Source organism: Coregonus lavaretus, assembly GCF_964263955.1.
Source record: "Coregonus lavaretus genome assembly, chromosome: 9".
Taxonomy (NCBI): domain Eukaryota; kingdom Metazoa; phylum Chordata; class Actinopteri; order Salmoniformes; family Salmonidae; genus Coregonus; species Coregonus lavaretus.
In genome coordinates this window covers 23,065,861-23,126,808 of record NC_139996.1, presented here as the reverse complement: position 1 = coordinate 23,126,808, position 60,948 = coordinate 23,065,861, and the positions used below count along the sequence as shown (strand labels likewise).

Sequence of the window (60,948 nt, the reverse complement as noted above, 5' to 3'; positions counted from 1 at the left end):
ATCTAAGCGGGCATCAGAGGTGAGTCATCTGTCCATCTGTCCATCACCCCAAGGTGTCAGCAGAACGGCCATGACACGCACCGGAGAACAATTAACGAGAGAGAGAGAGAGAGAGAGAGAGAGAGAGAGAGAGAGAGAGAGAGAGAGAGAGAGAGAGAGAGAGAGAGAGAGAGAGAGAGAGAGAGAGAGAGAGAGAGAGAGAGAGAGAGAGAGAGAGAGAGAATAGTAAAACTGAACTCGAGTTCATGTACATTTGCATGATCACAGTCAATAATGTAAGTTGTAAGTCTCTTAACTGATTTGTGTGTGACAATCATCCCACTGGGCACAGACGTCAATTCACAGTAAAACATTTGTACATTTGGTTGAGTTGTCAACTAATGTAAATCCAATGTGAAATCAACAACAAAAAATCACCATGCCATTGGATTTAGGTTACAAGTGGGTGAAAAAAATACAAAACTCTGTCATCACATTATTTTTAAAAATTATGACGTGGAAACAACGTTGATTCAACCAGTTTTTGCCCAGTGTGATGTTCATCTAGCTCACACAAATAATGACACACAGGCAGGCTTTTGTCTCTTGTTTCAAAAACACACATCCTTTATTATTTAAAATACATATATGATATTTACACATTTCATTTTAAAGCATAGTGTAGTAAATGGGTGAAGACGAGTTGACATGGCAAAACGAGAAGACATTGCTCAGCATCAGATCTTGAAGCACACACACAGAACATAATCTAATTTCAACATGTCACATTGTTGCATCTGAATGAGCTCTATCATAATAGCTTGAGCTGCCATTGTGTTCTGTTTATCCTGCACATGAATAGGGAACTTGCGGTTCTATTGTTAGATCTGTTACCTAATCAAAACTAAATCAAATTTGATGAGGATAAATGCAAAGAAGACAAGAGTTTCATATTTACTAAAGGAGATGTCTTGCATAACATCAATCAAACATACTTCGTTATAGAACATTACACAGTTTAAATGTGTACAACAAGCTGGAAGTATTTAAAATAATGCATCTACAGTATGTCAATGCTTTTTGCAGTTCAATCAAAAATGGCTTTCAGTGCAAATAGTCATCACTCTTTGAACAGGAAAATGTAAGCAGTCAAATGTAAAATATGGTCTTTCTTAACCATATATTCCCAAAAACATATATAGTAAAACATCACAGTGACATATTAAAATCCAAAAAAATAACATAAATAGACATCTTCACATGGTGGTTAAAAAAAGGCACAAAATGGTGGAGAGGTGTCCTCTTTCACTTCTCTGACTCCCTCCATCCTCGTGCATTCCTTCCAAACTTGTAGACCAGCCTTCGTCCATCTACACGTTCCAGGATTTCCCGTTTGTAGTAATATCTGGAATGGTACGAACAGGGACCTTAACGGAACAGCCAAAATGACTTCCTTCTTAACATGTGAACCAGGAAATAAACATGAAACTCCCCCTAATCCTTTCAGTCTCTACCTCATAGCTCGGCTGAGCTTCTCGTAGGTCATGCTGCTATTGTTCTTCTTCTTGCCCCACAGCTGAGCCACAGCCTCTGACTTGAGGAAGCGGAACACGCCATCTGTCCGATCCTCCCACTTGATCAGGCCTGGGTTCCGCTCCGGGTTCAGCAGAATGTCCCTAATGAACTCCCACAGGTGTGTCCCCCGGGGGTCTGGGGAAAAATACACAGGTGGTGGACATTGGAACCATCTACTGCACATCAGTTATAGCATGGGAAAAATGTTCAGCATGTAGCCATCACCCCATTGAGTATTTACATTAAAATATATGATACGATAGTATTGAAAATGTTCATGTAAATACTACTCACTGTGTTTTTTGACCTGATGAGGGCGACTGTGAGATCTCTTTGTGTCTGAAAGTAAATTAATAAACAGATATGGTCATTTAGCAGATGCTTAAAACAATTTAAAATAAAGATATTTAATACATTTGGTATATGTGGCAATCGAACCCACAAGTGGGTCTAGCATCATAGTAGTCCAACCAACTAACCTACAGCAGCAGGTAGCCTAGTGGTTAGAGCATTGGGCCAGTACCCAAAAGGTTGCTAGTTTGAATCCCCAAGGTGAAATAATCTGTTGATGTGCCCATGAGCAAGGCACTTAACCCTAAATGCTCCAGAGTAGCAGTTGACAATGGCAGATCCTGGCTGTGATTCCCCTCTCAGGGGGAGTTGGGATGTGCAAAAAACACACTTCCAATTCACACTTGAAATAGGACAAATATAAGCACCCACCAACTGAATTAAACATAGCTGTGAAGTATAATGCATTTTATATCCACACTAGGGCTGGGAATTGCCAGGGACCTCATGATGGGTTATTATCACAATACTTAGGTTCTGATTCAATGCATGCGATTTGATGTTCGAAACGTATTGCTCGCTATATGTCTGCTGTAGAGAGAGCATGAAAAAACGAGTTTTGATCAGTCTGGGAAATAAAAGCGCTGAAAACATGTTGGATACTATTTAAAAAGAAGATCAAGAACAAGCTATAGGATGAAAAATATTGTAGTTTCGATGGAGGTACAGCCCGCTAGCTATCGCTACCTACAGTAGATATATATATATTTTTTACGAATCCATACTACGAGTCAAATATCGATATAATATCGTCCCAAAATAATATTCCTTTATGTAATTGTATAGATTTTTTCCCCAATCACTAATCCACACGTGTTAGCCTAACCTTTGTACCTCTGTCTTACACATTTCAGATTAATTCTATGGAGCAATTCATATGGGAACATAAACAGGATGAGTTTGTTCAGAGACGTTGTGGTGATGTTGTTAGTGATAAGGAGTAGACTCAGCCGCCTCATTCCCAAAATGATCACTCACTGAACGTTCATGGACTTTACTCAATAGCCTTGTATTGCCACTCTGTTTGCTTAGTAATATAATAATATATGCCATTTAGCAGACGCTTTTATCCAAAGCGACTTACAGTCATGCGTGCATACATTTTAAGTATGGGTGGTCCCAGGAATCAAACCCACTACCCTGGCATTACAAGCACCATGCTCTAACAATTGAGCTACAAAGGACCACGATGAAGTAATATTTTCTTTGGAGGCTACTGTAAGTTGATGTCTTCCCTGGGATCGGGGCTCATTCCAATTAGTGTGTTTACATAATGTTTTATAGGTTTTCATCTTTGGTCTTGTTTCTTACCTGGACTGGAGGGAGTGGGCGAGGTCACAGGTGCGAGGGATTGAAACGAGGGATCGTAAATATCTAAAAAGTAAAGAAATGTCAACATGTAAAAAATATGTCAACATGTAATTAAAATGTTGAATTTTCTCCAAAATCATATCCATTCCAATGTGGTACCTACCTGCAGGATAGATGCTAGGTTCTGTGAATGGGCAAGGGAAATCTACTAGAACAGGAGAGCACATTAAGCTTGTATGTAAGCTTAAGAGGTATTACATACATTTAACATTTTAGTCATTTAACAGACACTCTTATCCAGAGCAACTAGGGTTAAGTGCCTTGCTCAAGGGCACATCGGCAGATGTTTCACCCAGTCGGCTTGGAGATTCGAACCAGCAACCTTTCGGTTACTGGCCCAACGCTCTTAACTGCTAGACTACCTGCCGCCCAGCTGAAGCGTTTTGTCAAATAACAGACTCGTTTCAACTTACATCATTTATTAATTAACTAGCGTCAAACAAGTTGAGACATGCATAGATATGTAATAACTGGATGAGCTTGTTAGGGATGACTTGAAGTACATGACGTTGCGTTCATGCCAGTGTTTGTCTATGGTGCTTTTGAGGGCTCTTACCATCTGGCTCTGATTTGATAACGTCCAGTGGTGAAAACTCCACACCAGGATACTGACCTGTGTAGGGATGACATGGAGAATCAAGGGGTCATTTAAGGGTAATGCCATTACACTTACAGTAACAACATGGGCTTTCTTTATTTTGTGTTAATCAAACTTGATACTGAATTCCTAAATCCTTGATCCTCCTACGCTGGTTCAATTTGCTGTTCCTATTTTTTTGTGGTATTCTAACCGCCTCAAGTGTTGTTGAAATGAAATACTACTATTCAACATTTGATGACCTAATCTATCACAATATGTTTCAACAATGCATGGCCTGACCTGGCCTCCATTCTGATAAACATAAGACACTAACAATAACAGAGGACGTTACAGCTCAGTGTGTGAACCCACCGCTCCATTTGAGCTCGGTGAGGCTGTGGTAGAGGATAGGCCCCACGGTGCCCGCAGCACGGGTGAAGTCCTGATAGGTCATGCTGCACAGCTGACGTCCGTCCACGTCAAAGTTCTGGAAGGGGATGCTGGCAGCGTCGATCTGGTGCATATCCAGCATCTGCTGCAGCCACTCCCACACCTGATACTTCGACCAATACTGAGGCTGGGAGTCCTGGGACCACAGGCGACTGGTGTAACCAGGCATCACTGTGGAAACTGGGGTCAGGGGTAAAGGTAGAGATTAAGTGTGTTTTTTTCACACTTTGAGTGTGCTGGGGGTGTAGTGAAAAAATATTAACTCCGGCTAGCCCAGGTATTTGTAAATAATTAAACCAGCAGAGCAATTCACTGAAAAAGACATTGAGCAACTAAACTAGTCCTCACTGTCTGAGCAGGGGTAGGAGCTCCATGTTGTGGGCAGCTGGCTCTCAATGCTGGCAGTGGAAGGGATGCTCATGATACAGGTGGTATGACGGACCATGGTCCAGAGCTTGGGGAGAAAGACACATACATTCAGTATGGAGTAAAACCGTAAACAAGGTGATTGGTAGGCTACAGTGTAATCACACACGGTGCACACAATGATGTGTTAATACCGGAGAACTCGACAGTTTAGTGCAGAAACGCCTGCAGGACATGTATGATTGACAACCCAGATACATAAAACAAGCTCTTCCTTTAAATTACATGTCTGTGTTTTAAATAGATTAGGTTACTGTGCAGTTCCTTATTTTCAGAACTACATCCCCTTAGGATATCAACACATATTAACAGTGCTGATACTCAGGTAATTATAGTTGCTAATGCCAATGAAATAATAGTATACATATGAAGGGATGCTTCATCCAGTGTGCAATATGCTTATGCAATAGGGTAGACAATAGCCATTATAGTTCTGTATACTGGAAAAATAAATGAAGAAATAAAACACTTCCCAATGCCATGGTCAGATCAACTTTGACTTTAATGACACGATTAAAGTTTAAAAACAAGTTCAAATAAAGTTCTAAAGAATTGGAAATGAAGTGTCATTGTAAAAGTAAATATAACATAAATAGCATCAATGAATAGTTGTTTTAATATCTATGGGAAGACGTCAGTAGTGCTACAGCAGGTGGACACTGTATCTTCTCCGTAGCCCTACCATAAAGGACTGCCCGTGAAATGTCATTAGTGTGCCAACAACATGGCTACGTTCATTTAACTGTTGTTGAGAAAACAATTCACCACAACTATATTTGCATGTAATATGTAAATATACATTAGAATTGCAGGTCGGCACTGAGGCCTATGACAAGAATATTGAAGGTTGCAGCACTGTACTTGTAATGGCCTTGTCACATTTTTTACTGTTTGTCTAGACTGTAGTCCATTTATCTGGAATTTGTGGAGGAGAATGCCTATCTGTAGTTTAACCTTTTGGAGCATCTACAGTAAATGTACAATTTAAGATCAAATATACAGTGAGGGAAAAAAGTATTTGATCCCCTGCTGATTTTGTACGTTTGCCCACTGACAAAGAAATGATCAGTCTATAATTTTAATGGTAGGTTTATTTGAACAGTGAGAGACAGAATAACAACAACAAAATCCAGAAAAACGCATGTTAAAAATGTTATAAATTGATTTGCATTTTAATGAGGGAAATAAGTATTTTACCCCCACTCAATCAGAAAGATTTCTGGCTCCCAGGTGTCTTTTATACAGGTAACGAGCTGAGATTAGGAGAATACTCTTAAAGGGAGTGCTCCTAATCTTAGCTTGTTACCTGTATAAAAGACACCTGTCCACAGAAGCAATCAATCAATCAGATTCCAAACTCTCCACCATGGCCAAGACCAAAGAGTTCTCCAAGGATGTCAGGGACAAGATTGTAGACCTACACAAGGCTGGAATGGGCTACAAGACCATCGCCAAGCAGCTTGGTGAGAAGGTGACAACAGTTGGTGCGATTATTCGCAAATGGAAGAAACACAAAATAACTGTCAATCTCCCTCGGCCTGGGGCTCCATGCAAGATCTCACCTCGTGGTGTTACAATGATCATGAGAACGGTGAGGAATCAGCCCAGAACTACATGGGAGGATCTTGTCAATGATCTCAAGGCAGCTGGGACCATAGTCACCAAGAAAACAATTGGTAACACACTACGCCGTGAAGAACTGAAATCCTGCAGCACCCGCAAGGTCCCCCTGCTCAAGAAAGAAAGAACATATACATGCCCGTCTGAAGTTTGCCAATGAACATCTGAATGATTCAGAGGAGAACTGGGTGAAAGTGTTGTGGTCAGATGAGACCAAAATGGAGCTCTTTGGCATCAACTCAACTCGCCGTGTTTGGAGGAGGAGGAATGCTGCCTATGACCCCAAGAACACCGTCAAACAAGAGGTGGAAACATTATGGAGGTGGAAACATTATGCTAAGGGGGTGTTTTTCTGCTAAGGGGACAGGACATCTTCACTGCATCAAAGGGACGATGGACGGGGCCATGTACCGTCAAATCTTGGGTGAGAACCTCCTTCCCTCAGCCAGGGCATTGAAAATGGGTCGTGGATGGGTATTCCAGCATGACAATGACCCAAAACACACGGCCAAGGCATAATCCCATAGATAATCTGTGGAGGGAGCTGAAGGTTCGAGTTCCCAAACGTCAGCCTCGAAACCTTAATGACTTGGAGAAGATCTGCAAAGAGGAGTGGGACAAAATCCCTCCTGAGATGTGTGCAAACCTGGTGGCCAACTACAAGAAACGTCTGACCTCTGTGATTGCCAACAAGGGTTTTGCCACCAAGTACTTAGTCATGTTTTGCAGTGGGGTCAAATTCTTATTTCCATCATTAAAATACAAATCAATTGAAATTATAGACTGATCATTTCTTTGTCAGTGGGCAAACGTTCAAAATCAGCAGGGGATCAAATACGTTTTTCCCTCACTGTAGTTCAGTGATGGGTAATTCCAGGGACAGCTCATCTGAAATCAGCCCACTTTTGAAATCTGAAAACATCTTGATTTTGGAGTGAATATTTAATGTGACAATGTAATCTGCTTTATCATATTGTAAGAGCGTATTATATACTAATATGGTCTGTCTGTGAAAGGTTGTCATAGTGCTCACCTGCAGTTTCAGTTGGACAAATAATAGACTCAGCTCTTTATACTGTGACCTATATTCACCCTCTCTTTATTGACCACTACCTGGAAAAGGCTGGATTATGATGGCTAATAAAACAATGACACCAAATTACTGTACAACACCATGTTTTACAGTACATTACCTATATGGGCACAGTGACAGGCTGAATGAGAAACATAAATTATACCAAGCCTTCCTCAATGCTAAACAAAAGCAGTTTCCCAAGAACAAGATCCCTGAGTGAGATTTCACTGAAGGTATGTGGCACTTGGCAGTTTAGGCCATGGCTTTGGTTCAGCTCAGGATGCCAAGTCTCACAACCTGCGTGCTTTGTGTTAACCCTCAGTGCTGTCTACTGTTTGTCTGCCTACCATCTGGTCTGTGCAGTCTGAAGACTGTCTGTCTTCATGGAAGTAGACTGCAGGTATTGTATGTCCTGACCGTTTAGTTTGGCTTGTCCCTATCATCAGGTAGCAGTTTCTATTTACTATCATCTCCTGGTCTGTTCAAGGTTAATTTATTCATGATACAAGGTGTGAACTATTCAGGAGTGAGTAATAAAGTTACATGTTAGCTAGACAAAGCTTTTGGGAAACTTGCCCCTGATCAATATTCACTACCTCGGCATCTTATCACCCAAAAATATGATGATGATGATAGGCTTACAGATTAAGGAAGTAAACGGACAAACAAATTATCACTGATCGATGTAACTTTTGGTAAGCAGTAAACGAGTGCAGACAGGTCACACTTTCCTGGTACTGAAGCTCTGGAGAATCCCTCTGTGGAGTTTTATCTAAACTGATTTAAGTTACAACCCATGTGAGGTGATTATGGTACACTAGTGTGTAGATATACTGTACCTTGTCGCATATTAATGTGATATAAAAGGAGCTTACCAACATTTTGTTTTACTTCTCTTTCAAAAGCGCAGTTTGTATCTCAGAACAAAACAGAGCCCATGAGGAGTACATTTGTCCATGATCACATTTATCTTGTAAACCAAAGCATATGCCATTTATTTTAGGACTTCAAATGCAAGACACACAATTATTTAAAGCCTAATGTATATTCAGTCATCTTCTTTAACACTGTATGAATGGCACTGTAACAGCTTTTTCTAATGCTCGAAGAGCATTACAGGCAATCAAAGCTTGACACACAGTTAGAAAAGTTTACCAAACCATCACATTCTAGTCTGAAAGACACCTAAAGAAGTGCCTACATTGCTTTGTTACAGTACGAATACCCAGTGTCTGCACAGCCAAAACACCAATTCACTCCTAAGCCCAGCCATTTCAGCCATTGGTTTGATTGCACTATTCAGTCAGTATAACAGCGACTAACAACATAGAAGCAAAGCTGGTTGCCTAGCAATGCTCAGCATGGTTTCCTACCAGAGCTATGGACTGGGTTCCAACCAGGATGGGAGGTGTTGTCTCTCTCTCTCTCTCTCTCTCTCTCTCTCTCTCTCTCTCTCTCCTCTCAGATGACTTCAGGTGGGTGAGGTAGCTTGCTGTGCTTCTCTACACAGATGAGTGGAGTGTTGTTTTCAGTGCTGGAAGCTGTGCTCTTTTGCCTCCCAAAACTCGAATAAAGTTCCTGCCCACACACACACCAAGGTGCTGCCCCAGCGTGGGTATTTTATGCTGTCAGCTTCCTTGTCCTATCCTTATCCCTCCCCAATTGGCTACCAGGACAGGTAGGAATTTACATACGAATGACTGAGTGAATTACCTTAACACATCTGACATGGCTGTTACTTTCACTCTCTGGGCTCTCTCTCTGGTCTCTGGTGTGGTCTCTGGTAACTCTCTCTCTCTCTCTCTCTCTCTCTCTCTCTCTCTCTCTCTCTCTCTCTCTCTCTCTCTCTCTCTCTCTCTCTCATCTCTCTCTCTCTCTCTCTCTCTCTCTCTCTCTCTCTCTCTCTCTCTCTCTCTCTCTCTCTCTCTCTCTCTCTCTCTCTCTCTCTCTCTCTCTCTCTCTCTCCTCTCTCTCTCTCTCTCTCTCTCTCTCTCTCTCTCTCTCTCTCTCTCTCTCTCTCTCTCTCTCTCTCTCTCTCTCACTCTCTCTCTCTCTCTCTCTCTCTCTCTCTCTCTCTCTCTCTCTCTCTCTCTCTCTCTCTCTCTCTCTCTCTCTCGTGTTTCTCACATGCACGGCCACACACACACACAAACACAGAATGTCGCAAGGTGGCATGAAGTTCACATTGACTCAAACCTGATGATGTTCTGTTCTCAGAACATTTGGCTAAAGATAGACTCTGAAATATATCTTACTAACCTTTAGAAGCTAACAACAAGAACAATGGCCAACATGTTCCTTTTGTATTACTAATACACTTATGTTTTTTTATCGTCCTTACCCATAATTAGATTTCCTTCGACTAATTGTCCGTTAGAGAACCCTGTTTTCATATGAATACTTCAACATGATGACATTGAATCAGTGTAACCACCTTTGCTACAGTAACATAATTCCCATTGTCTGATGTTTCTTCTGATGAAGAAAGAAAAAAGGGAACATTGATCTGTGTGTCTAGGACACTAACAATGTATCATCTCAACGGGAGACCACTGTGGATGGAGAGTGGAAGATGCTTTGACCAGTCCAGGTGTGTGGCGTTCTGTGTTGTGCATACTCTGTTCTCCTACCAGCACCAGACGTTTGAAGGTGACACACCATGCTGTGCTCAGAGCCTCTACTATTTGTTTACACTTCAACCTAGTTGTTTTTTTGTCTGACACAGACACCAGAATGACACATGAGCATAGTGAGATGAGTGTTCAATATGATCTGATTGCTACTGGTGCCTTTGTTAGAGCTGATGTGTGGCATGCTTAGAGCTTATCCTGCTGCTCTTATCATGTGATTCTCTTTGTCTGTTCCATGGAAACAGCATTAGCTGATGGATAGAGATTGTCATATTACTGTGTTATTCAGAGATACTATCATGCCTCCATTCAAATCCACCAAACCCTGTTGCTGGGCAACCTAATCATCTAACAGAACATTAATTACTGGCTAATTAGACAGTTCAGTGTTTGAGTGACTTTATTCCTTTGACATTAATATTTGATGTATCTTACTTTGATCTCTACAAACATAATATGAATAACACAACAGTAAATACAATCAGAATACTGTGGATAGAGAATTCGATTTATGACATGCAGCTCTTTAATGAACCATGTCACCCTTTTTACTTGCAGTAGTTGTCTTACGAAAATGATCAGAAGAAGTACAAATAGTCTATTTCTGCTTGTCGCCAATTAGGGTTTTGACAAATGTAACGTTGCCACACTCATCTAGGTTCTTAAAGCACACAGATAACTCTCTCTGGAGTTCAGCAGAGCTTAGATTGGAGCTACCAGCTTCATGTCGTTGATTGAACATTTAGAAACATTGAAACTATCTAATGGGCTGAAGCAAGGAGAAGTCAGAGAGGGAAGTATACGTCAAGTTTCTTCCAACAAAGGCTATCCATGTCATGCATGATTCATATGTTTACCTAAGCATAGTTATCATTCTCCAACAAAACTCTTTCTTTCCCGAACTGTATGATATTAGTGACAATAATAACAACTTGTAGGCCAACTTATTCAGTCCTATAAGAGATAAACCTCAATGTGTATGTATTCAATTTGAAGATACTGGTATTCAAATAAGCAGAGTCATTAAATGTATAAATCAGTACAACACAGGTTTACTATGTATCAAATTTGTTTTCCCCTTCTCTCTGTTGGTCTAATTAACTGTAGATGTTGTTGCCCATGTGGACATACACTACACAGCCAAAAGTATGTGGACACCCCTTCAAATTAGTGGATTTGGCTATTTCAGCCACACCTGTTGCTGTGTATAAAATCGAGCACACAGCAATTCAATCTCCATAGACAAACATTGTCAGTAGAATGGCCCATACTGAAGAGCTCAATGACTTTCAACGTGGCACCGTCATAGGATGCCACCTTTCCAACAAGTCAGTTCTTCAAATTTCTGCCCTGCTAGAGCTGCCGCGGTCAACTGTAAGGGCTGTTATTGTGAAGTGGAAACATCTAGGAGCAACAACGGCTCCGCCACGAAGTAGTAGGCCACACAAGCTCACAGAACGGGACCTCTGAGTGCTGAAGCGTGTAAAAATCGTCTGTCCACAGTTGCAACACTCACGAGTTCCAAACTGCCTCTGGAAGCAACGTCAGCACAAGAACTGTTCGTCGGGAGATTCATGAAATGGGTTTCCATGGCCGAGAAGCCGCACACAAGCCTAAGATCACCATGCGCATTGCCAAGCGTCGGCTGGAGTGGTGTAAAGATCGCCACCATTGGACTCTAGAGCAGTGGAAATGCGTTCTCTGGAGTGATGAATCACGCTTCACCATCTGGCACTCTGACGGTCGAATCTGGGTTTGGCAGATGCCAGGAGAGCGCTACCTGCCCGAATGCATAGTGCCAACTGTAAAGTTTGATAGAGAAGGAGGAATAATGGTTCAGGGCTGTTTCTAATGGTTCGGGGTAGGCCCCTTAGTTCCAGTGAAGGAAAATCTTAATGCTAAAGCATACAATTCTAGATGATTCTGTGCTTCCAACTGTGTGGCAACAGTTTGGGGAAGGCCCTTTCCTGTTTCAGAATGACAATACCCCCATGCACAAAGCGAGGTCCATACAGAAATGTTTTGTCGAGGTCGGTGTGGAAGGACTTGACTGGCCTGCACAGAGCCCTGACCTCAACCCCATCGAACACCTTTGGGATGAATTGGAATGTCGACTGCGAGCCAGGCCTAATCGCCCAACATCAGTGCCCGACCTCACTAATGCTCTTGTTTCTGAATGGAAGCAAGTCCCCGCAACAATGTTCCAACATCTAGTGGAAAGCCTTCCCAGAAGAGTGGAGGCTGTTATAGCAGCAAAGGGGGGACCAACTCCATATTAATTCCCATGATTTTGGAATGAGATGTTTGACGAGTAGGTGTCCACATACGTTTGGCCATGTAGTGTATTGTACCTGGCCTTAGTCCTGGGAGAAGCTGGGTGGATTGCTGCCCTCTGCTGGCTTAGTAACTCTCTGCAGTTCTCTACTACATGTGACTGGGACCAGTTCCCATGACACTGCTGCCTCGGAGGTAATGAATAAAGAAATCCAGCATTACCATGATGGTCTCTGAGAACCCCCCTGTCCCCCGTCCCCAGTCCCCTGTCCTCCGTCCCCGTCCCTGTCTCCCCAAGCTACTCAGCCTGCTTGGTAAAACCCACCTTTCCTGATCTCTAGCCCAAATCCCCAGCTACCCTAATACCTGCATGGCTCCTCGACTAGCCCCCAGCCTCTCCCACAGCCCCTCTGCTGCCTATTTGGAACACAGGTGCTGTTTGCCAGCTGTTTTGGAGCAGTTTTTCATCCTACTTGTAAAGGGTAAAGTCCCTCCAGGGTGTAATTTGGGGACCTAAGTCGTGCTTGGTGCCGTCCAACTATGTACGGCTGACCAGATTTGACTTCTGTAAGATTATTACGCACTTCAGCTGTGAACTGGAGTTGCAAGCTATTCATTACAGCTGATGGCTTGGCCTGCTTTTCCCCTCTCTCCCTCTCAACTTTATCCCTTCTTTCCACCGTGCTCAAGTCTTGCTTTCACAATTTTTTTTCCAAGTCGTAAGGAGAGTCGAGTATTTGGCAGCTCATTTCATGCATCTCTGTTCCGCCTTTTCAAGGTGGATGGGTGGCGGTTGATGACACAGAGGTCCATTGGGGAAAATAGGAAAAAGAAAAGAGAGACAGAGAAGGAGAGATCAAAGTCTGTTATTTGAACTCTTTGGAGGCTGTGTGAGTTGCCATACCAAAGCAGTGAAAAGTGGAGCGATATACTGTACATTCTACTTCTTTCACTTCATACTTCTACATTTGAAATAGATACACATATTCCTATATGAAAGTCTACAGTGATACAGTTCTACAGCATTTAATCATATACAGTGCATTCGGAAAGTATTCAGACCCCTTCACTTTTTCCACAGTTTGTTACGTTACATCCTTATTCTAAAATTGATTAAATAAAACGTTTTCCTCATCAATCTACACACAATACCACATAATGACAAAGGGAAAACAGGTTGCACATTAATTAAAAATAAAAAACAGAAATATCTTATTTACATAAGTATTCAGTCCCTTTGACATTCGAATTTGAGCTCAGGTGCATCCTGTTTGCATTGATCATCCTTCCAGAAGGACAACCATCTCTGCAGCACTCCACCAATCAGGCCTTTATGGTAGAGTGGCCAGACGGAAGCCACTCCTCAGTAAAAGGGGAATGTCAGCCCGCTTCGACTTTGCCAAATGACACCTAAAGGACTCTCAGACCATGATAAACAAGATTCTCTGGTCTGATGAAAGATTGAAGTCTTTGGCCTGAATGCCAAGCGCCACGTCTGGAGGAAATCAGGCTCCCCTGATCACCTGGCCATTACCATCCCTACGGTGAGTATGGTGGTGGCAGCATCATGCTGTGGGGATGTTTTTCAGCGGTAGGGACTGGGAGACTAGTCAGGTTCGGGGCAAAGATGAACGGAGCAAAGTACAGGGAGATGCTTGATGAAAACCTGCTCCAGAGCGCTCAGGACCTCAGACTGGGGCGAAGGTTCACCTTCCAACAGGACAACGACACTAAACACACAGCCAAGACAATGCAGGAGTGGCTTCAGGACAAGTCTCTGAATGTCCTTGAATGGCCCAGCCAGAGCGGACTTGAACCCGATCAAACATCTCTGGAGAGACCTGAAAATAGCTTTGCAGCGACCCACCCTATCCAACTTGACAGAGCTTGAGAGGATCTTCAGAGAAGAATGGGGCAAACTCCCCAAATACAGGTGTGCCAAGCTTATAGCGTCATACCCAAGAAGACTCGAGGCTGTTATCGCTGCCAAAGGTGCTTCAACAAAGTACTGAGTAAAGGGTCTGAATACTTATTTAAATGTGATATTTCCGTTTTTGCTTTGTCATTCTAGGGTATTTTGTGTAGACTGATGAGAAAAAAGAAAACAATTTCATCAATTTTAGAATAACGCTGTAACGTAACAAAATGTGGAAAAAGTGAAGGGGTCTGAATACTTTTCAAATGCACTGTATAACAGGCCTAAAGGACAGTAATACTTCCCTCTATAGGCCCCTCTCTGAAGCCCCTAATACCTAATTCCAGTCAGTGGTCATGGCGATCACTTTGACAGGGGACAAGATAGCTGTCAGTCAGTCCATCCAGGCGAGACAGGAGTGGAAGGGTGGGTACAGGAGCTGCAGCAATGCTCTAACGAGCACGGAACACATCCCCTGGTCCTCCTTTCCCCTCCCTCCATTAACAGCTTATCACGCCTGTTAGTGTCATCTTTAATAATTCAAATTTTGATGAGCATATGATCCACGGGGGAAAAATAAGAATAATTTTATTAGTGTCAATTACGGCTACAAATGACGATTTCTCTGCCTAAATTGTAATTTGTCGTTTTCTCCCTCCCAGAGAATGAGAGAGAACAATGGCTGTGTAATTACAGTAATGATTGAATTATTCAGAATCTTTCTCTGGTGAATATGGAGCTGGTCTCTTTGCTGAATGTTTAACAGGACGACTGGGTTAAAAAGAGAGTGAAAGAAAACTGGTAGTGTGTGTGCATGTTTGTGTGTGTTTGTGCGTGTGTGCGTGCATGCGTGCGTGTATGTTACATATGACAGGTCAGTTCACTGTATTGAGAGTACCAATGATTTCAAATGTCATGTCAGAGTGTCTTTATTAGTCTTGGTTGGAAGACTATTACCTGGACTGTGAGAGTGTGGCTCCCTCATAAACCCATAGGTGACACTGTTGTCTCAGGAACAGCAGTGGATTTCTGAAAACATGGAGGGCCCAAGGAAGAGAGACAACAGATGCATCTGAAATGACAATGAATAAGTGATGACGCCACTGCATGTGCTCCTAGTCACACACGCATTTGGAAACCATACCCTGGGATGCTCTATTCATGTGACATAATGTATAACTAATGATGATTCAGTACAGTCTAGTACTGTGCCTAACTCATGTACTTCGTGAAGGCATCTGATTCCTGTGAGTCTCCTATTTGGAGATAATTTTCCTAATGACAGAGAGAGGGAGGAAAAGGAGAGAGAGAGATAGAGATAGAGACAAAAGACAGCAGACTCCTAATTAGAGTGGACAGACTGGGGTCTTTGGTGTGTGTGAGGCTGTATCATTGTCCTACTAAAGCTCCAGCCAGCCCCCTGTGTTTAAATTAACCAAACTCAGAGACAAGCCACCACATCTATCTGCCCCGGGCCCAACAACTGCCTCTCTCTGACCCAGCTAGTAGCATACCACTAGATCAAACAGCCTATATAAGCATCTCAGAAGTAGCGTAGTAGTTATGAGAAGAACTGGACAAGAAAAGAATACCGTACTGTTGCAGTACAACATGCTAATTTCCAGACATAAATGCAAGGGAAGCAAATTAAGCCAACAGAGACTGTGTTGAGAGGTTTTCTTCAATTATACTTCCCTTTCTTGCTTTGTGTCTATTGAGAGTTTGGGGAAAACATAATTTTTGGGCAACTCAGTGAAACAGAACAGTTTAGCTCTGAAACATGTCGGCTGCAATTAAAAGTTAATGTGATGGGGTTTTGTGTCAGTCTGAAATAAGTGAGAAGTGGTAAAACAATGCTGCAGAATAGTACAATGTACAGAACAGAACAATGGGATTATAGAGGGCAAACAACAAACGCTTTGGTGGCTTTTGTTTTGTCTGTTTCCACTGCTGCTCTATGTTCATGATGGTAAATGCCTGATCAAGTACTCTATCTCATGGCAGATGTTAAAGCTCTCCCAGTGCTACCCCCCCCCCCTCCCCACTCTCTCTCTGTTCTATCTCTCTTTTTGGCTAAAAGTGGTATTGCACAGAAGGTGGTCTAGAGGGATAGAAAGGAAGAGAAGGAGAAAACTGAGATTGAAAAGGAGAGAGAGGAGGGAATGATGAGAGGAACAATTAGCATGGGTGAGTCAGGTAACTAATTATGTGTGTTGATCGTGACTGACTGACTGACTGAAGATACATCCTCTCCTCGGGTTTCTCTGTTTTACAAATCACTGTTAGATGGTTGTGGAATGACTTTTTGCTCACATAGATTACCATAACAACGATTATCTGGCAGGGAAACACTGCTTTTCCCTCAAAACCAGAACAACATCTAACAACATATTTAATTAATTTTGATTAATTGTTTATCTACGGATACAAATGAACTAGAGTTGAAACTAGCAGATTGTGCAGCTCTATAGTGAAATGTAAAACAGACTGATATATCAATATTCCCACCAATAGCTTCAGTATGGAATCTGAGTTCCAATACCAATGCCCAAATGTTGTAGCCATACCCTTTGGTGTCATTGGTGTGTACTGTATCTTTCAAGATTATTCAAGATTTGTGTGGAATCCAATCAAAGTGCAATGGATGACCAGGTTCAGGGACATTACCTAGCTATCTAACCACCTAACCATCATTCCCAAAGGAATCACTCCCCAGAGGGATCAAGACTGGATTCAGACATTAAATTACCACTATGTGGTGCAGTTCTCATGGGTACAAATGAGCACAGCAGAATCAGTATTTCACAGACCTCTTGTCTGAAAGATGGAGGGAGGAGAGAGGAGGAGGATGATAGATGGAGGGGACATGTACTTCACTCTCTCGCTCCTCTCGGTCTTCTACGTCCACCCTTTCTTTGCTAACAGCTGAAAAGACTGATATACATTATTGGAGCTAATCAGAGTAGAATAAGGAAAAGCGCTGAGGTGAGACAACAGAAATGACCTTACTTCATCCTGCCTGCTCTCTCTGCCCTCCCTCGCTCAGGCACCTTTGTATTCCTCCTGTACTCTGGATGATAGAGAAAGATTGAGGTAGAGAAGGAGGGAGGGAATGCAGTGGAGGTAGGGTAACCACAAGGCTCCATGACTGACACCGCTAAATAAGGGCATAAAAGGACATAAAAGGCCTCATGGAGGTTAGAGAGAGACATATTTTTTATTTCAAATGACATACTTTTCATCATCAACATTGACCACCATAACTTCCATGATTGATTTTGTCCCCTTTAGCAAATGAGTATCGTTGCAGTTGAGAGTTCCCATTCCATGACTTTAATGGCTGTGTGTGTGTGTGAGTGTGTGTGTGTGTGCATACTTTAGAGTGTGTGTCTGGCTGGATGTCCTTACGGATTTGAGGTATTTCATGGTGCTGAAAATGAACCAAATCGAAGGAGGGAGGGAGTGTAGGGAGCAGAGGGGAGTGGAGGGAGTGGATGGCCAGCGTACGAGGGATGACAGGTAAGGAATAATTGAGCCTGTGCAAGTGGAGCCTGGCTTTGAGCAGATCCCCCTAACTAGAGTAGCCTGATCACTAGAAATAGACTTCGATTTCGGACGTTTGAAAAGGTCCTGAGAACATCGATATATGCCTTCCTCTGCACTCACACAACATTTTTTAATGATTGCCAAGAACTGGGTGTGAACTCGTGATGCTCGGAGCCGAAGCTTACTGCTCAGACCACTGCGTCACCAAAGTTCACAATGCTCTAGCAAGCCGTGAGAATACTTGGTGATACTTTATGGTAATAGAGAGTCATTTTTTTTTTTTTTTTTTGCCATCCCCAAACCATAGCCTTATCGGAATGCCTCGAGTTGTTTCTGTTTCAACCCTGTAACCACGCGGAATTAACCCTGTAACCATGCAGAATTAATGCATCAAAAATAGACCTTCATCCATAATTCGTCGAATTTCGAAGGTAAACTATGAGATCTTGTTTAACTACAGGACCAGGGCCAGGGGGAGCCAGCCAGCCAGTCACCTTACACTCACACTCTCACAGTAAACACATTGCTATTTTCTCTTAACACCCCTCTCTCCCTCTGTTACCCCTCTGTCTTTTTCCCTCACTCTCTGCCATCAACCCTCTCTCTCCCTTTGAGAAAATATTGTGTCAGTGCTCATGGGAACAACAAAGCACACAGACCACAGCAGTAAAACTTTGGATAATGGATTACATTTTGGGGCCTGAAAGTTGGACACAGTGGGGCTGGGTTAAGGGAGGTTGGAGTTGCCTAATTTATATTAGTTATCCTGACAGGGAGTGGGTGATAAGCTGTCCTGGTCAGAGGGAAGAAGAGCTCAAAGCAGCAGCTCCATACAGTGGGGAAAAAAAGTATTTAGTCAGCCACCAATTGTGCAACTTCTAACACTTAAAAAGATGAGAGAGGCCTGTAATTTTCATCATAGGTACACGTCAACTATGACAGACAAATTGAGAAAAAAAATTCCAGAAAATCACATTGTAGGATTTTTAATGAATTTATTTGCAAATTATGGTGGAAAATAAGTATTTGGTCACCTACAAACAAGCAAGATTTCTGGCTCTCACAGACCTGTAACTTCTTCTTTCAGAGGCTCCTCTGTCCTCCACTCGTTACCTGTATTAATGGCACCTGTTTGAACTTGTTATCAGTATAAAAGACACCTGTCCACAACCTCAAACAGTCACACTCCAAACTCCACTATGGCCAAGACCAAAGAGCTGTCAAAGGACACCAGAAACAAAATTGTAGACCTGCACCAGGCTGGGAAGACTGAATCTGCAATAGGTAAGCAGCTTGGTTTGAAGAAATCAACTGTGGGAGCAATTATTAGGAAATGGAAGACATACAAGACCACTGATAATCTCCCTCGATCTGGGGCTCCACGCAAGATCTCACCCCGTGGGGTCAAAATGATCACAAGAACAGTGAGCAAAAATCCCAGAACCACACGGGGGGACCTAGTGAATGACCTGCAGAGAGCTGGGACCAAAGTAACAAAGCCTACCATCAGTAACACACTACGCCACCAGGGACTCAAATCCTGCAGTGCCAGAAGTGTCCCCCTGCATAAGCCAGTACATGTCCAGGCCCATCTGAAGTTTGCTAGAGTGCATTTGGATGATCCAGAAGAGGATTGGGAGAATGTCATATGGTCAGATGAAACCAAAATATAACTTTTTGGTGAAAACTCAACTCTTCGTGTTTGGAGGACAAAGAATGCTGAGTTGCATCCAAAGAACACTATACCTACTGTGAAGCATGGGGGTGGAAACATCATGCTTTGGGGCTGTTTTTCTGCAAAGGGACCAGGACGACTGATCCGTGTCAAGGAAAGAATGAATGGGGCCATGTATCGTGAGATTTTGAGTGAAAACCTCCTTCCATCAGCAAGGGCATTGAAGATGAAACGTGGCTGGGTCTTTCAGCATGACAATGATCCCAAACACACCGCCCGGGCAACGAAGGAGTGGCTTCGTAAGAAGCATTTCAAGGTCCTGGAGTGGCCTAGCCAGTCTCCAGATCTCAACCCCATAGAAAATCTTTGGAGGGAGTTGAAAGTCCGTGTTGCCCAGCAACAGCCCCAAAACATCACTGCTCTAGAGGAGATCTGCATGGAGGAATGGGCCAAAATACCAGCAACAGTGTGTGAAAACCTTGTGAAGACTTACAGAAAACGTTTGACCTGTGTCATTGCCAACAAAGGGTATATAACAAAGTATTGAGAAACTTTTGTTATTGACCAAATACTTATATTCCACCATAATTTGCAAATAAATTCATAAAAAATCCTACAATGTGATTTTCTGGAATTTTTTTCTCAATTTGTCTGTCATAGTTGACGTGTACCTATGATGAAAATTACAGGCCTCTCTCATCTTTTTAAGTGGGAGAACTTGCACAATTGGTGGCTGACTAAATACTTTTTTCCCCCACTGTACATGGGTAGGAAAGTGTTGTGTGCAATGCATCTATGGAATAAAAACCGTTTTTAGTTTGGGGAAGCAATACTGGTTTGTGCATGAGAAATGTAGGAATTGAATGAAAAGGAAAAATCTTGTTAAAATCAATATTGCCATGATATCGCACACACGCACGCACGCACACACACACACACACACACATACACACACACACACACACACACTCACACACACACTCAATCACAAATATCCATCCACCCCCTCCAGCCACAGTTTGCCACCTCTAAAGCATCTGTCCCCTCGGAGGTAGATCATGGTGTTTGACCAGACAGTGACAGCCCCTCTCCCCTCTCTGTTTCCCTGTTAGCAGATCTATTCTCCCCTTGTCTCCCAACATCACTGTCCCACACATGCTCCCTCTGGCCTACAGGCGGTCAAGGGGCTTTAAAAGGTTCATTAGGTTTTATTTTTGTTCATATTGCGGTCAGCCTGTGAAGTCTGATAGTCTTGTCACAGCTGGGCCTGGCCCGAGGTCCAAACATTATAATAGTCCTTAAACACAGGAAAAGCCTACAGATGACAGCCTGTCACAACCCAACCCCTAACTGTCTGTGGCTTGCTAAAACAAACTCCTTAAATAAGTGTTTGGGAGGTGCTTGTCTCTGAGGGCTGCCCTGTAGGAGGGGGTATAATAAAAGAAAGACGGTGAGAACTAAGTGTACGTGGCACAGTCTTGCCTGCGGCTTCTGTTGTAACTCTGTCTGATAGGAGTGTGTGCTCACGTGAGTGTCTGTGTACATGCATGTGTGCATGTCTGTAAGTCTCTCCTTGTTTCCATACACATCAACTCTGCTGTTACTATGGGAGGTATGACCCAGGTGGCCAGTTTGGTAGCACATTAGATCTGTGTAGAACTAGTATGTCAAGAAAGACGGCAACAGAAATGGGTGCAACACAATTCCGATCAAATGCAACATAATGGAGACACATACACTCATGCCATTTCTTCATGTGGCAACACAATGAAAGACTAATAACCCACCCAGACATGTCCTATCAATCCCACATACTGCCCAACCTGTTAAATTACAGCCACACATCTCTGGCCACCATGCTCTTTTCACTTCTCTGATCTTGGCCTTCTGGTGTCAGGCTGTGTCCCGCTGGGCTGAAAGGACAGAGCAGAGCAGCTAACAGCAGCCTTAACAGACAGGGTGATAATGGTGTTTGCTGTGTTCCTGCTGGGGAAAGAGAGCTGGTCCATCTTAAAGACTTTTAGCTTTTAAAAGGCACCCCATTCATCAGCTTACTGCTGTATGGCGGCAGAGAAGTGGGCACCCACCATCCACCTGCCACACTCACCCAAGGACAAACTACAAAACAACAGATGAAATCAAATCAAGCTTTATTTATACAGGACATTTCAGACATGGAATGCTACGTAATGTGCTTTACAGGAAAAAACTAATAAAAAACAATGAAAATCAAAGCTGAAATATTTACTACACAACAACCATAAGATAAAAAACAAAAGACTGACACAAACTGAACAAATAAAAAGCACCCTAAGGAAAAGCAAAGCTAAACATATGTGTTTTAAGATCTCTTTTAAATATGTCCACAGTTTCGGCCACCCTCAGGTTCTCTGTCAGGCTATTCCAGAGGCTGGGGGCATAATAACTAAAGGCTGCCTCTCCATGCCTCTTGGTCTTAGGCTTTGGGATAGTTAAAAGGCCAGTGCCAGAGGACCTGAGGGGCCTACTGGGTACATAACTTAAAAGCATGTCTGACATGTATTGGGGTGCACAATCGCGGATTGATTTAAAAACCAATAGAAATTAAAATTAATTATAAAACTCACAGGCACCCAGTGCAGACACTTTAAAACCTGTGTAATGTGTGCTGAATTATAAAGAAATGTTGATTGTTAAAATATAGACCAGGCATTATGTTTTCATCATCTGTTTCAGAAATAATCTCAACCTGTATTCAGCATCTACGGTATCCATCGTGTTCTTACCACTACGTCCCTGATCACAACAGGGATGGTAGGGAATGAGTGTGGAGCTGAGTACTTCTAATAACACCTCCACATGGCAACAAACACAATTATTCCTCTATCGAACTATACAATTATATTTTTTCCAGGAAACCCATGTATTTGAGCATTGATGCGCTCTAGTGGAGGAGCATTCTTACTCATGATAACATGCAGTGCGCCAGGTTTAGGGAGAAGCTGCTCCATCATCAGCCACTTTCACCAGCATCCTGTGTTCTTTCCTAGGCACTTTGACAAAGCCAGATATTATTTAGGTGATGTTTTCACCTCAGTGACTCACTTGTGTTAATTCGCATTGTCCGATCTACTGAGAGGGTCTTCGGCTGTCACCTGCCCTCCATCGAGTTTCTTCCCCCATGCTGTGGCGCTCATCAACCGGCCATCGGGATTTAGAGACTTTGCATTTCAGCCTAACACTGCACCTTGTCATCAATGACCTTTAATACTAATAACTGCACTATACTGCATTTACACTATGTACACCTCTGAACAATACTGCACTGTATATATTCACATGGCAGAATCCCCTCTGTAAATTGTATATCCTCACTGTAAATCAGCTTAAACTCCAGAGTTTTATGTTTTATGTTTACTGTATTAAAGGGATTCTTCGGGATTTTGGCAATGAGGTCCTTTAGCATGCTAGCAGATACCCATAGACTTCCAGTCATTGTGCTAATGCTAATTAGCATTGGCTCGCAAAACTACCTCTAACTTCCTTCATACTGGACACAGAGACATAAAAATGGTATCCACGAGTTTATCTGACTCTGGGGAAGTGTCCCGAAGTATCCCTTTAATATTGTATATTCTGTATGTTGACTATGTTGACTTTGTGTCTGTATTCTGTTTGTACATTGTCTATTGCTGGTAGCACCCATTCACTAAGTCAAATTCTGGTTATGTGTAAATGTACTTGGGGAATAAAGTGATTCTGATTCTGACTTGATCCCTGGGATACCATGGGAAACATAGTTGTACTGTATATCAAGCAGAAAGCAGAATGAGGTATTATTTATGGTATGGCTTGAGGGTTTGGAAATGGTATAAACCATTTTCTCTATTTCTCTCACTCCCGCTCTCTATCTCTCTCACACTCTTCATTCATCTCACTCCATTTTAACCTCTACGTCTTTATTTTCCCAGTAGAGCCAGGCAATTGCTCTGAGATCCTTTTCACATTGATCTGAGTGGTGCATGTGTGTGTTTGTGTGTGTGCGAGTGCCTAGCTCTGTGCGTGTTTGTGTGTGTGTTTGTGTGATTGCGTGTCAGTGGGCTCCAGCTGTGACATTAACTCACATTAAAGAGACCCTGAGCTCAGGCTAGTAAGCAGCCTTGCAGCCCGCTTGCCACGCCCCATGGGGAGGGGGGAAAGGTAATATTATTAGTGGACATCTGGAAACGTTAGGTCGTTAGGGAGATGGATATAAATATAATTCAGGAAAGCTCTGTTATTAGTGTAAAAGCCATCCACAAAAGGGCAATCCTGCCTGTGACGGCAGGCTCAGGGAACACTGTTTCAGAATCACCCAGTTCAGAGGACAGGAATTACGGGACATTATTTAGAGGTTGACCAGGAAGTATTGACTCACTGAGCTGGATACAATACATTCTCTGTATAGAGGACATGTGCTGAACACTGGCAGTTGCATGTCAGTTACATAACATGAATGTAATGTAACCACATGTGTCACAAGTTATATGCCTAACGGTCTTCATCAATAAATAACTACATTCATTGTTCCACTCCCTGATTTCGGTGTAAAATAACCAGCATGTTATATAACTGAAGCTAGAACAGACAGATATTGAATTTGGTCAGAGAGTCTATGCTTATCTCACTTTGTCCATTGTCTTTGCTTGTAGCCTACTGTACTGTGCAGTGAGAGTACAGTGGGGAAAAAAAAGTATTTAGTCAGCCACCAATTGTGCAAGTTCTCCCACTTAAAAAGATGAGAGAGGCCTGTAATTTTCATCATAGGTACACGTCAACTATGACAGACAAATTGAGATTTTTTTTCTCCAGAAAATCACATTCTAGGATTTGTAATGAATTTATTTGCAAATTATGGTGGAAAATAAGTATTTGGTCACCTACAAACAAGCAAGATTTCTGGCTCTCACAGACCTGTAACTTATTCTTTAAGAGGCTCCTCTGTCCTCCACTCGTTACCTGTATTAATGGCACCTGTTTGAACTTGTTATCAGTATAAAAGACACCTGTCCACAACCTCAAACAGTCACACTCCAAACTCCACTATGGCCAAGACCAAAGAGCTGTCAAAGGACACCAGAAACAAAATTTTAGACCTGCACCAGGCTGGGAAGACTGAATCTGCAATAGGTAAGCAGCTTGGTTTGAAGAAATCAACTGTGGGAGCAATTATTAGGAAATGGAAGACATACAAGACCACTGATAATCTCCCTCGATCTGGGGCTCCACGCAAGATCTCACCCCGTGGGGTCAAAATGATCACAAGAACGGTGAGCAAAAATCCCAGAACCACACGGGGGGACCTAGTGAATGACCTGCAGAGAGCTGGGACCAAAGTAACAAAGCCTACCATCAGTAACACACTACGCCGCCAGGGACTCAAATCCTGCAGTGCCAGACGTGTCCCCCTGCTTAAGCCAGTACATGTCCAGGCCCGTCTGAAGTTTGCTAGAGTGCATTTGGATGATCCAGAAGAGGATTGGGAGAATGTCATATGGTCAGATGAAACCAAAATATAACTTTTTGGTAAAAACTCAACTCGTCGTGTTTGGAGGACAAAGAATGCTGAGTTGCAGCCAAAGAACACCATACCTACTGTGAAGCATGGGGGTGGAAACATCATGCTTTGGGGCTGTTTTTCTGCAAAGGGACCAGGACGACTGATCCGTGTAAAGGAAAGAATGAATGGGGCCATGTATCGTGAGATTTTGAGTGAAAACCTCCTTCCATCAGCAAGGGCATTGAAGATGAAACATGGCTGGGTCTTTCAGCATGACAATGATCCCAAACACACCGCCCGGGCAACGAAGGACTGGTTTCGTAAGAAGCATTTCAAGGTCCTGGAGTGGCCTAGCCAGTCTCCAGATCTCAACCCCATAGAACATCTTTGGAGGGAGTTGAAAGTCTGTGTTGCCCAGCAACAGCCCCAAAACATCACTGCTCTAGAGGAGATCTGCATGGAGGAATGGGCCAAAATACCAGCAACAGTGTGTGAAAACCTTGTGAAGACTTACAGAAAACGTTTGACCTGTGTCATTGCCAACAAAGGGTATATAACATAGTATTGAGAAACTTTTGTTATTGACCAAATACTTATTTTCCACCATAATTTGCAAAGAAATTCATTAAAAATCCTACAATGTGATTTTCTGGATTTTCTTTTCCCATTTTGTCTGTCATAGTTGACGTGTACCTATGATGAAAATTACAGGCCTCTCTCATCTTTTTAATTGGGAGAACTTGCACAATTGGTGGCTGACTAAATACTTTTTTTCCCCACTGTATATACAGTAGGGGGTCATGATTGGGACTGGTAGGCTCAGATGACCTGAAGCATACTCTCATTCTATCAGATGGCCATGGAGATAGCGCTATCGCAGGTGCCAATCAGGTACCATTGCCCCACAGTAATCAAATGAAATACATTTGCTTTGTAACTCTTTTACAGATTAGGTGATAAAACCAGACATTTCGAAGGGGGGACCATCTGGGGTTGTCTCCACGAGGCTGTAGACACACACACTTGGAGAAAATAAATACTATGCTCTATGTAGTGGCTGCTTGATGTAGGAGTGGGGGTGGGGTGGAAACTGCCGTCAATACAATTATCATCTAAGCTGCAACACTGTTTATGACCTTCAGTGTGACATTGCGGCTGCATATCAGTCCATTCCCTTCACGTTAGGAGCCATACAATATTGTAAAACCTGGATCGATCAAGCCATATAGGACAGGCTTTGTTATAAACCATTCTGAGTGGTACATTTATTGGAAACATTAAACACAGCTAGAATTACTTTTTATCTATTTACCTGCACTTCTGCCTGACTCCAATTACATTAGACATACTGCTGATTCAAGCAACACACTTTATTATGCAAGTTAAAGAACTGATGGTTAGTTATGAGCGCTGGTGAATGATTTCCACTCTATACCCTACCTAATCAACTAATACAGCCCAAACCAAAATAGACTATTACTGAGAATGATGATGGATGCACAGTAAAATATTCAACTTAATATATGATTATTAAATGGAATGGGCATGGAATATGACTATCATATCAATGTATTATCATACTCTTAATATTTTAATATATCAGTGGCAATTTAAAGCATAGAATAACTAGCTTGTTGAAATAATTCTGTAATTTAATATCTGCACTTTGGATACATTTTCCCATGATTTTCAGATTAACAAACCAATTTGTAAATGAAAAAAAACACTCTGCATCCCAATTAATTGGAACATTTGACAATCATCTCTATCACCTCACAGTTGGTGTCATCCACTGCAAATATCTGTCAATTTAGACTGTCAAGAAAGTGTTACCACCTTTGCCTTTCACCAAAGCCAGCTTTAGAAAGTAACGTTTAAACCGAATGACTCCCTTCCATTCTGTAAATCAAATCAGATTTAGTTTTTCACATGCTTCATAAACAACAGGTGTAGACTAACAGTGAAATGCTTATTTACGGGTCCTTTTCCAACAATGCAGAGTTAAAGATAAAGATACAAAAGATAAAAACATTGTGATTTATGACTGTCACGAACGTCTTCCAAATGAGTAGACCAAAGCGCAGCGCGTTGAGCGAACATGACTTTATTAATTCAAAGTCTGGAACAAAACAACAAAACAAGAACGACTCGTGAAGTCCTCTGCAATACTGACAGAACATGGAACAAAAACCCACAACACCCAAAGGAAAACATACAGATAAATATGGCTCCCAATCAGAGATAACGAGCCGACAGCTGACACTCGTTACCTCCGATTGGGAGTCACATGACTACACAAGAACTAACCAAAACCACACACACCCAAATGAACACACCCTATTCCCAACCTAACCAAAAACAAACCCCAACAACACGAATACACCCTGGCTCAAATACAAGTCCCGGAGCCAGAGTGTGACAGTACCCCCCCCTAAAGGCGCGGACTGCGACCGCGCCTCAACTAGGGCTAACCAAGGGAGGGCTGGGTGGGCATACCTCTTCGGCGGTGGTTCTGGCTCTGGTCGTGGTCCCCACCCCACCATAGTAACTACCCGCTTCCGTAGCCTCCTCCAACTGACCACCCTCCAACTTAACCCCACCGGATAAAGGGGCAGCACCGGACTAAGAGGCAGCACCGGACTAAGGGGCAGCACCGGACTAAGGGGCAGCACCAGGATAAGGGGCAGCACCAGACTAAGGGGCAGCACCGGACTAAGGGGCAGCACCGGACTGAATGGCGGATCCTGGCTGGCTGGCTCTGGCGGATCCTGGCTGGCTGGCGGACCCCGGCTGGACGGCTCTGGCGGATCCTGGCTGGACGGCTCATGGCTGGCTGACGGATCTGGCTGCTCATGGCTGGCTGACGGATCTGGCTGCTCATGGCTGGCTGACGGATCTGGCTGCTCATGGCTGGCTGACGGATCTGGCTGCTCATGGCAGGCTGACGGATCTGGCTGCTCATGGCTGGCTGACGAATCTGGCTGCTCATGGCAGGCTGACGGATCTGGCTGATCCTGTCTGGCGGAAGGCTCTGGCTGATCCTGTCTGGCGGAAGGCTCTGGCTGATCCTGTCTGGCGGAAGGCTCTGGCTGATCCTGTCTGGCGGAAGGCTCTGGCTGATCCTGTCTGGCGGAAGGCTCTGGCTGATCCTGTCTGGCGGAAGGCTCTGGCTGATCCTGTCTGGCGGAAGGCTCTAGCGGCTCCTGTCTGGCGGAAGGCTTTAGCGGCTCCGGTCTGGCGGACGGCTCTGAAGGCTCATGGCAGACGGGCGGCTTTGCAGGCTCAGTACAGACGGGCAGTTCATGCAGCGCTTGGCAGACGGACAGTTCAGACGGCGTTGGGCAGACAGGCAGTTCAGGCGCCGTTGGGCAGACGGGCAGTTCAAGCGCCGTTGGGCAGACGGGCAGTTCAGGCGCCGTTGGGCAGACGGGCAGTTCAGGCGCCGTTGGGCAGACGGCAGACTCTGGCCGGCCGAGACGCACTATAGGCCTGGTGCGTGGTGCCGGAACTGGTGGTCCCGGGCTGAGGACACGCATCTCAGGGCTAGTGCGGGGAGCAGCAACAGGACGCACAGGACTCTGGGGACACACAGGAGGCTTGGTGCGTGGTGTAGGCACTGGTGGTACTGGGCTGGAGCGGGGAGGTGGCGCCGGAAATACCGGACCGTGCAGGCTTACTGGCTCCCTTGAGCACTGAGCCTGCCCAACCTTACCTGGTTGTATGCTCCCCGTCGCCCGACCAGTACGGGAAGGAGGAATAACCCGCACCGGGTTATGTAGGCGAACCGGGGACACCATGCGTAAGGCTGGTGCCATGTAAGCCGGCCCGAGGAGACGCACTGGTGGCCTGATGCGTTGGGCCGGCTTCATGACATCCGGCTCAACGCTCAATCTAGCCCGGCCGATACGTGGAGCTGGAATGTACCGAACCGGGCTATGCACGCGTACAGGAGACACCATGCGCTCTACTGCGTAACACGGTGTCTGCCCGTACTCTCGCTCTACACGGTAAGTACAGGGAGTAGGCGCAGGTCTCCTACCTGACTTCGCCACACTCCCTTTAAGGCCCCCCCCAAGAAATGTTTGGCTAGTGCTCACGGGCTTCCAGCCTTGCCTCTGTGCTGCCTCCTCATATTGCCTCCTCTCGGCTTTAGCTGCCTCCAGCTCTTCACGAGGGCGGCGATATTCTCCCGGTTGTGCCCAAGGACCCCTTCCATCCAGTATCTCCTCCCATGTCCATGAATCCTGTGTAGGTGGATCCTGTTGCCGCTTGACACGCCGCTTGGTCCTAGAATGGTGGGTTTTTCTGTCACGAACGTCTTCCAAATGAGTAGACCAAAGCGCAGCGCGTTGAGCGAACATGACTTTATTAATTCAAAGTCTGGAACAAAACAACAAAACAAGAACGACTCGTGAAGTCCTCTGCAATACTGACAGAACATGGAACAAAAACCCACAACACCCAAAGGAAAACATACAGATAAATATGGCTCCCAATCAGAGATAACGAGCCGACAGCTGACACTCGTTACCTCCGATTGGGAGTCACATGACTACACAAGAACTAACCAAAACCACACACACCCAAATGAACACACCCTATTCCCAACCTAACCAAAAACAAACCCCAACAACACGAATACACCCTGGCTCAAATACAAGTCCCGGAGCCAGAGTGTGACAATGACACACTCTCTCACACTGTAGCAGTGAGTGTTCACCACCAGTGGTGTGTATTCATGGTGCCAAGGGATGCCAGGCTTCCCCAAAAAATTGACCAATAAAAAAAATTAAAAAAATAATATATTTAGTCTCTCTGTGTTTGATAATGTTCCTTCAATTCGCAAGAGGCTGAATGTATCTCACAGGTTAAAGCATCTGAGCGAGCGAAAAAGTGCCCCTCTGTCTCTCTATGTCTAGGCCATCTATCTGATGCTGTCTGGTCCAAACGATTATGACTTTTTTGCCACCCATAGCATTGAAGGCAAGGGAAACCAGCGAGCATCTGACCTCCCTTCACAAAAAAAGTATTTAAAATGTGCCTGGTGAATGGTCCTGGCGCACCAAAGAAAAGTCTCAAGGGAAGCGAGGATTTTGCGTCACTCCTATCAAATCCCATTGAGAGCGTACGTCATTGACAGAAAAACTGGAATTGTTGCATCTCATTGTGTTGTTGTCCTCCGACCGAAAATGTTGGAAACATTAATTTGCTTGACCATGCTGTAGGTCACGTAACTGTCTGTTACTGTACATGCAATATGCTTTGTGGACTTCACTGGACAGAGGTTGCTATCCGGTTTTGTGATAAAACAAAGTTGAATTTATTCTGCCACTGTGTCTTCTTATTGTCTCGGCCTTTAGGCCTATACAGTGGGGGAAAAAAGTATTTAGTCAGCCACCAATTGTGCAAGTTCTCCCACTTAAAAAGATGAGAGAGGCCTGTAATGTTCATCATAGGTACACGTCAACTATGACAGACAAATTGAGGAAAAAAAATCCAGAAAATCACATTGTAGGATTTTTTATGAATTTATTTGCAAATTATGGTGGAAAATAAGTATTTGGTCACCTACAAACAAGCAAGATTTCTGGCTCTCACAGACCTATAACTTCTTCTTTAAGAGGCTCCTCTGTCCTCCACTCGTTACCTGTATTAATGGCACCTGTTTGAACTTGTTATCAGTATAAAAGACACCTGTCCACAACCTCAAACAGTCACACTCCAAACTCCACTATGGCCAAGACCAAAGAGCTGTCAAAGGACACCAGAAACAAAATTGTAGACCTGCACCAGGCTGGGAAGACTGAATCTGCAATAGGTAAGCAGCTTGGTTTGAAGAAATCAACTGTGGGAGCAATTATTAGGAAATGGAAGACATACAAGACCACTGATAATCTCCCTCGATCTGGGGCTCCACGCAAGATTTCACCCCGTGGGGTCAAAATGATCACAAGAACGGTGAGCAAAAATCCCAGAACCACACGGGGGGACCTAGTGAATGACCTGCAGAGAGCTGGGACCAAAGTAACAAAGCCTACCATCAGTAACACACTACGCCGCCAGGGACTCAAATCCTGCAGTGCCAGACGTGTCCCCCTGCTTAAGCCAGTACATGTCCAGGCCCGTCTGAAGTTTGCTAGAGTGCATTTGGATGATCCAGAAGAGGATTGGGAGAATGTGATATGGTCAGATGAAACCAAAATATAACTTTTTGGTAAAAACTCAACTCGTCGTGTTTGGAGGACAAAGAATGCTGAGTTGCATCCAAAGAACACCATACCTACTGTGAAGCATGGGGGTGGAAACATCATGCTTTGGGGCTGTTTTTCTGCAAAGGGACCAGGACGACTGATCTGTGTAAAGGAAAGAATGAATGGGGCCATGTATCGTGAGATTTTGAGTGAAAACCTCCTTCCATCAGCAAGGGCATTGAAGATGAAACGTGGCTGGGTCTTTCAGCATGACAATGATCCCAAACACACCGCCCGGGCAATGAAGGAGTGGCTTCGTAAGAAGCATTTCAAGGTCCTGGAGTGGCCTAGCCAGTCTCCAGATCTCAACCCCATAGAAAATCTTTGGAGGGAGTTGAAAATCCGTGTTGCCCAGCAACAGCCCCAAAACATCACTGCTCTAGAGGAGATCTGCATGGAGGAATGGGCCAAAATACCAGCAACAGTGTGTGAAGACCTTGTGAAGACTTACAGAAAACGTTTGACCTGTGTCATTGCCAACAAAGGGTATACAACAAAGTATTGAGAAACTTTTGTTATTGACCAAATACTTATTTTCCACCATAATTTGCAAATAAATTCATTAAAAATCCTACAATGAGATTTTCTGGAAAAAAAATTCTCATTTTGTCTGTCATAGTTGACGTGTACCTATGATGAAAATTACAGGCCTCTCTCATCTTTTTAAGTGGGAGAACTTGCACAATTGGTGGCTGACTAAATACTTTTTTCCCCCACTGTATATCACGGTCGCAAGGCATGTGAACTAACAGGTTATAGAGCAAACAATGCAATTATCACAACACATAGGTTGTAACATGGCTTTCTGGGGGGAGAGGGAGCGGGGGGAGAGGGGGGGAGAGGGAGCGGGGGGTTTGGTTTCCCCACCGCTACTGTTCACCACACATTGTCTTTTCCACTCACTCAGGGTTCCATTGTGTTTTAATGTGTAGTACTCTACATGGGCCATGCATACAGAATCTAGAGACATCAAGCTGTCCTTTATTACACACATGGCCACTTCCTCTCTGAGTGGAGTGCTGTGAACACTATTGGACCGTAATACATGGCTCCCATATATAAAAGCACAGTGCACAATAGGCTCCACATGAAACATGATAGACTTATTATGATATCAACAATAGAGGATGACATGTTATCCCAGTCACACATTCCAGCCATATAGCCTATATCATAAAAACGTTGGAATGATACGTGACAGTTTGTATTGGTAATGTGTATGCTTATACGAACTCATAGGATTTTGGAAAGTCTTCTGTTGCCTCTTGTTATTTTTACTGCAAATATGTTGACAATGATGTCACAATATGCTATATAATTCATGTAGCAGGGTAAGCGAAATCAGGTTGACAAAAAAGCATGCTTATGTTGTGGTCATATAGCCCACTGCTGAAACAAAATACAAAGCTAACTTTGACTATGTAATCTTTCTTAGCTCTTACGTCAGGGCAGCTCTGGGAAAAAACCCAACACACATACATAAAAAGTCACACTGAATCCCCAGACTGAATCACCTGACATTGGAAGGTTGACTTTCATCCCTCTGATGGCACAAATAATTGTCCCTTGGAACATATGTCTTTTTTATCACCTTGTTTTTCATGCTTTGCTTCAACAATCACAGCACTAGACACCATCATCCCCCTCTCTCGCTACCTCCAACCCCGCTACCCTCTGGTCACCTAACAAACTCTCCCCACACCTGATGCTCCCCTCGTGCCATGAACCTGCCCTTGACCAGACATCTTGTTATGTGCAGGAATCAGGCTCCCAGCTCCCAGACGTCTGTTGGTTCCAAAATCTCTGAGCTCCTCAACACAGCAACAACTGACCTTTTGTGGCATCCACACTACACAATACACAGTACACACTACCACCACACAATACACACTACACACCACACTACACACTACACGCTCGCTGGCCTGCCTGGCTGGTAACAACTGAACAGGGAATTAGTTAATCAAATCAAATGTATTTGTCACATGCGCTGAATACAATAGGTGTAGACTTTGCCGTGAAACACTTACCTACGAGCCCTTTGTCACGATCGTTGGTTAGAGATGAGGACCAAGGCGCAGTGTTGAAGGTGAACATATCTTTTTATTACTGATCACACGATCAAAACAATAAACGATAACGTGACGTCTACAGTTTAACACAAACCGAAATGAACAAGAAACCACAAACACAAAGTGAAAGACAGACAGTTAAATATGGCTCCCAATCAGAGACACCCAGCTGACACTCGTTGCCTCTGATTGGGAGTCACTCAGCCCAACATAGAAAATCAAACATAGAATTACACACCCTGGCTCAACATAACATAGTCCCCAGAGCCAGGGCGTGACAGTACCCCCCCCCAAAGGCGCGGACTCCGGCCGCGCCAAACAACCACAACAGGGGAGGGACCGGGTGGGCACTCCGCCTCGGCGGCGGATCCGGCTCCGGACATGACCCAGGCACGGGTTGTGCTGGACTGACGACGCACACCCCTGGCTTGATGCGTGGAGGAGGAACGGGCCGGACCGGGCTGACGAAGCGCACCCCTGACTTGGTGCGGGGAGCAGGAAGGAGCCGGACCGGGCTGACGACGCGCACCACTGACCCGGTGCGGGGAGCTTGGACGGGCCGGACCGGGCTGGCGACGCGCACCACAGACTTGGTGCGGAGAGCAGGAACGGGCCGGACAGGGCTGACGAAACGCACCATAGACTTGGTGCGGAGAGCAGGCACGGGCCGTGCCGGACTGACGACGCACACCACTGGCTTGGTGCGGGAAGCTTGGATGGGCCGGACTGGGCTGGCGACGCGCACCACAGACTTGGTGCGGAGAGCAGGAACGGGCCGGACAGGGCTGACGAAACGCACCATAGACTTGGTGCGGAGAGCAGGCAAGGCCGTGCCGGACTGACGACGCACACCACTGGCTTGGTGCGGGAAGCTTGGATGGGCCGGACTGGGCTGGCGACGCGCACCACAGACTTGGTGCGGAGCGCAGGAACGGGCCGGGCTGGGCTGTCGACGCACACCGTAGGTTTGGTGCGGGGAGCAGGAATAGACCGGACCGTACTGGGGACACACACCACTGGCTCTACACCGGGATCTGGAACAGGCCGGACCGGACTGGCAACACACGCCAGTACCTCTCGCCGTGCCTCTACACCCTCCATCCCCTCTTCTACCAGTGGCCCCCGTAACCTGGCGGCCTCCTCTGCAACCCCGCTGGACCGCTCCATAGCGGCCTCCTGCTGCCCCGACGTCGTGAGCCCCCCCCTAAAAATTTTCTGGGGGTCTCTCCTCCCCGTGGGCCAGGCCTCCATCATTCTCGCCAGACTCTCACCCCACTGCTCCAAACTCCAACCTCTCTCCTCTTCTCTTGGCTTGGCCCAGTCGAGACTCCTACTCAACTGCTCCCAAGTCCATCCTCTCTCTTCTTCATGCTGCTTGGTCCTGTTATGGTGGTTTCTTCTGTCACGATCGTTGGTTAGAGATGAGGACCAAGGCGCAGCGTTGAAGGTGAACATATCTTTTTATTACTGATCACACGATCAAAACAATAAACGATAATGTGACGTCTACAGTTTAACACAAACCGAAATGAACAAGAAACCACAAACACAAAGTGAAAGACAGACAGTTAAATATGGCTCCCAATCAGAGACACCCAGCTGACACTCGTTGCCTCTGATTGGGAGTCACTCAGCCCAACATAGAAAATCAAACATAGAATTACACACCCTGGCTCAACATAACATAGTCCCCAGAGCCAGGGCGTGACACCCTTTCCCAACAATTCAGAGTGTAAAAGTATTTTTATTTTTTGTAAAAAAAAAAAAAGCTAAATAAAAAAGGAAACAGTAACACAATAAAATAACAATAACAAGGCGATACACAAGGAGTACCTGTAACGAGTCAATGTACAGGGGTATGAGGTAGTTGAGGTAATTGAGTTAATATGTACAGGTATGGGTAGAAGTGACTAGGCAATCAGAATAGATAATAAACAGAGTAGCAGCAGCGTTTGTGAAGAGTCTGAAACAGTGTGAATGTGTGTCTATGTGTTTGTGTGTGTGTGTGTGTGTGTGGCGTCAATATGCATGTGTGTGTGTGTTTTGTGGTTATGAGCATATTTAGTGTGTGAGTGAGTGTGTGTGTGTGTGTTTGTATGTGTGTATGTGTGTGCTAGAGTGTCAATGTAGTACGTATGAGTGTGTGTGGGTAGAGTCCAGTGACTGTTCATAGAGCAAATGCAAGAGAGTAGTGGCTTGGGGGTAGAAGCTGTTCAGGAGCCTTTTGGTCCCAGACTTGGTGCTCCGGTACCGCTTGCCATGCGGCAGCCGAGAGAACAGACTATGACTTGGGTGGCTGGAGTCTTTGACAATTCTTTGGGCCTTCCTCTGAGACCGCCTGCTATAGACGTCCTGGATGGCAGGGAGCTCAGCCCCAGTGATGTACTGGGCCATACACACTACCCTTTGTAGCGGCTTGCGGTCGGATGCTAAGCAGTTGCCATACCAAGCAGTGATGTAGCCAGTCAAGATGCTCTCAATGGTACAGCTGTATAACTTTTTGAGAATCTGAGGGCCCAAGACAAATCTTTTGAGCCTCCTGAGGGGGAAGATGCGTTGCAGTGCCCTCTTCACGACTGTGTTGGTGTGTTTGGAACATTATAGGTCCTTAATGATGTAGACACAGAGGAACTTCAAGCTCTTGACTCGTTCCACTACATCCCCGTCGATGTGAATGGGGGCGTGCTCGGCCCTCCATTTCCTGTAGTCCACGATCAGCTCCTTTGTCTTGGTGACGTTGACGGAGTGGTTGTTGTCCTGGCACCACACTGCTAGGTCTCTTACATCCTCCCTGTAGGCTGTCTAATCGTCATCGATGATGAGACCTAGCACCGTCGTGTCATCAGCAAACTTAATGGTGTTGGAGTCGTGCACGGCCACGCAGTCATGGGTGAACAGGGAGTACAGGAGGGGACTAAGCACTCACCCCTGAGGGGCCCCCGTGTTGAGGGTCAGAGTGGCTGATGTGTTGTTGCCTACACTCACCACCTGGGGAGGCCCGTCAGGAAGTCCAGGATCCAGTTGCAAAGGGAGGTGTTCAGTCCCATGGTCCTGAGCTTTGTGACTATGGTAGCACTATGGTGTTGAACGCTGAGCTGTAGTCAATGAATATCATTCTCACGTGTAGGTGTTCATTTTGTCAAGGTAGGAAAGGGCAGTGTGAAGTGCAATAGAGATTGTGTCATCTGTGGATCTGTTGGGGCGGTATGCACATTGGAGTGGGTCCAGAGGGTTTGGGATGACGATGTGAATCATGACCAGCCTGTCAAAGCATTTCATGGCTACAGATGCTACGGGGCGATAGTCATTTAGACAGGTTACCTTGGCGTTCTTGGGCACAGGGACTATGGTGGTCTGCTTGAAACATGTAGGTATTACAGACTGGGTCAGGGAGAGGTTGTGTGCATGTGTTGTTGTTTGTGTTTGTGTGTGTGCGTTTGTGTTCATGTGTGATTATGTGTATCATGCTCATGTTGGTGTGTTGTTTGAACTTTTCAGCACCACCAAAATCCATGAGAGAAGGCATGCAGTCTGTAGACAATAAAACGCAACACCCAATGAGGCATGGTCACACCCGATTAATCAGAAAACAATCCTGTATCCTCAGAATTTTCTGCTACCTGTATCCCTGGAAACGAACAGCAGCAATCCACATGAGGAAAACCTGAAGACGTGCAGTTTGTACATGTATGGAGGATGTCACGATTGTTGAGAGACGAGTCAGACCAAGGTGCAGCATGAAATGCATACATGTTTATTTATTAAAAGAAACACACGAACAAAAACAACAAAACAACGTAACATGAAGTCCTCAGGCTAAACACAATACAAGCCTATACACGGAACAAGATCCCACAAACATAGTAGACAACTGGGCTACCTAAGTATGATCACCAATCAGAGACAACGAGCGACAGCTGTCTCTGATTGGGAATCACACCCGGCCAAACATAGAAAACCAATACCTAGATTCTACACATAAAAAACATAACATAGATACTAAACATGCACACCCTGACCAAACTAACTAGAGCTCTATAGTTCAGGGCGTGACAGTACCCCCCCCCCCCCCCCAAAGGTGCACAAACCTGACTTAACAGGGGAGGGTCCGGGTGGACTTCCAGCCTCGGTGGCGGCTCCGGCTCCGGGCATGACGTCTCCTCCCTTACTGACTCCGCGATGCACCCCTGGACCGGTCTGGACCTCAACGCGGAACTTCCCCTCTCAGTCCTCCCACGATGCACCGATCCCTGTCTGGACCCTGGTGTGGGAGACTCCGAACCTAGAGAGGGGCTGACGTCTGGACCCGGAGTGGAGCCGCTGACCGGAGCTGAAACGGATCCCGGTGGAGCGGACCGCTCTTGCTCCGGAGTGGAGCCGCTGACCGGAACTGGCTTGGGCAATGGTTCCACTCCGGAGCCAGAGCAGTCCGCTCCACCGGTGCCTGATCCAGCTCCGGTCGGTTGCTCCACTCCGGAGCCAGAGGAGTCCGCTCCACCAGTGCCAAGCCAGCTCCGGTCAGCGGCTCCATTCCGGAGCCAGTCCTTTACTCTCCGCGCCCAATACTCCTCCAGTGAGGACTCCTCCGGGAGCCCCCATGAGATAGGGAACAGAAACTCATCGTCGTCGTCATCCTCCGACTCCTCAGTATAAAACTGTTCCCATTCTTGTTCCCATGGTCGTAGGGACTCAACCTGGAAACCCACCGGGTGCAGTGGTCGGGGCTCTTTTCTCTCGCTCCCCGACCACCCCTTTAGCACCCCCCAAACATTTTCTTGGGGCTGCCTCTCGGGCTTCCTCCTCGGCCGGCGCCTTCTGTGTTTCCATTGCTCCTCTCTAACCCGGGCCTCCACTGTCGCCTCCCAAGGACGGCGATCCATCCCAGCCTGAATTTCCTCCCATGTCCAAGATCCCTTTCCGTCCAGGATCTCCTCCCATGTCTAGGATGTCTGCTCCTGCGCACTCTGCTTGGTCCATTTTTGGTGGGATCTTCTGTCACGATCGTTGAGAGATGGGTCAGACCAAGGCGCAGCGTGAAATGCATACATGTTTATTTATTAAAATAAACACACAAACAAAAACAACAAAACAACGTAACGTGAAGTCCTCAGGCTAAACACAATACAAGCCTATACACGGAACAAGATCCCACAAACATAGTAGGCAACTGGGCTACCTAAGTATGATCCCCAATCAGAGACAACGAGCGACAGCTGTTTCTGATTGGGAATCACACCCGGCCAAACATAGAAAACCAATACCTAGATTCTAAACATAGAAAACATAACATCGATACTAAACATGCACACTGTCACGTTCGTTTAAGGACGGGTCAGACCAAAGCACAGCGTGAAAGGCATACATGTTTATTCCACCGATAAACACACGAACAAAATAACAAACTAACGAAACGTGAAGTCCTAAGGCTAAACACAATACAAGCCTCTAAACACGGAACAAGATCCCACAACTAGTGATTGCCAATAGGCTGCCTAAGTATGATCCCCAATCAGAGACAACGAGCGACAGCTGCCTCTGATTGGGAATCACACCCGGCCAAACATAGAAACACACAACATAGAATGCAAACATAGAAAATACAACATAGAAATCCACACCCTGACTCAACATACAAGAGTCCCATGAGTCAGGGCGTGACACACACCCCGACCAAACTAACTAGAGTTCTATAGGTCAGGGCGTGACAGAGGAGGATAATGGGCTTTGTGGGATGGGGAACGGGTACAATTTAATCACTTCAAGCAAATATTTTCCCCCATCTAGCTAGGTGTTCTCCTCTTAACTGTTGTCCAGGTCAAACCTGCTTTATAATTGGGTCCAGGGTGAGAGTCAGATATCTGGGGGATCCGCTGTACACCCATGGAGCTTGGGAAAAGCAACTTACTGTTATTGTTCCCATCATCATCCTCCGAAGACAGTGTGTGTGTGTGTGTGTGTGTGTGTGTGTGTGTGTGTGTGTGTGTGTGTGTGTGTGTGTGTGTGTGTGTGCATGCAGGCATTTGTCTGTACGCCTGTGCCAGTGTATGTTTTTCTGGTAACGTGTGTGTTTCTGTGTGTGTGTACCTCTCATTCACCTGGAAGAGGCTGGGAATCAGATCAAAGGCAAACAACTTTATTAGCTTTTCCATAATTCAGCAGCTGTTCCAGGGGTCAGAGTCTTCCTTTTGAGCTGGAGCCTCTCAGATTAATGTTTAATGATCTCCTGCCTGGGAATAATGTATGGCATGAGCCTTTCTAAGCCACACTGGCAGCCACACAGGCAGCCAGGCTAGGATAGAAGGGAGCTGTGTAGGAGGGACAATAGGGGTATAAGTGGGATCAGGGGGATGAGTGCAGGTGGGAGCTCTGAGGCTATGTGGAGTTCACCTATGTGTGTGTGTGTGTTTAGTTTTATTATCCTTGTGGGGACCAGAAGTCATCACAAGGATAGTAAAACAAGGAGAATGTGGGGACATTTAGCCGATCCACAAGGAAAAAGGCTATTTTAGGCTTAGGGGTTAGGTTTAGGGTTAGGGTTAGAATTAGGGGTTAGGAGTTAAGGTTATGGGTTTGGGGTTAAGGTTAAGGTTAGGGTTGGAGTTAAGGTTAAGGTTAGGTTAAGGGTTAAGGTTTAGGGCTAGGGGTTAGGGGTTAGGGAAAATAGGATTTTGAATGGCAATCAATTGTTTGGTCCCCATAAGGATGGTAAAGCAGACGTGTGTGTGTGCAGGGGTGTAGTAATGCCGGAGCGCAGAGGATTGGCGCTCCCTCACCTTTTTCAGTTTTAGAATACACAGAGCTGGTAAAACTATGTCTGGAAAATATATTCTGATAAATTCTAAATAAATTATATTTCATTACCACTAAAATTCCATAAAAAACGTTAGAATGTCAAATCAAATAAATACCTGTATGTATAGCAGCCTAGAGGTATGGTGGTGTCTTCCCTGTCTTCTCTCTGGCGGTGCCGATAATGATGAAGAACTATAGGCTACGTGTGAGGCCCGTCAGAGGCTTGACCACTTTGGCCAATCAGAACGCTGAAAAAAAATCCTATTTCACCATGTATCTGCCTTGATGTTCATAAAACTCCACAGACCCCTCTTGCACAGTGGAACCCAGAACGATATGTGACCACTTGGTTATGGCGACACTGTTCTGCTGAAGACACCCAAATCCAAGTGTCCACAGCAAAGCCCAAGGAGCCGGACCCTTTCTGGAAGTTGCTGTAGCCCTGCTTGGGATATTTAGCCTACATTGGCTTTGGTTGAGATGCAGGGCCCGTTCTAGCTTGGTATGTCAGGGTGGGCAATTGGAAATGTGAATTGGGCAAAGTTGGAGGTAATAATGCATTGACGTTATAGTTTATTGAGATGCATGAATACACCACACCAAAAGCTTGATTTTATGGCTGTTTTAAAACGGATGTCGTGCAATTCTGCGTAGTAATGATTTATGTTCACTACTTTGTCAATTGATTTGATACCATGTTTAATCTATGCAAATAAATTATATGAATTGATCGTTTACCACTCTGTTTTCTTTTATTCTGTAATATGGTATTTTGTAACCATGTGTTCAAGCTAATCAAAATCAAAGTTTTTTAATATACAGCGTGTAAGATACACAATACAATGAAATGCCTACTCGCAATAAATCTCTCCTCGCAAACAGTTCAATGATATTAAGCTAGCTATATGTATTTACATTAGGCTATAGTCTACAAATAGCTATATCAAGTAGTTGTAGGCCTAATTATTGTTGTTTGTTCCTGAACTTGCCGAATGGCAGAGCTATCCTTCAGCTTTCTTTCGGCACCACAAGTTGGTTCAACTTCTTTAACATTGCGTGAACCTGGCACTTTCCTTTCAGCACCACGAAGGGCGCTCCAATTGCTTAAAATTACATCTCATCAAGGGATGTTAACATCAGAGGGTTGTCCCACGAAACTGATTGGAGGATACATTTTATGCGTATTCTACAATACAAACTTTGATTTAGGAAATCATGATGTTGTTTGAAAAAATATATTTCACCCCTTCACCTAAAAAAATAGCACTACAACACTGTTTGTGTGTGTGTGTGTGTGTGTGTGTGTGTGTGTGTGTGTGCATATGTAAACATGTATGTTAAAGATATATTGTGATTTTCTATGTGTCTATGGATGCTTTCGAGAATTTCATGGCTGCGTGGCTTGGAGGTGCCATTGGGGTAGGGAGATGACTGAACAGCCCGCCCCCTCCCACTATGCCCTACTAAGCCTCTGTGCCCCCCTCAGCCCACTGGGTCCGCTGGCGTTCCCGCCCAGTCCACCTGCTTTCCCCACACCTGGGCTGCATGGATCACCAGGCTCCCCCCTCTCTCTCTGCACCAGCTCACCTGGAGGAGGGGGAACCCAGGGGAGATCCACATAGAGAGAGGATAAAGACCCAGTACTATACATTCTATTGAACCAGGGTTTCCTCTCCAAGCATAGCAGTTAATACAGATAACACTGAACTAAAGCTTGGTGCTCCAGCATAGGGAATGATACAGACACAGGGTTGCTGCTTCTTCTGCATAGCAAATAATCATGAAGCTGTGTTTCATTGTTCATCATCAATCAATCATTGTTCCAACAAAGCAAATATCCCTCTGATGTATACATAAATATGTATGATTCCCTACCAACCTGCTTTATCTCTGGTTTACATTAGGACCCAAATGGAACACATGGGATTAAATAAATCAGTATTAACATGTTCTTCATTGGACATATTAATGTTTATGTTGTCTTCAACCCTCTCATTCTGCTTCCCTAAACAAAAATATTTATGGTCGAGTACAGTGTGTTTCTGTTTACATCAAATCTGTTCCTGTTTATGTATAGAATGTTTACATCCCTAAGGGGCTAGTTGATCCTCAACCCCTCTGATGTGCAGAGTGCCCGAGGTGCGGTAGCGGCATATGCGCTATTATGCTATTATGCTCACGTATGTCTCAGTGCCTGAGGGAGTGGAGAGAGATGAACCTTGGGATTCAGAGAGCAGGCCTAGGTCAAAGGGATGTTTCTATCCGAGTCTCTGTTTCCAGAGGAAGCTTGGTCAGATTAAGTAAAAGAGGAGAGGAAGAATATAAATAAATATATAATTTCATTTTCACAATCATGGTTGGAAGCACTGGATCAAGTGAGAAGGCTGTCACAGTCCAACTTGGGTGAGACATCTCAGTCCAGGTCCCACATTGAAATTATAGCAGTGCTGATACGAAACCCTTCACTAGGACACTTTCAGAAGATTTCATGGCATGTACTGTGGTCAGCGGGACACACACTGTAGCAGCGGGCAGAATGTGAGATAGCAGAGAGATGACAGAGGGAACAGTGTTTAAACACATAGTGCAAGCAATTGAACAGTGTCAGCAAAACATTTTATTTGATCACTTTTAAAACACTCAAGGTCACCTTACATAAATAGATAAAACAGGGATACAATTTTAAGATGTGTTAATGTATTAAAGCGTGTTTTCCTGGTTTGCTCTTAGAGATTTACTTTTGAAAATGGGTCAGAGGCAGATCCAACGTGGAGCTGGGACACTGCTGAGAGCCTGGAACCAACTCAGGTGTAAAATACAAGCAAATGAGCTTGAGATGTAGTAAGCCAGAGTCTCCACGCGACTTGCCTCCCCTCACACACACACACACACACGCCCATGCGCAAGCACACATGCGCACAGGCACACACAAACATGCACACACACACACACACACACACACACATGCACACACCTCCATCCCAACAGTGAACCCAACAGTGATTCCTCTCCCTCGCTAGTCTATCAGGGAAAAGGAGGAGGTGGAGGGGGTGTAACAGTGGGAGGGGAAACAGGTGTGGAGGTGGTAAAAGAGGAGGAGGTGGAGGAGTAGGTGGCAGCAGCTGGCTATTACCTGACAGAGAGGGAGGGACAGTAAGAGTGAGAGGGAGAAATAGAGAATGTGAGATAGAAGGAGAGAGAGGGAGAGAGAGACAGAGAGACATTCCACATTCAGCTCCAGTGAAAGCAGCCACATCCAGCCAGGCAGGCAGTGTCGCAGCAGCAGAATTCTGCAAGAGAGTTCATTACGGAATGACATTGACTCAGGCTGATTTGCTGAGACGAATCAGATTGCGAAAAGAGACATATGAATTTTCTACCTCTCTATTCCCAATCCCTCCCACCCCGCGCAATGAAATATTAACTCACCCTGTATGGCAGCCCCTTAAATTGCATGGGCCGCTCACACAAAAGGCCCAGCAAATGTGTCATTACCTCCCTTTAATCTGAACCATTTCCTGGACTGACAAACTATTCTCCTGAAAACCTGCTCTTACCTGGAGCACAGATTACTGATCTGAGGGATCTCAAAAGGGAACAGAATGAAAATCCTATTTGAGAGACGTATGATGAGGCAGAACTTGAAATTCCACGCACACCTCAGCTTCATTCACTCTGTCTTCTGATGATGAGCATGTGTTTCCCCTGTAATGTGGTAGATACTTCGAAGTGATGCAGAGTGATGCATTTGACATATACAGTGGCTTGCGAAAGTATTCACTCCCCTTGGCATTTTTCCTATTTTGTTGACTTACAACCTGGAATTAAAATGGATTTTTGGGGGGTTTGTATCATTTACACAAAACAAACAAGAAATAAGACAAAAAAAAACAGAAAACTTGAGCGTGCATATCTATTCACCCCCCCCCCCCCCCCCCCCCAAAGTCAATACTTTGTAGAGCCACCTTTTGCAGCAATTACAGCTGCAAGTCTCTTGGGGTATGTCTCTATAAGCTTGGCACATCTAGCCACTGGGATTTTTGCCCATTCTTCAAGGCAAAACTGCTCCAGCTCCTTCAAGTTGGATGGGTTCCGCTGGTGTACAGCAATCTTTAAGTCATACCACAGATTCTCAATTGGATTGACTAGGCCATTCCAAGACATTTAATTGTTTCCCCTTAAACCACTTGATTGTTGCTTTAGCAGTACGCTTAGGGTCATTGTCCTGCTAGAAAGGTGAACCTCCGTCCCAGTCTCAAATCTCTGGAAGACAGGTTTCCCTTAAGAATTTCCCTGTATTTAGCGCCATCCATCATTCCTTCAATTCTGACCAGTTTCCCAGTCCCTGCCAATTAAAAATATCCCCACAGCATGATGCTGCCACCACCATGCTTCACTGTGGGGATGGTGTTCTCGGGGTGATGAGAGGTGTTGGGTTTGCGCCAGACGTAGCATTTTCCATGATGGCCAAAAAGCTCAATTTTAGTCTCATCTGACCAGAGTACCTTCTTCCATATGTTTGGGGAGTCTCCAACATGCCTTTTGGTGAACACCAAACATGTTTGCTTATTTTTTTCTTTAAGCAATGGCTTTTTTTCTGGCCACGCTTCCATAAAGCCCAGCTCTGTGAAGAGTACAGCTTAAAGTGGTCCTATGGACAGATACTCCAATCTCTGCTATGGAGCTTTGCAGCTCCTTCAGGGTTATCTTTGGTCTCTTTGTTGCCTCTCTGATTAATGCCCTTCTTGCCTGGTCTGTGAGTTTTGGTGGACGGCCCTCTCTTGGCAGGTTTGTTGTGGTGCCATATTTATTTTATTTTTATATATATATATTTTTTTCTTATATTTTTTCGGGGTATATCAGCTTAATATTGCAGATAGATTGTAACTTCCATCAATGTAATTGTCTGCATGACTTTTTTTAAATATATACTCACCTTTATTACTTTTCAACCCCGCCATCCTTTCCCTACTTGGGGTAAATTAGTGAACAACAATGCTTAGGCCTTTACTTCCAGCTTATACTTACTATCTACATTTTTTGGACACAGTCAATTTTACAATAATTCTATTTTATTTGTTTTTGCTCCTGAACTACTTCTACTCTCAACCTCTCCGATCATTTGCATTATGTCCATCCGGTTTGCTTCTATATGCCATATCTTTCTAACTGTGCACTTTCCCAAAAGCTCCCAACATACAACCTATATACTTATTATGGACAAAGTATGCTTACATTATTAGTTATCTTGTTATTATTAGTTGTTATTTGTTATTAGTCCCATCCTTCAACTCCATTCAACACCTCCCATCTATCTCTTAACACCATCCATATAGGATTTCTATTTGCCATATATATTTCACCTGTACTGTGATGTTTTACAAAAGTTCTGAACCTTTCTATTCTCATTGCTTCTACAGATTGTGAATTAAAAATAAACATTTTTGCTAAAAATATTATTATATTATTGATCGATTGACTATGACTTTTCAGATCACCCAGTAATGCTATCTGCAAGGTTAGCTCCAAGTAAATATTGCAATCCTTTAGCCATTCCTGGACCTGTGTCCAAAAACAAGCTACAAATGGACAGAACCAAAACAAATTATCTAATGATTCTGTCTCTTCACAGCAAAATCTGCAGAGCTGGGAAGATTATATACCCCATATAAATAACAATTTATTGGTAGCAATAATTTTATATAATAATTTAAATTGAAAGATTCACATTTTTGAATCTGGTGTCGTTTTGCGTGTCAGTTCATAAACACTATGCCATGGGATCGGTACGACAAAAATCTCTTCCCAACTATTTTGTAATCTATATGGGACGGCTGTCAATCCTTTGGTCCTTAAATGAAACTGATATACTTTTTTATTTATCACAGTTTTCCTTAACCAATTATGTTCTTTAATGCAAGGCCGACAGACAAGTTCCTTACTTTCTCCCCCTTCCACTTTCCTCTTCCATTTTTGCGGTAAGGCTGCAATTATTTGGTTGTAATTTTGGGTAGAGCAGACATTTCCATATGTTTTTGTTAGCTGCATGTGCGACATAACTCCACCAGTCCTACCGATGATATCATTTACGAAGATTATACCTTTTTTAAACATTTTGTCAAAAAATAAAGGTTTTTTGTCAATTAGTATATTTGAATTTAACCACAATATTTGTTGCATTATTTGTTCTGTCGTTTCTGGAGGATTAAATTGAAATTGAAACCAACTTTCTATGGCTTGTTTTAGAAATGGTGATATTTGGGAGACTATTTCCTTTTCAAATGACTGAAAATGAGCGGTTGTAATCTGAATAAAGGGAAAAAGGCCATTCTTGAACATTGGGTGACACAATCTTACTAATTTGCTTGGTGCCATATTCTTTCCATTTTTTAATAATGGTTTTAATGGTGCTCCGTGGGATGTTCAAAGTTTTGGATATTTTTTTATAACCCAACCCTGATCTGTACTTCTCCACAAATTTGTCCCTGACCTGTTTGGAGAGCTCCTTGGTCTTCATGGTGCCGCTTGCTTGGTGGTGCCCCTTGCTTAGTGGTGTTGCAGACTCTGGGGCCTTTCAGAACAGGTGTGCATATACTGAGATCATGTGGCACTTAGATTGCACTTTATTTAACTAATTATGTGACTTCTGAAGTTAATTGGTTGCACCAGATCTTATTTAGGGGCTTCATAGCAAAGGGGGTGAATACATATGCACGCACCACTTTTCCATTATTAATTTTTTTGAATTTTTTGAAACAAGTAAAAAAAAAATCATTTCACTTCACCAATTTTGACTATTTTGTGTATGTCCATTACATGAAATCCAAATAAAAATCAATTTAAATTACAGGTTGTAATGCAACAAAATAGGAACCATTTCCAAGGGGAATGAATACTTTTGCAAGGCACTGTATATATATATATATATATATATATAGTGAGGGAAAAAAGTATTTGATCCCCTGCTGATTTTGTACGTTTGCCCACTGACAAAGACATGATCAGTCTATAATTTTAATGGTAGGTTTATTTGAACAGTGAGAGACAGAATAACAACAAAAAAATCCTGAAAAACGCATGTCAAAAATGTTATAAATTGATTTGCATTTTAATGAGGGAAATAAGTATTTGACCCCTCTGCAAAACATGACTTAGTACTTGGTGGCAAAACCCTTGTAGGCAATCACAGAGGTCAGACGTTTCTTGTAGTTGGCCACCAGGTTTGCACACATCTCATGAGGGATTTTGTTCCACTCCTCTTTGCAGATCTTCTATAAGTCATTAAGGTTTCGAGGCTGACGTTTGGCAACTCGAACCTTCAGCTCCCTCCACAGATTTTCTATGGGATTAAGGTCTGGAGACTGGCTAGGCCACTCCAGGACATTAATATGCCTCTTCTTGAGCCACTCCTTTGTTGCCTTGGTCGTGTATTTTGGGTCATTGTCATGCTGGAATACCCATCCACGACCCATTTTCAATGCCCTGGCTGAGGGAAGGAGGTTCTCACCCAAGATTTGACGGTACATGGCCCCGTCCATCGTCCCTTTGATGCGGTGAAGTTGTCCTGTCCCCTTAGCAGAAAAACACCCCCAAAGCATAATGTTTCCACCTCAATGTTTGACGGTGGGGATGGTGTTCTTGTGGTCATAGGCAGTATTCCTCCTCCTCCAAACACGGCGAGTTGAGTTGATGCCAAAGAGCTCAATGTTGGTCTCATCTGACCACAACACTTTCACCCAGTTCTCCTCTGAATCATTCAGATGTTCATTGGAAAACTTCAGACGGGCTTGTATATGTGCTTGAGCAGGGGGACCTTGCGGGCGCTGCAGGATTTCAGTCCTTCACGGCGTAGTGTGTTACCAATTGTTTTCTTGGTGACTATGGTCCCAGCTGCCTTGAAATCATTGACAAGATCCTCCTGTGTAGTTCTGGACTGATCCCTCACCGTTCTCATGATCATTGCAACTCCACGAGGTGAGATCTTGCATGGAGCCCCAGGCCGAGGGAGATTGACAGTTATTTTGTGTTTCTTCCATTTGCAAATAATCTCATCAACTGTTGTCACCTTGTCACCAAGCTGCTTGGCGATGGTCTTGTAGCCCATTCCAGCCTTGTGTAGGTCTACAATCTTGTCCCTGACATCCTTGGAGAGCTCTTTGGTCTTGGCCATGGTGGAGAGTTTGGAATCTGATTGATTGATTGCTTCTGTGGACAGGTGTCTTTAATACAGGTAACAAGCTGAAATTAGGAGCACTCCCTTTAAGAGTCTGCTCCTAATCTCAGCTCGTTACCTGTATAAAAGACACCTGGGAGCCAGAAATCTTTCTAATTGAGAGGGGGTCAAATACTTATTTCCCTCATTAAAATGCAAATCAGTTTATAACATTTTTGACATGCGTTTTTCTGGATTTTTTTGTTGTTATTCTGTCTCTCACTGTTCAAATAAACCTACCATTAAAATTATAGACTGATAATTTATATAATTATATATTATATATTATTATATTATATTATTATATTATTATATTATTATATATATTATATAATTTCTTTGTCAGTGGGCAAACGTACAAAATCATCAGGGGATCAAATACTTTTTTCCCTCACTGTATATATATATATATATATATATATATATATATATATATATATATATATATATATATATATTATCAGTGTTGTAAAGTACTTAAATAAAAATACGTTCAAGTACTAGTAAAGTAGTTTTTGGGGGGTACCTGTACTTTAATATTTATATTTTTGACAACTTTCACTTTTATTCCACTACATTCCTAAAGAAAATCATGTACTTTTTGCTCCCATACATTTTCCCTGACACCAGAAAGTACTTGTTACATTTTGAATGCTGAGGCAGGAAAGAATTATGGTCCAATTCACGCTCCTATCAATATAACGCATTATCATCCCTACTGCCTCTGATCTGCCGGACTCACTAAACACAAATACTGCATTTGTACATTATGTCTGAGTGTTGGCGTGAGCTGTCTGTAATTGTTTTTATGTTTAGCATTTACTTTTACTTTGTACTTATACTCAAGTATGAGCATTTAGTACTTTTTCCACCACTGTACTTAAGTACATTTAAAACCAGATACTTTTAGACTTTTACTGAAGTAGTATTTTACTGAGTGACTTTTACTTCAGTAGTTTTTTATTAAGGTATCTTTACATTTACTCAAATATGACAATTGAATACTTTTTCCATCACTGAAAAATGATGATATTGACAGCTGATGAAGGGGACGCTGTAACTTCATTGGTACTGGTGTAATGGTTGGCATAATAGTTGATGTAGTGGTGTAACATTTTAGGTTTAGGCATTGAAACCACACTTCATGATAGGACTGGGGGTGGAAGGAAATTACCATGTGGTTTATTAGTATATGTTATGCAAACTGCATCTTAACACACCCTCTGTTTGTTAGTGCAAGATTTAACTTTAATGGTAATATAGCCTTTGAGGACCCTTTGTATCTATGGTAAGGATTCTTTCTGGAGTTGGGAGAATGAACGGGCAATGCCAGGCCAGATACTGTAACTCCCATATTAATGCTCCTCACAGGAATTAGGCTGGGTCCTCATTAGCCAGGTTGACCAATTGTATGGACGGAGCACTATGTTCTTTATGCTCTGTGTTGATTGGGGTGATGGGTCTCTGGAGCATGTGTTAGTGTGTTAGTGTGCTAGATCCCTCCTGGAGATCGCTAGCCATTTTGGCGGGTGCCTGACCTTAGCAACTGACCTTGGCACCTCTGAAGCACTCAAGCGTCGACCCATAGCAGCAAGGTGTGTGTGTGTGTGTGTGGTGTGAAGGTGCTCTGAGAGGCTGTTAGAAAAGCAAAAAGGAGAGGTTCACACATAAACACTTCCTTCAAGGGCATCTCTGTAGTGCACTCCAACCAATTCTCCTCGGCCGGTGTGTATTCCCTCTCAATAACAAGTATTCCAGTGCTGACTGCAGTCCACTATACAAAATATGGCACACGTCAAACCAACACATAACATCAGCCTAAATGGACAGATTAGAATTGTCCCTTCACCACTGGCTGAGGTGTATTTGCAGACCAGGGAGAAGAGGAGAAGAGGGATAAGGAGCGACTGTTACCCCAATAGACCCAGAGGGAAGTCCCATCCTTTCACTCGTTCTGTCGCTATCAACCTATCACTTAAGATCAAAATGATCCCACAAAGCCCAACAGGCTCCCTGGAGTTTCACAGCAAGTCTTCAAAGCCTCATTCTCGTTTGGAGAACTATCCTCCCAGCTGACGAAAGCTGTTACGTTAGGGAAGAGGGTAGAAAAAGACTGAAATAAATGTTATTTGTGTCAATTGATCTCAGCTGGCTAAGTTGACTTAGTGCTGAAAGATTCTCGTCACCTTTAATCTGGTGTGTTTTAAACAGTAGAGATGTGTGGGTAAAATCACTGGAAAAGCTAAGCCATATTACAACCTATGTTGTGATAATTGTGTTGTTTGCTCTATAACCCATTTGCTCATATGCCACCGTGATATACAATAAGGCTGAGACAACAAAAAGACAACAGTCACACAGTGGCGGAATAAATTCAACCACACATACGCTTGTTTCATCACAAAACCGGAGAGCAACATCTGTCCGGTGAAGTCCACAAAACAGATATTGCATGTAATAAATAGTTACAACAAACAGTTACATGACCTACAACATGGTCAAGCAAGTTAATGCTTGATTTGGAACCACAGAGAGTTACAGCAAGTCAGCACAAAGAAAACAGGAGTACTGCCTCTGCTATTTCAGCACCATTTCTAATAAAATATTTAAACATCATCAAATCAAGTAGGATATATATGATTAGTCTAACACAGTGAAAACAAACTTAAAGATACCAAAAACAATTAAGTCCAATCAACATTGCTAAATGTCATGTGGCTGTCCATGGTACTGATTTCTGTGTGTGTGTGTGTGTGTGTGTGTGTGTGTGTGTGTGTGTGTGTGTGTGTGTGTGTGTGTGTGTGTGTGTGTGTGTGTGTGTGTGTGTGTGCATGTGCGCAAGTAGTAAAATATGTTGTTGACTCACCCTACTTGTAGACTAGATGAACGCCAATGCCATCCTCCTCTCTTACCTGTTGGCAAAACGGTCTATGACTGTCATACAGTAGTGCATGCTTTTAGTTTGTGATGTCCTAGACTAGGCTGTCTAGCTAAAATGCTTGCTAACGTGATCCTACTACATCTAGGCTACATATTGAACTTCAATAATCTCAGGCCAGTGGCACAACGTATGAATTTACGGTTAGATCAGCATCGCCGTTATAATCATTGGCCTGTATGGAGAATTAAGTAAAAACGCCAAGTCCAAATCCCCATCTCCATCCCTTAAGAAAGGGCCGATTTAGCTAGCTAGCTACTGCAGGACAACAACACATCACAAGCAGACCAGAAACCAATGCCAGAAACAAACATTTTTTTCTGACAATGACGTTTAGCTTTTGATGTGATTTGATTGGTGTGATGCCAAATCCAAACTGGCCTCCCTTGAAGGGCATTTTGCTGAGCCAGGACCACCCACAGTTGAGCTCAGCTCAACGCTGATTGGCTAATTATATTAAAAAATTTATATAAACAGAGGCCAAATGCTCGCTGGCATCAATCAATCAAATGCTACGTCAGCAACATGTCGTTCTCTTTTTGTCAAGATAGCATCAGATACAGTACATGGGCTACACATACTAAGACAGAGGGGCACTGTTTCCCTCAAGCGGATGATTTCTCCAGTGAGATGCTGTAGATACAGACACATTTTGAAAAAACAGAGAGATAAAAGATAATTTTGTAATAATTTCAAACATTGTATTGGTCAAGGTTTTGGGGAAGCCTGGCTTCCCTTGGCATCCATTAATACATGTCACTGGTTGTAAGCCCTTACACTACACAGAAAAGGAATAAAATGGTGGTGTATTTCTATGAGTGACTGAGATCGACATTTTGTTTAACACACCTTTGTTGTCAACAAGGGGACATTTGACTTGGTCATCAGAGAGTGCTTCTCCTTCAACCCCCCCCCCCCCCCCCCCCCACCCCCACCCCTCCCCCCACACACACAAATTCATAGAATCAATTGAGAATAACACCCCATCATACAACCCCTACACCGCCCACACAAAAAGTTAATATATTAATGTCAGGCAAAGCTGTGATTAGGTGGCAGTTCCACATGATGAAGCACTAAAGGCCAGGCTCCAGTCCGTCATTGCCGTCTCCCTCTGTCTCTATGTCTCCCCTGCTGTTAATCCGTTTTATTGACAGGGTTCCAAACTAATGTTTATATCTGTTCAGTCTACATATAGGCACCCTGTAACACCTCCTCGATGGCATCAGCTGGAAATCTGTGTTTAAAATCGAATCAAATCAAATTGTATTTGTTACCTGCGCCGAATACAACAGGTGTAGACTTGACCATCAAATGCTTACTTACGAGCTCTTTCCCAACAATGCAGAGTTAAGAAAGTAAAAAAAGTAACATTTATTTTAAAAGGAAATAGTAACACAATAAAATAACAGTAACGAGACTATATACAAGGAGTAACGTTAACGAGTCAATGTGCAGGGGTACGAGGTAGTTGAGGTAATATGCACATGTAGGTAGGGGTAAAAGTGACTAGGCAATCAGGATAGATAATAACAGAGTAGCAGCAGCGTATGTGAACAGTGTGAAAGAGTGTGAATGTGTGTCTATGTGTGATGTGTGTGTGTGTGTGTGTGCGTGTGTGTCACGCCCTGGCTCTGGGGACACTTGTATGTTGAGCCAGGGTGTGCATTTCATTTGTTTATCGAGTATGTGTATTTCTATGTTGGCCTGAGTGGCTCCCAATCAGAGGCAACGAGTGTCAGCTGTCGTTGGTTGTCTCTGATTGGGAGCCATATTTAAACTGTCTGTTTCCCATTTGTGTTTGTGGGATCTTGTTTCAAGTCTGTTTATGTGAGACCGTGGACTGTCACGTATCGTTTGTTGTTTTGATCGTGTCTCTAATTAAAGAGTATGTTTGCCTGCAACGCTGCGCCTTGGTCCTCATCTTTGGTAGACGATCGTGACAGTGTGTCTGTGTGTGAGCTGAGTCTTTGGCAATTTTAAGGGCCTTACTCTGAAACCACCTGGTTTAGAGGTCCTGGATGGCAGGGAGCTTGGCCGCAGTGATGTACTGGGCCGTACTCACTACCCTCTGTAGCGCCTCACGGTCGGATGCTAAGCAGTTGCCATACCAAGTGGTGATGTAGCCAGTCAAGATGCTCTCAATGGTGCAGCTTTAGAACTTTTTGAGGATCTGAGGGCCTTACCAAATCTTTTCAGCCTCCTGAAGGGAAAGAGGCATTGTCGTGCCTTCTTCATGACTGTGTTGGTGTGTTTGGACCATGATAGGTCCTTAATGATGTGGACACTGAGGAACTTGAACCTCTCGACCGCTCCACTACAGCCCCGTCGATGTGAATGGGGGCGTGCTCGGCCCTCTGTTTCCTGTAGTCCATGATCAGCTCCTTCGTCTTGCTGATTTTGAAGGATAGTTTGTGGTGTCAGCGTGGCAGACATGTTGTTGCTTACCATCACCACCTGGGGTGGCCCGTCAGGAAGATCAGGATCCAGTTGAAGAGGGAGGTGTTCAGTACAAGGGTCCTTAGCTTAGTAATGAGCTAGGAGGGCACAATGGTGTTGAACACTGAGCTGTAGTCAATGAACAGCATTCTCACGTAGGTGTTCCTTTTGTCCAGGTGGGAAAGGGCAGTGTTGAGTGCAATAGAGATTGTGTCATCATTTAGCTTGTCTGGTAGGCTCGCAGCTGAGTTTCCCTTTGTAATCCGTGATGGTTTGCAAGCCCTACCACATCCGACGAGCGTCAGAGCCGGTGTAGTAGGATTCAATCTTAGTCCTGTACTGATGCTTTTCCTGCTTGATGGTTTGTCGGAAGGAGTAGCGGGATTTCTTATAAACATCAGGATTAGTGTCCCACTCCTTGAAAGCATCAGCTCTAGCTTTTAGCTCATTGCGGATGTTGCCTGTAATCCATGTCTTCTGTTTGGGATATGTACGTATAGTCACTCCTCATTACTCAATGCCATCGGTTGAATCCCAGAACATATTCCAGGCTCTTCTAGCGAAAATAGTCCTGTGGCTTAGCATCCACTTCATCGGACCACTTCCGTATTGAGCGCACCACTAGTACTCCCTGATTGAATTTTTGCTTGTAAGCAGGAATCAGGAAGATAGAGTTATGGTTAGATTTGCCAAATGGAGGGTGAGGGAGAGCTTTGTATGTGTCTCTGTGTGTGGAGTAAAGGAGCGCTGCCTCTGGGTGAGCATTTTCTTCTTTGCTTATGGCCCTATACAGCTCATTGAGTGCGGTCGTAGTGTCAGTTTGTGTTGGTAAATAGACAGCTATGGAAAATATAGATGAAAACTCTCTTGGTAAATAGTATGGTCTACAGCTTATCAATAGGTATTCTAACTTAGGTGAGCAGAACCTCAAGGCTTAATATTAGAGATCGCGCACCAGCCGAGTTTGCCCGATGCTGCCGTTCTGTCCTGCCAATGTATAGTACAACCAGCTAGATTTATATTTTCCATGTACTTGTTAAAGCCAAGGAAAAAAAGCCATATTACAACCTACTGTCTGTGTTGTGATAATTGCGTTGTTTGCTCTATATCCTGTTAGTTCATATGTCTTGACACCGTGACATGTCTATAGACAATTAGAATGTGACAAGTGTCGCTGGTCAAAACAACACTTAATTTATACTCTGGTAGAATGTATGTAGACCAGTGGAGGATGCTGAGGGGAGGACGGCTCATAATAATGACAGAACGGTGTTAATGGAATGGCATGAAACAGATGGAAACCTTGTGTTTGATGTATTAAATACCATTCCACTTATTCCGTTCGAGCTATTACCACGAGCCCGTTCTCCCCAATTAAGGTGCCACCAACCTCCTGTGCTGTAGACCATCGCTGAGACTGTCAGTTTCCTTTTCACACAGACATGAAAAAAGTTTCAGTCTGCGACTGTCCCAACGTCTGTTGTCGTGGTTACCGGACTGCCACAGCAACCAGAACAAATCCTCCTGTGACAAGTAAGTAATTTACTGTAAGCTTGCAAATAATAATTTTGTTCTGGGTTTATTTTCCTGTAATAATTAATATAAAGTAACTTACAGTGGCTTGCGAAAGTATTCACCCCCCTTGGCATTTTTCCTATTTTGTTGCCTTACAACCTGGAATTAAAATTGATTTTTTGGGGGTTTGTATCATTTGATTTACACAACATGCCTACCACTTTGAAGATGCAAAATATTTATCCTTGTGAAACAAACAAGAAATAAGACAAAAAAACAGAACTTGAGCGTGCATAACTATTCACCCCCCCCAAAGTCAATACTTTGTAGAGCCACCTTTTGCAGCAATTACAGCTGCAGGTCTCTTGGGGTATGTCTCTATAAGCTTGGCACATCTAGCCACTGGGATTTTTGCCCATTCTTCAAGGCAAAACTGCTCCAGCTCCTTCAAGTTGGATGGGTTCCGCTGGTGTACAACAATATTTAAGTCATACCACAGATTCTCAATTGGATTGAGGTCTGGGCTTTGACTAGGCCATTCCAAGACATTTAAATGTTTCCCCTTAAACATTTTAGTCATTTAGCAGACACTCTTATCCAGAGGGTGACTTACAGTTAGTGAGTACATACATTTTTTCATACTGGCCCCCCGTGTGATACGAACCCACAACCCTGGCGTTGCAAGCGCCATGCTCTACCAACTGAGCTACAGGAGGCCACTTGAGTGTTGCTTTAGCAGTACGCTTAGGGTCATTGTCCTGCTGGAAGGTGAACCTCCGTCCCAGTCTCAAATCTCTGGAAGACTGAAACAGGTTTCCCTCAAGAATTTCCTTGTATTTAGTGCCAATTCTGACCAGTTTCGCAGTCCCTGCCGATGAAAAACATCCCAAATCATGATGCTGCCACCACCATGCTTCACTGTGGGGATGGTGTTCTCGGGGTGATGAGAGGTGTTGGGTTTGCACCAGACATACTGTTTTCCTTGATGGCCAAAAAGCTCAATTTTAGTCTCATCTGACCAGAGTACCTTCTTCCATATGTTTGGGGAGTCTCCCACATGCCTTTTGGCAAACACCAAACGTGTTTGCTTCTTTTTGTCTTTAAGCAATGGCTTTTTTCTGGCCACTCTTCCGTAAAGCCCAGCTCTGTGGAGTGTACGGCTTAAAGTGGTCCTATGGACAGGTACTCCAATCTCTACTGTGGAGCTTTGCAGCTCCTTCAGGGTTATTTTTTTGTCTCTTTGCTGCCTCTCTGATTAATGCCCTCCTTGCCTGGTTTTTAAAAAGCCAACCCTGATCTGTACTTCTCCACAAATTTGTCCCTGACCTGTTTTTAGAGCTCCTTGGTCTTCATGGTCCCACTTGCTTGGTGGTGCCTCTTGCTTAGTGGTGTTGCAGACTCTGGGGCCTATCAGAACAGGTGTATATACCCAGATCATGTGACAGATCATGTGACACTTAGATTGCACACAGGTGTGTTACAGGAGGGGGTTTTAGTTCTGGAGCGACCCACTAGGTGTCCTCCTCCGACAACCTTAGGCACCTCTTCACTCACAGTCTGGACTAATCATGATCCTATTGGTGTCACCTGTGTCTACCTGTTCACCTGTGTATTTATGCCCTCACTTCCCTTTGTTCCCTTGCTGAGTTTTCTTTGCTAGTTTCTCGATGCCAAGCAGTACGAATCAGTGTCTGATCACGAGACGTATGTACAGGTACTTGAGAAGTGTTCTCCCTGTTTCATTGTTGTTTCAGTCGTAGTTAGTATTTCATATTTTTGCTGTCAGTCTGTTTTTGGAGACCAATTTGCTCCTCCTTTAGTCTGTTATTTTGTATCCTGGCTTTGGGACCACCTGTAAAGATCCTTGTTTCACCATCTTTGCCTACTGCCTACTCTCTATCCTACACCGCACCTGGGTCACACTTCACACCAACCATTATACAGGTGGACTTTTATTTAACTAATTATGTGACTTCTGAAGGTAATTGGTTGCACCAGATCTTATTTAGGGCTTCATAGCAAAGGGGGTGAATACATATGCACACACCACTTTTCCGTTAATTTTTTAGATTTTTCTGAAACAAGTTATTTTTTAATTTCACTTTACCAATTTGGACTATTTTGTGTATGTCCATTACATGAAATCCAAATAAAAATCAATTTAAATTACAGGTTGTAATGCAACAAAATAGGAAAAATGTCAATGGGGCTGAATACTTTTGCAAGGCACTGTAGCTAGCTAGCTTGCCACCGGAGGACAACTACACAACTAAATCTAACACTTCAAGTTTTCTTTCAATGACGTTCGGCTTCTGATGTGATATGTTTGGTGTGAAGCCAAATCCAAACTGGCTTATATTGACACTTTTTTTTTGATGTGTCAGGACCATTCACAGCTGAGCTCACTCAGTTTAGCTCAACGGTGTTTGGCTATTATTAAATGTTTTATCAAGGGAGGCCAAATGCTTGCTGGCTTCCCCTGCATTTAATGCAACGGACGGCAACAATGTCATACACTTTTTGACCAGACAGCATCAGATTGATGGGCTACAAATACTGAGACAAAGGGGAGCTGTTTTGTTCGCTCGAACGCGTTCTCTGGTGAGATGCATTCAGCCTCTTGCAAAGTTAAGGACATTTATGAAACAGCGAGATGAAAGATACATTATTTTGTATGTTTTTTTCTTGGTGATTTCTTTGGGGAAGCCTGGCTTCCCTTGGCATCCATGAATACACGCCACAGAACATAGGATATTACAGTTCTTCACGTTGATAGGATAGTCTTGAACGGAGCTCGTCCAAGTTATCCTCCAGTGATTTCACGTTTGTCAATAGAACGGAGTGTAGAAGCGGTTTATCAATCGCCAACATGTCTCATCAAGTATCCCGCACGCCTGCCTCTATAACGCCTCCTCTTCCTTTTTCGAGTGTCAGGGATTTGGGCCTGGTCCAGGATGAAAAGTATGTAATTCGCCTCCAAATCATTGAAGTAGTAATCTTCATCCAAATCGAGGATAGTGATCGCTGTTCTGATGTCTAGAAGCTCTTTTCGGTCATAGGAAATGATGGCGGAAACATTATGTACAAAAAAAGATCAGCCAGAAAAACACAGGAAATACCACAATTGTTAAGGAGCCTTTAAAATGTCTGCTATTCCCTCCAACAACATTTCTGATTAGAGATATATATATAGAGAGATCTCCCATCCCCCCCTCTGTTTCTTTCTCTCTGAATCGCTCTCACACACATGCACACAGGAACACACATACACCGCTATCTTTGTTTCATATTGATTCATGCTTTTGAATATGATACACATTCATACATTCTATGCTGAATTAATCGGAATGCGTGCTATTGCCTAAAGACAATATTGACTGAGTTTCAGCTTGACAGTATAGAGAATCCCATATTTAGGGTTGCAATTCAACAAATTCCCTGGTTTTCCCAAAATCCCAGTTGGACGATTCCCGGAATCAGGAGGGAATAAGGAAATCTTTCAACTAGGATATCTAGAAATCCAGGGAATTTATTGAAAGTTCACAGAATTTTGTAACCCTACCCATAATGCTTTCTCAGCTTGCTTTGAATTGAGGAAGAGTCTACAATGAGTACAATACAAGCTATCACCATGAGCGGTCTCATTTTGCATTACTTAATTACAAGTCCTAGCTCGCAGAGACCTGGCCGTGTGGTGCCAGGATAACAACCTCTCCCTCAACGTGACCAAGACAAAGGAGATGATTGTGGACTATAGGAAAAAAAAGAGGACTGAGCACGCCCCCATTCTCATCGACAGGGCTGTAGTGAAACAGGTTGAGAGCTTCAAGTTTCTTGGTGTCCACATCACCAACTAACTATCATGGTCCAAACACACCAAGACAGTCGTGAAGAGGGCATGACAAAGCCTATTTCCCCTCAGGAGACTGAAAAGATTTGGCATGGGTCCTCAGATCCTCAAAAAGTTCTACAGCTGCACCATCGAGAGCATCCTGACTGGTTGCATCACCGCCTGGTATGGCAACTGCTCAGCCTCCGACAGCAAGGCACTACAGAGGGTAGTGCGTACGGCCCAGTACATCACTGGGGCCAAGCTTCCTGCCATCCAGGACCTCTATACCAGGCGGTGTCAGAGGAAGGCCCTCAAAATTGTCAAAGACTCCAGCCACCCAAGTCATAGACTGTTCTCTCTGCTAACGCACGGCAAGCGGTACCGGAGCACCAAGTCTAGGTCCAAAAGGCTTCTCAACAGCTTCTACCCCCAAGCCATAAGACTCCTGAACAGCTAATCATGGCTACCCAGACTATTTGCACCCCCACCCCATCTTTTTACGCTGCTGCTACTCTGTTAATTATTTATGCATAATCACTTTAACTTTACCCACATGTACATATTACCTCAACTACCTCAACTAGCCAGTGCCCCCGCATATTGACTCTGCACCGGTACCCCCCTGTACAGTGGGGAAAAAAAGTATTTAGTCAGCCACCAATTGTGCAAGTTCTCCCACTTAAAAAGATGAGAGAGGCCTGTAATTTTCATCATAGGTACATGTCAACTATGACGACAAAATGAGAGAAAATAAAAATAAAATCACATTGTAGGATTTTTTATGAATTTATTTGCAAATTATGGTGGAAAATAAGTATTTGGTCAATAACAAAAGTTTGTCAATACTTTGTTATATACCCTTTGTTGGCAATGACACAGGTCATACGTTTTCTGTAAGTCTTCACAAGGTTTTCACACACTGTTGCTGGTATTCTGGCCCATTCCTCCATGCAGATCTCCTCTAGAGCAGTGATGTTTTAGGGCTGTCGCTGGGCAACACAGACTTTCAACTCCCTCCAAAGATTTTCTATGGGGTTGAGATCTGGAGACTGGCTAGGCCACTCCAGGACCTTGAAATGCTTCTTACGAAGCCACTCCTTCGTTGCCCGGGCGGTGTGTTTGGGATCATTGTCATGCTGAAAGACCCAGCCACGTTTCATCTTCAATGCCCTTGCTGATGGAAGGAGGTTTTCACGATACATGGCCCCATTCATTCTTTCCTTTACACGGATCAGTCGTCCTGGTCCCTTTGCAGAAAAACTGCCCCAAAGCATGATGTTTCTACCCCCATGCTTCACAGTAGGTATGGTGTTCTTTGGATGCAACTCAGCATTCTTTGTCCTCCAAACACGACGAGTTGAGTTTTTACCAAAAAGTTCTATTTTGGTTTCATCTGACCATATGACATTCTCCCAATCCTCTTCTGGATCATCCAAATGCACTCTAGCAAACTTCAGACGGGCCTGGACATGTACTGGCTTAAGCAGGGGGACACGTCTGGCACTGCAGGATTTGAGTCCCTGGCGGCGTAGTGTGTTACTGATGGTAGGCTTTGTTACTTTGGTCCCAGCTCTCTGCAGGTCATTCACTAGGTCCCCCCGTGTGGTTCTGGGATTTTTGCTCACCGTTCTTGTGATCATTTTGACCCCACGGGGTGAGATCTTGCGTGGAGCCCCAGATCGAGGGAGATTATCAGTGGTCTTGTATGTCTTCCATTTCCTAATAATTGCTCCCACAGTTGATTTCTTCAAACCAAGCTGCTTACCTATTGCAGATTCAGTCTTCCCAGCCTGGTGCAGGTCTACAATTTTGTTTCTGGTGTCCTTTGACAGCTCTTTGGTCTTGGCCATAGTGGAGTTTGGAGTGTGACTGTTTGAGGTTGTGGACAGGTGTCTTTTATACTGATAACAAG

At 44.0% G+C, this 60,948-nt stretch overlaps 1 protein-coding gene across 1 annotated transcript; it reads right to left on the bottom strand.

The window, feature by feature from the left end:
• Positions 1–580: 580 nt before the first annotated feature.
• Positions 581–9,190, bottom strand: ehf (ets homologous factor). The gene is made up of 9 exons (XM_084169484.1): positions 8,801–9,190; positions 4,655–4,760; positions 4,229–4,486; positions 3,833–3,889; positions 3,380–3,421; positions 3,217–3,279; positions 1,849–1,893; positions 1,494–1,689; positions 581–1,384 (listed from the first exon to the last, which is right to left on the bottom strand). Exons 2-9 carry the CDS (start codon positions 4,749–4,751, stop codon positions 1,285–1,287), a joined length of 858 nt encoding a protein of 285 aa, XP_084025610.1. The 5' UTR covers positions 4,752–4,760; positions 8,801–9,190; the 3' UTR covers positions 581–1,284.
• Positions 9,191–60,948: the final 51,758 nt, after the last annotated feature.

Coding starts and splice junctions, on each gene's coding strand:
- ehf (XM_084169484.1), bottom strand. CDS start 4,751: ATGGTCCGTCATACCACCTGTATCATGAGCATCCCTTCCACTGCCAGC. Junction 1,690..1,848: donor TCATCAGGTCAAAAAACACA/GTGAGTAGTATT, acceptor ATTTTTCCCCAG/ACCCCCGGGGGACACACCTG. Junction 1,385..1,493: donor AAGCTCAGCCGAGCTATGAG/GTAGAGACTGAA, acceptor GTACCATTCCAG/ATATTACTACAAACGGGAAA.